The sequence below is a fragment of the Muscardinus avellanarius genome (assembly GCF_963383645.1).
Source record: "Muscardinus avellanarius genome assembly, chromosome: 15".
NCBI lineage: Eukaryota > Metazoa > Chordata > Mammalia > Rodentia > Gliridae > Muscardinus > Muscardinus avellanarius.
The window spans coordinates 65,661,226-65,732,941 of NC_137801.1; the positions used below are offsets into that span (position 1 = coordinate 65,661,226).

The window sequence follows — 71,716 nt, forward strand, 5'->3', positions numbered from 1 at the left end:
TTTTGGTGGTACTGGGGTTCCTGGAAGCCCTTCTATCTCCGGGCTACACTCCCAGACCTATTTTTACATTTTTTATTTGGAAACAGGGTCTCCTAAGCCAGCGCGCGGGGCTGGCTTCGAACCTGCGCGATCCTCCTGTTTCTGCCTCCCAAGCACGGGGATTACAAGCGTGCGCCACCACGCCCGGCGAGAATATTTAGAGCTGGATTTCTTCCCTGCCCTACCCAGTGCCTCTACTCTGACTTTCTTTTTTCCTTCCTTCTAAGTTAGTCTGCCTTGTTATTATTTTTTGAAGCCCTGTGATCTTAAAACCTCCTTGGAACACAGGAGGAGATACATATATTTTCCAAAGTCCTTTTTATGTATATTTAAAATCTCTGTCAATGTACACATTTGATCATCTGTAACCCTCATGAATGGCTCACTCCAGGACTAAACTAATATTCAAAGCAAATCCCAATCCACGCCCAGAAGCCACAGATCTTATATCACCTCAGGCACCATACGGGGGACAAGTATTTTTCTATTAGGGCTAGATAATTTGGTGGACAAGAGAGGACTTGCTACAAAACCATCATGATTTGGGATCAAAGAATGGTTTGCCTTTAGTGGGCTCTGAAAGTGCATTCATATCACACTCATAATGAAAAGTTGGCTTTTGTTTGTGCTTTATATGGGGGAAGAGAAAGAGGGAGCTGGACAAGGTCTTGGTTCATAGGTATTGGGGAAAACCTGTTCAATCTACCAAATGAAGGTAGAACATTACAAAGTTAAAATATTAAAGGTCTAATCGCGCCCCCCCCCTTTAAAATCTCTGACATATAGTATTCCTATATAGTGGGAAGTATTACTTGCACATCTGAAATTTCATAATTTCATAGTTATCTTCTCTGGTTGTAATCCTTTGAGGCACCTTTGCTTCAAATGTTGACCAGCTCTTTCTTCTTTAAGATAAAGTATAACTTTCAAATCCCATTCATGCGAACCTCTCACTGCACAAGTTAAACATCTCAGGAATCCCAACTAGAGCCACAGACTTGCTGTGCAAAGGGCTGGGCTGCACCCCGTGAGTCCCTTGCTCCCGCCAGGGTGCCCAACCAGCCCCTCTGGAGGGGTTGGTCAGGAACGTCCGCACAGGAACCTGAGATTTGACTTCTATTATTTAAAAGGCTCATTGGAATCAGTTGACTCTTCGATGACAAGCTGGCAGAGGAGGGGAGCGTGGGCGTAAAGAAACAGCCGGGTTAATAATCGTGTGTCATAGATAAATGACAATTTTTTTAAAAGAATTTGATAGGGTGTGGGCTGGGTCTTGATTTTTATTATTTATTTATTTGGGGTGGGGGCGTGAAAAGGCCGGAGGAGAAAAAGCAAAAGACAATAGGCCAGACCCAGCGCCTGACCCGCATGCCAAAGCAGCTGCCCCCCCCTCCCTTCCCCCAACACCAGGTAGGCTGCGGTCCCGATTTCAAAACAAGCAGACGCAGGCCGACGCCGCCTCCAGACTGGCGTGGTACCCTGGTCTAGGGAGCGGAGGGGAAGGAGGATGGAAGCTAAGGATGAATTGATTGGAAACACCTCCGGGGGACAGCGGCTGGTTTTGGGGGGGGGTTGTTTGTTTTGGTTTGGTTTCCCCCCCCCCTTCCAAGCAGCGGAGTCCCATAAAAATCGAAACCCGCGGGCCCGCTCACGTGCCAATTGCCCGAATCCAAATGCCGCAGCTGCGGGCCGCACCTGCTCAGCGCTCCCTGCTGCGGAGGGGGCGCCAGGCCCGGGGAAGCGCAGAGCCCGCCCTGCTCCCCAGGGCGGCGGCCGGCGAGCGGGGAGGGAGGGGCGCGGGCCAGGGGAGCAGACCTAGCCCGAGAAGAAAGCCCCACCGGCCGGGCGTTAATGCTGCACGAGGGTCCCACCGTCCGCCTGCGGAGACGGCTGCTCGCGGCCCCCATTTCCCAAGGGCTCGATATTACTCCACCACAGACCTTTAGGCATGAAATACACAGATGCGGCCAGGGCTGCATCCCGACAACAGCGCCCACAGCCGCGCGCACCCGGCTGCACCAGCCAGCTCCCGCCCCGTGGGAGGATGCTCTGGGTCTCAGGTGCCACCGAAGCCAACGCCCCCGAGGCGCGCCCCTTGCCACGCCGGCCTTACCTGCCGCGCGGCCCCGCATCCATCTCCGTCCTGCCTGCCGCTGCGGGTTGGTTTGCGTTTCTCTGTGGTTGGAGGGGGGCGGGGTGGGGATGCGCTTCCTAAATCCGCCCAGCTACTCTGCAGAACGGCGTTTTCCACCCATCCTGCAGCCCGCGTGGGAATGCCCCAGCCAAGCAACTTCAGCGCCAGGCCCGGCGCCGCTGCTCCTTGACAAAAGGCTCCGGTCCCCGCGCGTCCCTCGCCGCCCTACAGTCAGAATTAAATCTATTTCCCGCAGGAGGCTGGAAGGAAATGAGAGCTCTCGGCCGTGCGCGCTGACAAAAGGCCGCCGCGCGGTGCCCACAGCGCCCCCTCCAGCGGGCCTGGGCCGAGGCCGGGTGCTGCAGTGTCCCCGCCCGCCCGCGCCCGCAGAGCCACCGCCCGCTGCCGCAGACCGTCCACCGCACTGGCACCGCTCGCTGCCCGGGACAGCACAGCGCCAACGCCAGGCCCTTGTTACTAGGAGAAAAACAGAAGCGTGGAAGTCTCCTGCGTCTAAAAAAAAAAAAAAAAGTAACGCTGGGAGTATTTTTTTTTATCTTTCAATTCTTTTTTTTTTACCCCCACCCCTATTTTTTAGTTTTTATTTTTTTATTTATTTTTTAATTTATTTTTTTATTGGTGCATTATATTCATACAACTTATTGGGGTATTTTTTTTTTAAAGGGAAAGATGTCTTGCCTTCTTTGGGAGAGAACTCTATTAGTGATGTTACCAGCAATTATTTGACTGAATCCCAAACCAAAATTATCCCTATTGTGACTTCATTTTCAACTAGGACGCAGTATTTGCGGTGGGCCCGAGCCCTCCCTGGCTCCCAGGGCATCCTCCTCCAGCAGGTGTGTGGGGAGTGAGGAGTCCAGTCGGAGGGAGAGCACCTGACTGCAGTCTCAGACCTGCCATCCACCTCCTGTGTGACCTTGCGAAGCCACTTCACACTCTGGGCCTGTCTCCCTCTGGGGGGGCAGTGTATCCAAGATCTTACCTAGGCTGTTTCTAATACTGTCTGCCCAAGATAGTCAAGGCCTGAACCTCAGGGGGTAGGGATGTCAAGGGGTAGCGTTGAACTTTATATCTACATGAGCCCTATGTGCTCCCCAAAGCTCCCCTAAATCAACATTCACTCAGTGCTTTTAAAAAAAAAAAAAAAACTTGCTTGTAAAAATGCCCAGCTTCCAGAAAAGTCTCTGGCCACTGATCCTGAGCTGGACCTCAGCCCCCCTGCTCATTCTAGGTTCCAGGGCACCACAGCTCTCAGACACCCCACACACAAAAAAATCACTGAACCCTCCCACAGCACTGCAGTGAGGCGAATCTTTGGAGGAGGGCCTGAAATCCATAATTTTAACAAGTACCCCTAGCGAGTCCTTCACACGGTAACATTTAAGAATTGCCACTCTATGCCAGCGACTCCTGATTTAGAAAAGAGAAGATGCGCATCACAACCACCTGAGAACAGCTGGCAGGCATCCCGCTCCAAATACCAGGATACATTTTGTCTTTGTTCTAGCTTCCCTTAACTGCCACCTCCACACTCTGGTCCCTGCAGCCCCCTCCCGCTGGAGCTTCTCCGGGAGCAGAGAGTCCACAAGCCTTCCCCCATTCTCCTGTGGACACGTGCTAGATGAATTCCAAGCTCCGAGACACAAGGTGAGCCCCCTTCACTCTCCCCAGCCCCAGGACCCGAGGTCTGTGGCCGGGGAAGCCGGGAAGTGACATACGGACTGATGCCAATTGCTGATGAGATCTGAGCAGGTGGGAACCGCCTCCCCAGAGCATGGAAATAACAGGTAAGGTGGGTTCTATTCCTAAACAGAACCCCAAAAGGGAATAGGGTGTTTTTTGTTTTTGTTTTTGTTTTTGTTTTTGTTTTTTTTGCACTACTGGGGATGGAACCCAGGGGCATTCGACCTCCGAGCTATACCCCCTGTCCTATTTTTTATTCTTTATTTTGAAACAGGGTCTCACTAAGTTGCGGAGGGCCTCACTAAGCAGCTGAGGCTGTCCGTGAACCACGATCCTCCAGTCTCAGCCTCCCAAGTACTGGGATTACAAGCGTGCGCCACCACGCCCGGCTGGAATTGGGAATTTTTGAGTCCAGAAATAGCAGGTTTCATAAACCTTCCTTGCCATCTCCATCATTCAATTTCTCTTCCAAGTGTGTTATGTTTTCTCAGACTAATAACAGCAAAGCTTCCTTGGCTCCTGGCACTGTTCTGAAGGCCTCGTGTGCGCTCACTATATCCTCATAGCACCTGTGAGGGTGACAGTAGCAGTATCCTCATTTTACAGATGAAGAAACTGAGGGACAGAAAGGTTAGGTAATCTGTCTGAGAGTGCACAGTTCGTAGATGGCTGAATCAGGATTTAAACTCAAGCGTTATGGCTCCAGAGACTGGGGAGTGGGAGGGGGGCTACCCATGTGACCTCTCAGAGGGGACAAGAAAGAGACTTTTCAAAGGAGAACTGACACAAGACACTGACAAACTAGGTGCAGTCTCCCTTTCTTAAAAAAGAGATTCTACTCATCGAGCCATCACAGAATTTTAAAAACGAAAACGTGTTCTGCTGCCCTCAGACTCCATCTGAAAATGAGTGCTGAGAACAGGAACAGCGTCCTATGGCTTTAGGGATTGTTCCGCTGTCGCGCAGGAAGCAAGACTTTGTTAAGTTCCGAGTTAATAGCCTATGTGGGATTTTCATTAACGTTCCAGAAATTCTCACTTGCTCAATTCCAAATTCACTTTGAAATCCAAAAAGGAAGGATAATGGTTGTTAGCTCCCACTGTCACTAGATGACCAGGAGACTCCAGAGTCCCTACGACATCAAGCTCAACGTGCCCAGCCCTTAAATGGAGCCAGAAAAGCACAAGAGGCCCCAGGTTGGGCCTGGAGCCACACAGCTAGCTAACCCCCAGCAGCCAAATGAGTTTAAGATTAGATTTTCTGACTGGTTTGCAATAAAATTTATCATTTCTAAGTCTTTAAACAGAAACTGTTTCTAGCCAGCAACAAGTTGTAGAGAGAGCCAATGGCTGAGCAGCTTCTCCCATGACTCCAGGGACCACCACTTCCTGGGAGTCATGCCCTGCGAAGCCCCTCCCCTTGATACTGGTGGAACTGGCAATCATCCCTAACCCATAGGCTACAACCCAGGTGGCAGGGTGTTACTTCTGTGACTGCGTTACATAAGATTCTTCTGTTGCTGGCAAGACCCGTTGGCTGGCTTCATTAAGGAGCCGAGATGAGGAGACCTGCAGAACCAAGAGCTGAGGCCGATGTCTGGCAAATAGCCAGCGAGAAACAGGAGCCCTCAGTTCAAAAGCCCGACTTAGAGAAGACGAATTCTGCTAATAAGCACATGAGCTTCAAGGTAGACCTTGAGCCTTCCCCTAGATACTACCTGGAGAGACCTTGGCACAGAGCACCCAGGTTAGTCCTGCCAGGCTCAACTCCTGTCCCAAGGAACTATGCAATAAGTAAGCGTGATGTTAGTGGCTCCATTTGCAGAATTTGTTACCCAGCCATAGATGAGTGATGCAAAGCCTTGGCACCTCCAGGCCCAGGAATATTTATCAGGCTCCTCCCTGATGTATGCACCCTGGGCATGCTGGAAAGGCTGGGGAAATTAACATCCTGTGCATCAGCCTTCAACTCGGGACTGTCAGGAGTTGGTGGATACACTGCCTGCTCACTCACCCCGAGCACTGGGAAGACAGCTCTGAGACATGTTTGATGCTGTCTCCCAGAGTGCTTCAGCAGGACTCAGTCCAGCTGCCTCATGTATTTTATTTTTACTGGGGGGCATTCTACCTCCAAGCTATATCCCCAGCTCTTTTTAAATATTTTTGAGATAGCAACTCAGTGAGACCCTAAGAGTCTTACTATGTTGCATAGACTTTCTCCAAACTGGTGATTCTCCTGTCTCAGCCTCCCAAGTGCTGGTACTATAGGCATGAGCCACCGTGCCTGGCTAGTTCATCTTTTATGGGTTTAATGTTCTTTCCTATATCCCTTCCCCATTACTACTGAGTGTATATTGAGAGTCAAGTGTATATTGAGAGTGTATATTGAGAGTCAAGCACTACGGTAGTGGGTGCTTTCTGGACTTGACTCTCACTCAGATCTTAATTTTCTTTTAAGGAGAACCCAAATTAAGACAGGAGAGGGAGGAGAAAGATAAGGCCTTCAAAGCAAGACCAAGGGTGAATTTTAAGTCTAGACGTCCCAAAAACCCCAATCTCCCAACAAATGGAAGCTCAGCCAGCCTGTGGCCGAGGCCTTTTCTGGAAAGAGAATGGAATTGAGAGTCCAGATACTACACAGCTTCAGAAAAGACCCAGGGTCCTGGTTCTCACTTCCTGGATATAAAGGGAGTATAAGGCTGAAGTGTGTTCTCCCTCAATATTCGTATGTGAGGTCCTAACCCCCAGGACCTCAGAATGTAGTTAGCATCTTTAGAAGACTTTTATAAGGCTTATAGAGGTAGCTGATGTCCTTATAAAAGGAATTTTGGACACACACTGACAGAGGGGAGAGAAATGTGAACACAGCAAGGAGGTGGCCATTTGCAAACCAAGGAGAGCGACCTCAGAAGAAATGGTATCTGCCGAGACCTTGACCTCAGAAATGTCTCCAGAACTGAGACAACCCATCTCTACTGTTGATCACACCACCATCCATGGTACCTTGTTATGGCAGCCCTAGGAAATTAGTGTGTTCCCACCACTCAGAATTGTCATGCGGACAAAATGGGACCCAAGTGAAATAGAGTCTTACTATTACTGCTTAAAAGGAGAAAGCCAGCCACACTGGGACCTAACGACCCCGGCACCGAGGCCCTGACGCCACCCGCCTCCTTCACATTGGATTCAGACCTTGTGCATACACCTATGGCAAGTCCTGGTGATGTGCAAAGTCCCTCTGGGAGACCCCCATGTGGACCTACCCATTAAGGACATTAGTCTCTCCTCTGGCCCTTTGAAATAAGCAAGAATATCCCAGAATAAAGACTTTTTTTCTTTTTTCATTATCACCACTTTCCCAGCAGGATCATCCTGGAGCTGTTATTCCTAGAAGGTGTTAATGCTTTCAATATTTGGAGCAATGCCTCAAATAGACCCAGGAGTTTGAGGACACCTGCACAGTAAAGAAACACAACACTCTAGCAACTGGCCCCCTGGCTCCACAGCTGGGGGAGAGGAGTCTCCCCATTGGAGGGCTAAGGGTGAAAGAGAGAGAGTGTCCTAGGAAACCCTCTGTGTGGATGCTGGCGGTCCTACATCCAGAATGTTTCCCTGTCCTCACAAGCTGGCAGCCCACTTAGATAAGTAACCTGAACTCTGCACAGTAGCCTCACTTCAGAAAAGGACCTCACAATCATCTCCCAGTTGCCAAGGTGCTGCAGCCGGGTGCCATCTTCAGAAAAGATCTATTGTTGGATGGTTTTAGCCAGAGCAATTAGGCATGAGCCAGAGAAAGAAATAAAAAGCAAGCAGTACTTGGGAGGCTGAGACAGGAAAATTGCAGGTTCAAGAACAGCCTCAACAAATAGTGAAAAATTCATCAACTTAGCCAAACCCTGTTTCAAAATAAAGAATAAAAAAAAGGGCTGAGGGTGTAACTCCGAGGTAAAATACCCCTGGGTTCCATCCCCAGTACCACCAAAAAAAAAGGAGAAAATATTTGCCAACCATCCATCTGATAGAGCTAATTTCAGAACATACAAAGAAATAAGCCTGAACAGGAAGAAGTTTAACTTAAAAATGAGCAAATGATCTAAACAATTCTCAAAAGATGAAATACTAATGGCCAAAATATATGCAAAAAGGTCAATATCATTAGCCATCAAAGAAATGCAACTCGTGACTACAATGAGATATTACCTTACCCCGGTTAGAATGACTGTGAAGGCGTGAGAAAAAGGGATCATTATACACCACCGGTAGAAATGTAAATTAGAGCACAGCCATTATGGGAAACAGTATGAAGGTTCCTCAGAAAACTAAAAACAGAACATCCCCATGATCCAGCTTCCCTACTTCTTAGTATATATCCAAAGGAAATGAATCATCATTATCAAAGTGATTCCTGCAGGCCCCTGCTTACTGTGGCACTGTTCACAATAGCTAAGATGTGGATTCAGCCTCAGTGGCCATTAACAGATGAGTGGATAGAGAAAGCCATCAGTCCTTTTTCTTTTTTCCTATTTCTCCCTTTGGAATGAGGATGCCCATCCTGCACCTGTCCCGCCACTGTATTTTGGAAGCACACAACTTCACTGGCTTCAGAAGTTTGCAGGGGGAAGTTTTTGCCTCAAGTCTAGGAATCATACCTCAAGTATCATTCATACCTGATTTAGATATGTAGGTGAGACTCTGAATTTAAGGCTTTCAAGTTGATGCTGGAATGAGTTGAGGATCTGGGAGCTGTTGAGATGGAATCAGTATATTTTGCAAGCAACAAGGATATGAATTTGGGGTAAAGATCAGTGGCAGAATGCTCCAGACAGAATTGTGTTCCTTCAAAATTCATACATGGAGACTCCAGTCCCCAAAGTAACTGTAGTTGGAGACAAGGTCTTAATGGAGGTAATTATGGTTACATGAGGTCGTAAGGGTGTGGCCACAACCCCATAGAAGTTGTCTCCTTATAAGAGAATGAAGAAAGACCAGGGCTAGCTACTGCTCTGCCACGTAAGGATGCAATGAGAAGGCAACTGTTTTCAAGCTAGGAAGAAAGCCCTCTGCTGGACCATGGTCTTGCGATTTCCCAGCCTCTAAAACTGTGAGAAATAAATTTCTGTTAAGCCTTTTAGTCTATGGTATGTTATGGCAGCCTGAGCCAATATATTTCCTGTGCCTTGGTTTTCCCATCTGTAAGAGAGCAGTAATCATGCTTATCTCTTAGAATTGCTAAAAGTTAACATATACAAAATGTATAGAGTGGAACCCAGCAAAAGTTTGGGAGCAACTATTATAAAAATGAAGACTGTCTTTGTGACTTTCACAAAGGTGCTATTTGTCTTTAGCTGGGCATTTAAAAATCCTTGTCAATTCTCACTACCATGAGCCAACACTTACCACTTCATATTCTTCTATCTTAAGTTTGCACTCCAAATTAAAGGTTAATTTCCCCTGGGAAAGCCATGCATGGTGATGCATTGTTATAAACCCAGTATTGGGGAGGCTAAAACAGGAGGATCACAGGTTCAAGGACAGCCTTAGCAAAATAGCAAAACTCTCAGCAACCTAGCGAGATCTTGTTTCAAAACAAAACACATTTTTTAAAAAGGGCTGAGGGTATAGCTCTGAGATAGAATGTTCTTGGGTTCAAACCCCAGTACAAAAAATAAATAAAAAACAATTCCTTGGGAAAGGTAATAGTCACTTATTCCTCAAAATGATGTAAAAGCGATGGAATGAAAGACATTAGATATAGGTCTTGAGGGAATGGGGATGGAACTCTCATGAGGGGTTTGGAGCAAAGGCTGAAGGTCCTAAAATCCACACCTTCAAAGCATGAAGCAGAGAGTAGAGTTGAGCAACTTTGTGACAGGCAAGGTCATTTAAAGGTAACTATTAAACTTTAAACTATAACTTTTTTTTCACAAAAAAAAGACTCCAAAACTTTTAAGACTGAATTTATTTTTCTCTAGAAGGTAACCCTGGGTCTTTTCACTTTTCATACTGTGGGAGTCTGAAACAGAAAAAAAAAGTTCATTATAAATGGCTAATGGAAAGAATAGTTTTCAAAAGAAATACAACTTAAAAAAGAAATATGGGGGTATAGCTCAGTGGCAGAGCACACACTTAGCATAAGTGAGGCTCTAGACTTAATCCCCAGTGCCAAAAAGAGGGAATATGTAAAAATTTTTATTTTATTACTAATCAAAAAAGTTTAAGTTTAAAAATGACACTTTTAATCCATTTTAATAGGTCAATATTGGCAAGAATGTGATGAAATTGGCACTTGTATGCTGTTGGTGGTATTATAAAATGTGGGCAACTAGCATCAAGTCATAGAATGTACCTACCTGTGGCTCAGGAGTTCTACTTCTGGGAATGTAGCCTGAAAAAAAAATACAAAATACAGGAAAGCCTAAGAACATCAGGCTGTCATGCTTATAAGAACAAAAAGCTGAAGGCAACATAAGTGTCCCACAATTAAAAAATTATCCCTATTAATGGGTTATCTAAGCATGCTCCTGATAGAAAAATCAAAATAGGACACATAATGCCATGTGCCCTCTGCTAAATTTGGCTGCACGGCAGAAAATAAATAAAAGCATTTTAGGAGATTTCCAGCAGAAATCATTATATATCGTCTTGATTTTCTGAAATTTCAACCTAAAAAACCCATGACTGAAAAATAGACTCAAATCACAGTCAGGCGACTCAGATGTGAAATCCAAAAAGTATATCACCATGGGTGATAAGACACTGTCACCAAATGTGTTAATTTAGCTTTAGAATGTTATCTATTTTCTGGCTCATTCTCATTTACATTTCATTCATTTTTGTTAGAATTCAATGTTTTTAGAAAGGACTTGACATACCATTACCCCCATCCCTCAGCTCCAACACATTATTGATTTGCTAGATATTGGACAAGCTATTTCTGTTCTTTAGTTTCCTTATATGAAAAATGGATTTAAATTGTTTTAGTATCACAAGGTAGCTATGAAAATTAAATAGATTACAATATTTTTAAAAAGTGCCTGGAACAGTGTCTACCTCAAAATAAGTATGCAGAACTATTTTTCTGATCTTGGTTGAATCTTCCCACTATACATGTGATGAAAAATGTTCAGATTTATCTTTAGAACTTTACCTTTTAATAAAGGGCCATCCATCTTAGCTTTTTACATACCTAGAATATTTTAAGCCTAAGAAATTTACATATTGCTATGTTTACCTAAAAGGTTAAAGAATAATTGAATCCTATCAACCTATAGTCTAGTCTATATTGGATCGTTGTTTTAGCTTAAGAGTTAACTGGGAAACTCCAGGAACGTAATATTTCAATATCCAAATAGGAAAACTTGCTCAGACTTATCAATGTTGTCTTTTAAGGCATTGTGCATCAAAAAATGACTGTCACCTTCATCTAAGTCAAAAGGCTTAAGGTCCAAGAATGGGATGGTCTGAGGAACAGAAACCCAGCTTGCTGTTTAACGTCCTTACGATGTGAGCACAGTCCCACTGTTGTTTGTGTAGCTGGATAATCAGACACATGACCCAATATACTTTTTGTTCACTCACTGAACCACGGCTTCGTGGGGGATGGGGGGGTAGACCGACATCCTTGTTCACTCACCTTTAGAATTTAGTCCCCAGTTTCACAAAAGTCTGAAAGGCAAGACTTTCACTTGAAAGAAGGAGAATGGATGTGTAGACTCCAGTGGGTCACCGGGAAGTCATAACGCAGAGAAGAACAAGATGTGATGGGGGAAATCTTCCTACAGCCCAAAGAAGTAGCTTTTCACAGCAAATATAACTTGTGTGCTGATGCTATCTGGTCCCTGAATAGGACCCTGTACTGTGCCATCCTGGGCTGAGACCCAGGATGCGGAAGAATTAGATAAGGTAACAGAAACCAAGAAAACAGGAAAACCAAGAATCTGAGGAAGGAAGGATTTTCACTCACTTCTCAGGGGTTGTCTCTCAAAAGAGTTTAGTGACCACAGAGTGTATGGACCTAAGGGAAGCCCCATGGCCCCAACTAGGAGTAGGGAAGCCAGGGGAACCAGAAGAGATAAACTGTGAATAGAAAAGCCCCAGCAAGACTGGCTTAAAGACGACACAATGGAGCCACGGACGTCCGAGGAGGCCAGCTCAGCACCTCCCAAGGCCAAGGAGGCCAGAGGGACTCAGAACACTGAACAGATCCAGCAATTACTCAAAAAAGATGGACCTTAATGGGTCAAGATAAGGAGGAGTTTTCCCATAACCTGCATCACAAGGGTCTTACTTAGGCCTCAAGAAGAGGAGGAGTGCGGTGCAGAAAGTACTGCTTTCTCACATGGAGGTTGTGCCCATATCTTCTAGTCCTGCTTCAGCTGTGTGAAAGTCCATACAGGTCTCAGAGATCAGGACCCACATATGGTAGCCAGAGCCTCACCTTCTCATGTCCAGAAGGAGGGCTATATAGACAGTCCGCAAGTGAAGTTCTTTATAAAGAGTGGGCACTGGCCAGCAAAGCCATGACCCACCATGTGATCAGGACCAAGACCCAGCCTCTTCCCTTGGGTCTTGGTCCTGATCACATGAGGCATGGGAACTCTGTCCCTTGGTTCCACCCCTGTGAGCAGGTGCCTCAGACAAGTCTTCCACCCCAGAGTAGCTGGGGCCACATTCAAAAAGGCAGAGTGAGAGCCAGGTATGGTGGCGCACGCTTGTAATCCCAGCATTCGGGAGGCTAAGACAGGAGGATTGTGCAGGTTCGAAGCCAGCCTCAGCTACTTAGTGAGGCCCTTTGCTGCTCAGTGAGACCTTGTTTCAAAATAAAGAATAAAAAATAGGACTGGTGGTGTCACTTGAAGGTAGAATGCCCGAGTTCCATCCCCAGTACTGCAAAAAATAAAAAGAGAGAGAGAGAGAGAGAGAGAGAGAGAGGGAGAGAGAGAGAGGGAGAGAGAGAGAGGCAGAGTGATCCAAAGAGGACCAGAAGAGTCCCCTAAATAATAGTTGTGTTTATAATCCTTTTACCCTCCCCCTCACTAGGAAAACTACCACTAACAGTATACCCTTAGAATCCATTCTACACCGGGTATGGTGGCGCACGCTTGTAACCCCAGCACTTGGGAGGCTGAGACAACAGGAGGATCACACAGGTTTAAAGCCAGCCTCAGCTACTTAGTGAGGCTCTCAGCAACTTAGTGAGACCCTGTTTCCAAATAAAGTATAAAATAGGTCTGGGAGTAAATCCCGGAGGTAGAAAAGCCCCTGGGTTCTACCAACACAGTACCACCAAAAAAAAAAAAAAAAAAAAGAATCTATTCTACCCCTTCCCTGGGCTATCTGGGTAAACCAGGAATTAGAATAAGAGAAGAGTGTGGAAGGTGGTAAGACACAGCAGCCTTCTTCAGGGGCTAGGGCTACATTGTGTTTTTTCTAGAACTTAGTGGTTTCATGTAAAAGCCGCCTATCTCAAAGAAAATGAGCAGCTCATTGGAAAAGCCTGGTCTCTACCTCTAAGAGACCTTTCCATCCAAGTCTGCCTTCCTCTGCTTTACCTACCTGGGAACCGTGATAGGGGCCTTTTATAAGGCCCTTTATAAAATCTCTTCTGAATATTCCTTCTGGAGTTCCAATGAAATAGATGAAGACTTACTGTAATTAATTTCACTACCAGGCCCATTATATGTAGAAAAATAGAAAAGGATACAATTATTGGCTCTCTTAAATGACATTCTGCTTTCTGACCAGGTTAGGTCACACACCAGGAAGTTCTGGTCATAAAAAAAAACCCACCAATCTTCACACAAATGCATATGTATACTATATAATACACGAACACATAAACCCGAAGTTTTAATTCGATCTTCTACACCCACAGAAAAATTAAAATCCCAACCAAAAGGAATCTCCCTTTTTTAGTTTCACCAAGAATTAGAGATTTGTCTTCCCCCTAACATCTTCTTATCTTGATCACATTCAGCCCAGAGGGTCTTCCTTGGAAGTCTGGCTGGATTTCTTCCTCAGTAGCCACAACCTAGGGATCCTCCATTAAGCGGTATCATCATTGCAAAGACAAATTCTCTTGTCCTGTCTCCCCTAGACAGCTTCAACTTTCTGAAGTCCCCAAGAATTAAAACCAGCACTAGCTCCTTGTTCTTAAAGTTTAGAAAATGTGGTGCAACCCCAGAGCTAAGTGCACCCACTGGAGCAGCCTCCTGGGAGCCCATAGGCCCTCAGTCCAGGCTGCACCATCAGTGGTCCAAACCGCCAAGCTGCGGTAGTGCGGCTCAATGAGGAGTGCTGGGGACCCAGCAGATAGAGACACCTGCTCCATCAAAAGGGAAATTCAACGTCCCAAAGTTCTCTGCTGTCTACACTCACCAGAGCATGCCCCATCAGCCACCAGTGAGCCCTGGGTCAGACAATATGCTTCCCATGCAAACACCTATACACGTCCCACTCTGTAGCAAAACGTTTACCACCACATGCAGCCGCCCCGGGGAAATCCGAGATGCAAGACAGAAGAGGCTTCAGGCTTCACCAAGGTGCTAATATGCCAAGACATCCTGCTGCCTCGGCATCTATGTGTTAAGACCCCACTCCACATAGTTAATCGGCAAAAAAGCCCCGAGAAGGAGGTATCGTCTCTGGCCAAAGTACCCCCCACTTTTAGATACCCTTCACTATTATTCCTTTTACTTTCTACACGAATTGCTCCAGTGATGTGAAATTAGAACTAAAAAGAAACTGAGTCCGTGGAAATAAACTCTCTAATAATTTGTCTAAATGTCCTTGGCTCTGCTCAACAATAATGAAAAGACTGGCCAGAATTCAGGTACTGTGATAAGCACCCCAGCTGCAGCAATCACAAATGGCCTCCGACCTTCATCACTATCCATTAACTCTGACAAAGTAGCTCAGTTCAAAGTAACTGTTTACCCTTGAAATCCTGCCTAGAGACAGAGAAAAACCTTATGTGTGACCTTAAAGCAATTTAGTTGATACACAACTTAGCTGCCAAAATACAATAGACCCAAAGAAAAAGACTGTTGACTGACCGCATAGTTAGAAATGAATATGACAAAATAAAGGACAGACGTTCTAAATATATATGTATGAAGGAAAGGAAATACCGTAAGAGTAAGAAAAGCATTTTTGCATGAAGAAGAGCTTATCATAAGAAAGTCCCAACTGGGAAAGGAAGGAATTAGAAAGTTAGAAGCAGGCTGCAGAGAGTTTGTGACAGGGAAGTGGATTATTAAAGATGAGTAGGCTTTTAATAGGCTTGTTGTCTAAAGAAGAGTGCTCAGCAGTTAAGGAAATACATCTGACAATTAAAACTAAGAACCTTGTGGTGTTGTTTGTGGTATTTTGTCTGCCAAACTGTGTTGTGAGTATGCTTAAGCTTTCAGACTTAGAAGATAAGGTACCAACACCTGAAGAAACTCCATCACATCCACCTGAATCACCACATTTCCCCACACTTGCTATATGAACTGAGCCCAAAAAGATGGAAAAGTTCCAGGAAAAGTTGAAGATTCCCCGAGAAGCTCCCAAGCCTTGACTATTCTGGGAGGCTGCCACCTGGAACTGCTTATCTGCAAGACCTTGGAGAGGAACAGGAGTTAATTCTTCGAGGGCCAACAGCCAGCTGAAAGACACCCACCCCCCTTGTTCTCTTAACTTTACTGGTAAAGGGTACAAATTTCTTGGGGTTTTTGTAATAAAGTGTCATTGGCTCAAAAAGCCTTTGTCCACCTCAGATTCTTTCCAAAGCGTCGTCATTTAGGGACCTAAAGAAAATTCAGTCCCTAAAGGAAAAAGAATCGCTGCAGACAAGAGGCTGCAGAACTCCACCTGCCTTTTGCCCCATCTTTCTGAGGATTTGACCGGGAACGGACAATAATGACCCGACTGAGATTAGTCAGCAACACTAATTAATCCCCCCCACATAGTCAGGCCACCTCATTTCAGCTACTAGAAGAGGTGTCCTCAAGGATTAATTTCAGAGATCACCACACCCTGGAGAGGGGTAGAGAGAAACTACCACCTGCACAGGATTCATTCCCAGAAATTTCAAGGACCTTTCCCATGTCACACCAAAATTTAGAAATGAATGTTGGCAACATATCCAGGCCCCTGGGACAGGCACTCAGGTTCATCCAAATGTCCCTTTCCAAAGCCCCTGGAACCCCAGCACTCTTGTCATCCCACTCCAGAACTGAAGGTAGAGAGACACACTCAGAGTATCACAGTCGACTCAGAGCAGAGTGTGCATGATGGGAAATGCCTGAGCCATAGTCACAGGTAACAAGAGTCAAGAATAAACATGGCAGGACAGACAACACCTCCTAGCCAGCCAGCAATGCCCAACCCTGAGATGGCATAGCAAAAATCCACACCTTCAAACTCTGTTAAAAAAAAAAAAAAAACTTGCTGGGCATGGTGGCACACCCTTATAATCCAGGCATTTTGGGAGGCTGAGACAGGATGCTTGCCAACAGCCTTAGGTACTTAGTGAGACCCTTTGCAACTCGGTGAGACCCTGTTTCCAAATAAAGAATAAAAAATAGGTCTGGGGATGTAGCTCAGATGTGGAATGCCTCTGGGTTCCATCACCAATGCTGCGAAAAAAACAACAAAAAAAAAAAAAAAAAAAACAATGCCGGGCGTGGTGGCGCACACTTGTAATCCCTGTGCTTGGGAGGCAGAGACAGGAGGATCGCGCAGATTCGAAGCCAGCCACATGCGCTGGATTAAGAGACCCTGTTTCCAAATTTAAAAAGTATAAAAATAGGTCTGTGGGTGTAGCTCAGAGGTAGAATGCCCCTGGGTTCCATACCCAGTGCTGAAAAAAAAAAAAAAACCTCTTCCCGACCTTGTAATTCATCCTTATCCCCACACCAAGACCAGATGTGTGCCTTCGTGTGGCTCACAGCCCTCTCTCTGCACATACCTGTAGCTTCTATCCCCATGCAAACCTCTGGCTCCAGAAGCTAATCTCCATCCCTGCCATCAGCAGATTCTTGTGAACTTCATTCAGGATTCTGCCTCCCAGGAATGTTGTTGATCTTGCACAGCCTGTTCTGACCCCTTCTCCAATCCCCTACAGTGCCCATCCCTGCCAGCACCAAGAGTTCTGCTCCCCAGACCCTCCAAGGGCAAGAAGAAGGCTGGCCCTCCTGAACACTGGAACTGAGGAGGGCCTGCTTCCTAAGCCCGGAGCCCCTCTGCATATGAGCACTTCAGCCCAGTGAGCTTTATCAGCTTCCACGAGTCCTGCATTCAGGTGTCTGGCCAGGATCCCGTGACCCTGTGAGCACCCCTTTGGTTAAACTGGCTAAGCCCTTTATAAAAGGATCCACATAAGGGTTCAGCCCTTTGTCTTGGACTCATCCTGGCTCCTGGTTATAAAATGCAGCTTTTTATAAAGTAAGTAAATAATTGCTCAATTTGTATGCAAATAAGGATCTCAGAGTTAAATGTGTTAACAAAGAAAACCAGCCCAAAAGGTGGCTACTCAGCAGGTATTTCCAAGGGGAAAAAAAAGATTTCCCTTTCTTTCCCTTCCTAAACAGTTAGGCCCTAATGCCAGTAGCTGGTCAGGGTTAGGCGGGGGGAGCCAACAGGGACCCAGAGTGAGGTATCGGGGCCCAAGGTGGGTGTGCTGGCATTGACCCAGGGTAGGGATGACCTGGAAGAACGTGAGAATTGAGGGGAGGTTCTTGTACAGCAGGGAGGATAAAGCCCAAAGGGGGTAAGTCCAGCCACCCAGGGAGGACACGGCAACAGAGATGGGACGTGCTCACACACGGGCATGTCCTGAACTAGGTGATTTCAGAGGTGGCAAAGTCCCAGATAGGTTCAGAACACCTGCCAAAAAAGAAGTGATCCAAGAATGATCGTGGCATGTCAAACAGAAAGGGTGCCCAGCTGAGGGTGCTTTCACCAGCCACGATGAGGACAATTTGAGAAAAAAAAATGAATGTGGATTTTATACGATGATATAATATTGAGTTAAACAAAGCCATGCATTCATATTAATATTAAAAAGTAAATCAAAATAAAAACAAGGTGTTCTAAACGAGCGAACAATTAAACCGTGGTACATCCATACCAGGACTAGTACTTGGCGATAAAAAGAGAACACAGCCTATCGATACAACAACCTGGATAGTCTCAAGTGCATTGTGCTAGTAAAAACGAATTTTTGTTTGTTTGTTTGTTTTTTGTTTTTGGTGGTACTGGGGTTCCTGGAAGCCCTTCTACCTATGGGCTACACTCCCAGACCTATTTTATATTTTTTAAACAGGGTCTCTTACGCCAGCGCGGCTGGCTTCGAACCTGCACGATCCTCCTGTCTCCACCTCCCAAGCACGGGGATTACAAGCGTGCGCCACCACGCCCAGCGTAAAAACGAATTTTAAAAACAAACAAAAAGCCAGTCTCAGCCAGGCATGAGGGCGCACGCTTGTAATCCCAGTATTTGGAAGGCTGAGACCGGAGGATCGCAGGTTTGCGGCCAGCCTCAGCTACTTAGTGAGGCTCTCTGCAACTCAGTGAGACCCTGTTTCAAAATAAAGAATAAAAAATAGGGCTGGGGGTGTAGCTCCGAGGTAGAATGGTCCTGGGTTCCATCCCCAGTACTGAAAAAAAAAAAAAAGTCAGTCTCTAAAGGTTCCATATGTTAGGAGTCCATTTTTTAACATTCTTAAAATAACTTATAGAGATACAGAACAGAATGGTGGTTGCCAGGCATTAGGAAGCATGGAAGAACAGGGTCAGGCAGTGTTGGGCTATAAAAGGATAGCACAAAGAAAATCTTTGTGGTGACAAACAGTTATGCATCTTGGTTGCACTGGTGGTTCCACAAATTCACACATGATAAAGTAATACAAAACTATGCGCACTCACAGTACCAAAATAAATTCCTGGGTTTTGATATTATACTCAGTTAATAAAAGATGCAACCACTGGGGATAACTGAGTTAGCGGTGCAGGATACTTCTTTGTACCATCTTTGCAACTTCTCAGGAATCTGTAATTACTTCAAAGTAAAACGTTCAGTAAGTAAATACAGAGTATTTGGGATATTTAAGTAACCTCAAAGCACCTCCTCAGAATACATAGTAATTAAGAATGAAAAAGACTAACTTTAGAGATGCCATTACCACTTTAAGCAAATGATAAAAGCAAATACCATTAGAAATAGAACAAATAAAGATATGCCCCATCTAATAGAAGGCAATGAATAGGAAAATGGCACCACTTCTGTGATTCTTGGCATAGATGCAGTTCGAATCTCAAGAAGAAATATAATGCAGATCAAGAAGCATTCTATAACACAACTGGCCTGTAATCTTCAAAAACATCAAGGTCAGAAAGGCCACAGCAAGGCCAACACCAAAAAACAAAAGGGAAAAAGAGACAACTAAATACAATTGATGGTTCCTCATTAGGTCTTTTTGCTTAGAAAAGACATTACTGAGGCTATTAATAACAGTGGGGCGGGGCCTGGGGCTGCATGGCAAAGATGCCATGACACTGGCTGCTGACGTGGGTGATTGCATTGTAGCCATAGTAGGATAATATCTGTTTGTAGGAGACACACTGAAGTGACCAGGTGTGGTGGAACACCGGGTTGGCAACCTGTTCTCCAATGTGTCAGGGGGAAAAAGGAGTTCTTTGTATTACACTTGTAACCTTTCTATAAGTTGATTATTATTTTGGAATGTTTTAATTTTAAAAATGAATAGTTTGGCCGGGCGTGGTGGCGCACGCTTGTAATCCCCGCGCTTGGGAGGCTGAGACAGGAGGATCGCGCAGGTTCGAAGCCACCCTCAGCTACTTAGTGAGGATCTCAGCAAATTAGTGAGACCCTGTTTCCAAATGAAGTATAAAATAGGTGTGGGAGTATAGCCCGGAGGTAGAAAAGCCCCTGGGTTCCACCCCCAGAACCACCAAAAAAAAAAAAAAAAAATGAACGGTTTGAACTAGGCATAGTGATGCATTCTGTAATCCTAGTACATGGGAGGCTGAGACAGGAGGATTGCAGCTCAGCCTCAGCAATTTAGTGAGACCCTATTTCAAAATAAAAAAATAAAATAGGGCTGTTGGGGTAGCTCAGAGGTATAATGCCACTGGTTCAATTCCAAATACCCCTCAACAAACACACACACACACACACACATACACACACACACACACACACACACACACACGCTGAATAAAATGAATTGTTTGAATGAGAAATCCTTGACAAAATGGATATAATTCCAGAATGCTTCTAAGCATGCTTTACAACCAGTTACCCTTGAAAGAAATTACATATCTAATATTAAAAAACACTCAAATATGTGATTCATTCTTTCTTCAGTCTGAGAATTAGCACTCTTCTCTTCCAGTTAATAAACTTAGCTTTCTAAAACCACTAAAAATGTAGAGTTTCATTCCTTTTTTCTAAAGAAAACTTCAGAGAAAACTTTTTTATTTTTATTTTTTTAAATGTTGGTTCTCACTTTAAACTAAAGTAGTATAAGTGGCCTATCCCAGGAACTATTGTCCTTGGAAAACATAGACCTCGCCCTAGTGTGTAGTGTGGCTGAGCCGGGGCTATGGAGGCTCCCGCCCCAGGCCAGGCCCAGAAGGACCAGCAGGAAGGAGGCGAGAATAAGGTAAGGCTGCTCACCTGACAAGGAGCAAAGAGGATTCTTGACTTAATACCTATGCATATCAATACTTGCAGAGGCATCACTATTATGAACTTAGATAACCCACACCAAGGGCCAGCTCCGGTGATCCCTTCACTCTTGCTTTTTTTTTGGGGGGGGGGTACTGGGGTTCCTGGAAGCCCTACTACCTCTGGGCTACACTCCCAGACCTATTTTATTTTTGGAAACAGAGTCTCTTATGCCAGCGCGGCTGGCTTCAAACCTGCGCGATCCTCCTGTCTCCGCCTCCCAAGCGCGGGGATTACAAGCGTGCGCCACCGTGCCCGGCTTCACTCTTGCTTCTGATCCATGTCTACTTGTGAAGGAGAAACAAGAATCCTCTCCTCAGAGGTGACTGGCAAAAGAAGTTTGCTATCTCAAGTGGCCAGAATATGAGAATTAGGCAGAGCATATACTCCAGTGGGACTCTAAGACAGTAACCAAATCAGAACTGGAAGCCAACCAAGGCAGCCAGCCAGTGGGCAGGAGGACACTGGAGGCCCCAGCTCAGAGGCAGGCATTGGTGAGATCCAAGAGAAAAATACTCAAAACACTTGCTAAAGACGGAGCTGTGGTGCCTGTGGCTTAGCACTGCTCACCGATGGATACTGACCATTCACGGCGAGTCAAGCAAGTTCCGTGATGGCTGTCCAAGTGAGTGAGCACTGACGTGCCAGGAGCCGTGCTAGACTCATTGGTGACATGATGCCAGTTGATCTGAAGTAAGTACAAGCGTTATTCCCATTCTACAGATGGTAAAACTGAGGGTCATAAAAAGGTGCCGCAGCTCATGCAAGGTCATCCGGCTAGCAGAAAGTAAGATCAGGGTTTGAACCTCAACAGCCTGCGCCCAGAGCCTACGGTTCCCAACCGCTATTCAAAACTGCTTCCTACCTACTATCATGTGTGAGTCCAGAGCCCCCACTGCCCCTTACATCACAGGGAGCAACATGCTTGTGTCGTATGTTTGGTTCTGTTTCCTATGAGCCTTTCTTATTTTAAGGGCATTTGTCACAGGGTAGGCTAGAGCAAGGGGCCTCGTTTGTGTGGCGTGATCCACGGCAAGGGCAGAAAGTCCACCATGCAGACCTGGAGAAGCAGAGCTGCCTCCAGCTACCTCTTTAGTTTGACAAATTAATAAGAACTATTGCAATACATTACTTGGTTATTACTTAGAAAATGCTCCCCTACAACCCACCTCTCTCCCCCAGTACAGCAGCACCATGAATCTTTCTGCATGGCAAGCTATTAGTTTCATTTTTCTGGAGACCACAGAGCCCAAAAAGCCTCTTGAAGTGTTAAATAAGATCATTTTTCAAAATAAGCTTAGATCTGCCCTGGCTGGCTCTGGAGAATTTCTCCTCCCTTGAACTGACTGCCAATTAATTTAGGGACATAATGATCTTCCAAACCAGCAAGCCCCACCTCCGCACCCCAGTGATTTCAAAAAAATTATCTTTACTCCTGTTTTAGCATAGAAAATGGCCCGCATCTGAAGGTGTGCTTTTTGAGCTTTTTGACATCTACATAGCTATTTGAAAAGGAATACTTTACCAGACTCCTGGCCAGTGAGATACTTTCCCGTGGCAGGCATCACACTCTGGCAACAAATGTACGCTGGCTCGCCACCGCCACCATCTGTCCAGGGCCCTTCCTCTTCATTCTTTAAGCCAACGGCACAGCTGGTACCCTGGGTACTGTTTCTTGAAAGCTTTCTAGCCAAGGATATATGTGGTTCAGAAGCACTGTTGCTATAGTTCTGCTCATCTGGGCCTTGTTTCTAGAAACCATATTAATTGTCAGACAGTATAACATGACAGACATTTTGTGTCTGGGTTTGGACCCAGGGCTCTGTGAGCTAGGGAAGCAAGAGCTCTACCACCCAAGCTCCAGCTCCAGCCTGAGACTTCCAAGATTGCAGTGGGTACATTGCAAACTTCTCACTGGTGAGGTTTCATTTAAGTGATAAGGGCGATGATTATTTGGAGAAAATACCGTTCAATGGACTGTATTTTGTTTTTCCGTAACCTTAAACTGTTGTACAGTAGGCAATTGCATTTAAAATATGATGGCATGGAATAAATCCTGTATTTTCTAACAGAATGCGACAAAGAACCAAGTACTTCTGTTACACGATTAAAACACAAGTGGAAATTAAGGTAGCCACATGTCCAAACACTATGCCCAGGCCAGAACCCAGCCACACAGTCTGATCAACATGATAATCCATTCCTGCCACCGCAAAACAAATCTTACCAGCAGCCCCCTGAATAGAAAGGGTGGGCAAAAAAATTCAAAAGTTCTACTAGTAGAACGTTCTAGGATGTTTCTCTTCTCTCAAGTATCCTCTTCTGTCTTTCAACATGATCATACTATAACTTAGAATCTGTCATGACAGTTTTCTTCTTATTCATTTGATTCTCCTTTCCATTCTCAGACTTTTGTAATGAGTGGGCTCAGAGTGCTACTTCCCTCTGCTTGAATCCCAAACGCTTATCCATCATGGACCCTACCCCCCAGGAGTTGGCATCCAGCCTACTCTCCCACCTTGCCAACACTGAACCTGGTGGACACCCCATCTCTTACTTTCCATCTCTGGTTTTCCAACCTCCTCTCTTCTTCAACTTTATGATTCTCTCGTACTCTCTGCCTTCCTGCCACCGACTCCTGTCTACTGACTTCCTCCTGCTAATGGTGTACCTTAGGGCTCATGTCGAAGGCCTTCTCTCTTAATATCTAACCTCCCCTGACGATGGATCCATCTTAAGGCCTTCAATGTTTGCCACTCCAAGCGACAAGCCCATTACACCAGTCCACACCTCCTACCACCTAACGAACACTTCTGAGCTAACCCATTCTGAGAGTGGCGGAGACGCTGTGGTGCTTTGCGATCTACAAAGCAAGTTCATGTAGATTGTCACAATGAACAGCCGAGAAACCCTTTCCAGTGTCCTGTTTGATGGGTGTTCTGCTGACAAGAAGCCACCACCACATGGCGCTTTCGTGGAAGCCTCCTCTTCTCGTGCCCTAGCTGTCAAGGGCAGTAACAGAGGGGAAGTAGATAGATGGTCAGGGACTTGACTCCAAAGCTCTTCCAGATCTGGGTTCAAACCCCCATCCTGAAACTCTTAGCCAGGTGGCTGTCGCCTCCTCTGTCAAATGGGGATCACAGATACTCTGAGGAATGCTATGAAGATTACCTGGAAAGTATATTACTTGGCCCCGTGCCTGGCAGACAGAAAGGGCTTAATCAATGATAGCTACCATTGTTCTAAATTCTTAAACCTTTACCTCCAAGTCTTTGGCTCCTTCCAAAACATCACTGAGAACTTGTATGTATTCAGTTGCACATTTAAGGATATCAACTTTGCTAGGCTTCCTGCTTTGGGGAAGAAATGGCACAAGTGCCTTCAGTTTGGCAAAACCACGGTTGAGATTTTTTATCTAGAAAACAAAAAGGCACAGTGACAACAAATAAGCTGACTCCCAAGCCACAGAAGGGGGCAAGGAGGGCTCATTTCCACCACCTCTGGTCTGGGGGCTGCATCGAAGCAGGCACTCAACACAGGGTCACCTGCGTGGCCGGAGGAAAGGGCGGGCATCGACCGGGCTCTGCAGGGGACGGGCAGGAAGGTGTGCCCAGGTTCACAAGGACCTCGCTTCTCTTTGAGAACACACCCACTGCCTTGTAACAGAGAGGCGACAGAAGTAGTGGCTAAAAGCTGGGCATCAGCTACACCAGGACTTAAAACCCAGCTCCACTACTCACTCTCCACCCTTCCAAAAGGGCGAGGGATACTTCACATTGCTAAGCCTCAGTCTGTTCATCTGCAAAGCAGAACATACCTACCTTGTACCTCTGGGTCGTGACTGACAGAATGTACACCAAAAAAAAAAAAAAAAACCAAAACCTCGTGCAGATCTGACACACACAGGCAGTCCTCAGCAAGTGGTACTGCTGCTGGTGGATAAAATGCACAAATGCTTTTCTACTCAAGTACTGGAACCTCAACTTGCCAGTGAATTAATCACAGAGAGTCACGTGCGAGGGTCTGTAAGTTAGTGCCACTTCACAGACAACTCATTTTCCAAGGTCTAATGCATGGGCTCTGAGGTCTGGAATGCTAATGTTTATCCCTCTAGAGAACGCAGGCCCTGGGAGAGCTGCTTCCCACTTCACCAGGCCAATATATGCAATTACATGTAGAGTTCTCCCTCTCCGGAGCAAAGCAGATGAAAGACAAGACATGGTTGATTCACAGGAGAATTCAATGACCAAACCTATGAAAAGATTTAACTTTAATAATCAAACTACATACCAAAACGCACTAGATAGATAACATTTTTCAAGCGCCAAGCTGCTAACGTTTTTGTGTTGTTAGTTATGTGAGGCATCAGGAATATCATGGAAAAGAATACAGTCCTCCTTTTTGTCAAAAACTGTATGGTGAAAGAAAACTCTACTCTGTAACAGGGATAAAAATTAAAAATCTTGGCCGAGCATGGTGGTGCACGCTTGTAATCCCAGCATTCGGGAGGCAGAGAACGGAAGATTGCGATTTACTGGCAGCCTCAGCTAACTTAGGGAGTCCCTTCGCAACTCAGTGAGACTCTGTTTCAAAAATTAAAAAGACTTTAAAAAATAGTGCTGGGGATTTAGCTCAGAGATAGAATACTCCTGGGTTCCATTCCCAGTACCACACACAAAAATTTTTTTTCTAGAAAGCAATCGGGCAACTTTGTATCAAAAGACAGGAAACTGTATATAAACTATGTCTCTGTTAAGTCCACATCTAGCATTTTCTTCAAAGGCAATTATCAGATATGTGCACAGATTTATGCACCAGTAAAAAAAAACAAGCTGCAAGCATCATACATGCCCAGCAGTAGGAAGGGGAGTCAGTCACAATCCATTCAGTTAACAGGCTATGCAGTCGAAAACTGTTCCATGAAAGAACACTTGAGAAAACGAGGAAAGCTTTTTAGTAAGGTCAGGTGAGAAGATCTACAAAGACAGATACTGATGACCAACATCTTGTAAAGTTACATTCATGACACACAAAACTAGAAACAAAGACTGGAGCCAGGCGTGGTGGCACACACTTTGTAATCCCCACACTTGGGAGGCTGAGACAGGAGGATCGCGCAGGTTCAAAGCCCACCTCGGCCACTGAGGCTCTCGGCAACTTTGTGAGACCCTGTTTCCAAATAAAAAAAATATTAAAAATACAGGTCTGGGAATACAGCTCGGAGGTAGAAAAGTCTCTGGGTTCCAGAACCACCAAAAAAAAAAAAAAAAAATACTCCGTGGACACACACAAAGACGTTCAAGCTCGTTTATGAATGTCTCCATTCCCTCTCTGGGCATTTCTGTATTCTCCAGGTGTACTTGTTTTATAATTATAAGGAATACTAAAGGAGCCATGCATGGTGGTGCCTGGGAGGCGACTTGTAAGGCTGAGGCAGGGAGATTACAGCTTCAAAGCCAGCTGCAGCAACTTAGTGAGATTCTGTTTCAAAATAAAAAATAAAATAGGGAGAAGATATATCTCAGAGGTAGAATGGGTTCAGTCCCCAATATGGAGAAGGAAAAAGAAGAAGAGGAGGAGGAGATCATTAACTTTTTAGTGGATAAAACCAGGACGTTCTCTACAGAAGGCAATTCCTTCCTGGTGGGAAGGGCCACTTAAAATATTGGTCCTAGCCGGCCGTGGTGGCACACACTTGTAATCCCAGCACTTGGGAGGCTGAGACAGGAGGATTGCACAGGTTCAAAGCCATCCTCAGCTGCTTAGTGAGGCTCTCAGCAACTTAGTGAGACCCTGTTTCCAAATAAAATATAAAATAGGTCTGAGAATATAGCCCGGAGGTAGAAAAGCCCCTGGGTTCCACCCCCAGTACCACCAATATATAATATATGTCCTGATCTCATGTTAGGGCCATGAAATCAAATCACAGGATTATGAAGGGCCTAGTGTCTGGTAAAAGCATACTTTTCCTCTCTTGCAACTTCTCCTCCATCTTTCCTTACCTGGCCCTCCAGCCTCTCACTCTTTCCTACAGTTAGTAGATTCCCCGAGGCTGGGGCGTCGAGGAGCAGCCAGTCAGCAGAATTTCCTCTCCAAGTACTAGATCTAAATGCGCTCTCCGTGTCTGCCCTCTCCCACCCCTCATCCTTCCCTCTGCGGGATCACCTCAGAAAGAAACAGAAGCTCAGAAAGGAGACCAGCTCTGACTCAATTTGGAGCTAAGTTTTGCCAGAGATACTAAAAGCGACCAGCAGATGCCGCTCCAACCTCGCCCGACAGGACCATTCGCCTCGCTGAATGACTGCGCCCACGACTGACTGGGAAAGTCACTTTTTTGGACAGGGGTTGAGTGGGAATCTGGGCTCGCCCTGGGGCATTGCTTCGTTGCTTAAAAATAACTAACCTCTGTTAGGCCCCTTCTCCCTCACCCGGTATTCGCTTGAGGCCGAGATGCAGCCTGCAGCTTCAAGAAGGGAACCACCTTCGCGCCCAGGCACTCAACCAGAGCCTCTGGCTTGAGGTTTAAACCCAATCTGCGGGCGCTAAGATTTGTCAAAGCACTTGTCTAGGGGAGACATTTTTGAAGTTGTCAGGACGACGGTGACCACCACCACCCTCCCCTTGGGGCCTGGGCCTGCACAAGTCCGGGAGGGCACGCAGGTGACCACCGGCCACCCCTGGCTGTGGCCCCAGCACCTGGACGTGCCTGGGGGTCACCAGGCCACTGTGGCTCCCCGGGCAAGCCGGGCCTGGGCGGGTGGGCGGCCTCGGGGGGCCTCACCCGCTCGCGCTCCTTGGCGTTGGCCACGCGCCGCCGCTCCAGCACCAGCTGCAGGTCCTCGGTGGAGGAGTAGCCGCCCGAGCGCAGCCGCTTGAGCCGGCAGATGGCGGCCAGCTGGGGCAGCGGCCCGAACTGCTCCTGCAGCAGGTCTTCCAGCACCTCGGCCTGCGGGGCGCCCTGCAGGGCGGGCGACAGGGGCCCGGGCTCTGGGGACACGGGCGCGGCGTCCATGGCGCGGTGGGCCGGAGCGGCGCGGGGCGGCGGGACGGCGCGGGCGGCGCGGCTTTCACGTGCTGCACCTGGCGACGCGGGGGGGGGGGGGCACCTGCCGGCCCGCAGGTGATGGCCCCCAGGGCCCAGGCCGCCTCGCCAGGTGCACGCACTCTGCGAGCGCCCGACAGCTGGGCACGCTTGTAATCCCCGCGCTTGGGAGGCTGAGACAGAACGATTGCACAGGTTCGAAGCCAGCCTCAGCTACTTAGTGAGGCTCTCAGCAACTAGTGAGGCCCTGTTTCCAAATAAAGTATAAAATAGGTCTGGGAGTGTAGCCCAGAGGTAGAAGGCCCCTGGGTTCCACCCTCAGTGTCACACACACACACACACACACACACACACACACACAGTCGTTTTGGTTTTAAATCCACACGTTCCCAGGTATGGTGGCGCAGGCTTTTAATCCTAGTACTTGGGAGGATGAGACGGGAGGATTACAGCTTCGTGGCCAGCCTCAGCTACTTAGGCCCTCCGCAACTTAGTGAGGCCCTGTTGCAAAATAAAGAATAAAAAATAGGGCTAAGGGTGTAGGTCGAAGGTAGAATGCCCCTGGGTTCCATCCCAGTACTGCAAAAAAAAAAAAAAAAAAAAAAAATCCACATGTTGGGGTATCAATCCTCCCAAATTCTGATTTAATTAGTCTGAGTTTGGGACGTTAGCTTCTGGATTACATATGCACGTTTATATACATTTAGACCAAAATAAATTGATGAATACACGCTTCTTTTATGCGGTGTTGGGGATGAAACCCAGGGGGATCATTCTGCCTCCAAGTACACCCCCAACCCTATTTTTTTTGGGGGGGGGCAAAGTCTCACTAAGTTGCAGAGGGCCTCACTAAGTAGCTGAGGCTGTCCGCAAACCGCAATCCTCTGGTCTCAGCCTCCAGAATGCTGGAATTACAAACGTGCACCACCACACCCGGCTTACACACACATTTTTTAAAAATTCATTTTTAAATAAAAATTGCAGGAAGAGTTGGAAAAACAGTAATAAAGGGGGTTCCTGTATCTTACTAGGAATTTTGTAGGGAAATGGAAGGCCATCAGGTGCCATTTTAAAGAGAAAGGGTCCCTCATAGGGACTTCAAATGACACTTTTTTTTAGAGGACTGTTTATTTTTATTCAAGATAGTGATACATATATAAAAATGTTTCATAGCACTATTCTACGACAACTTTAGGCAGACTAGGTACGTTCCCTTTAAATGCAGTTTTGCCATTTCTGTTTACTGGGAGATCAGTGTTGTGAGTGCATGTGAAATGGGGGACCCCCAGTGCCCTCCCCCTTCTGGGACCCAGTCACACTACACCCTCTTTCCACATCCCCAACCCACCTCTCCAGAGAGAAACTGGACACAGGGATGGGGAGGAGAGCCGGCCTGAAGAGGACCCTTTTCCATGGCATTAGAAGGGGGAGGGGCAGCTGGGGTCTCCCCACCATTCTCCCTCCCTCCAAATATGTTAGCCCCCCCAATCAGTGTTTGAGCCTCCTCGTTCCCCTTTGCACCCCTTGGTGAATCCTTGATTATGATTTTGGCAACTTCAAGAATAAATGGCAATTCTCATGAAAAATAAATAAATGCAGTTTTGCTAAATGAATGTTTTTAGTATTTTGAAAAATAAACATATTTTTTAAAGACAAATTGTTTGATATACTGAAATGTACTTTCTCCCCAGTACAACTTTTGAATTTCTTGAATGGTACCTTCATAATTACATTTTCTTTTAAAAAAATTAAAATTGGAGCCAGGCATGGTGGCGCAAGCTTATAATCCCAGTGCTTGGGAGGCTGAGACAGGAGGATCGCGCAGGTTCGGAGCCAGCCTCAGCTACTTAGTGAGGCTTTCCGCAACTTAGTGAAAACTTGTTTCCAAATAAAGTATAAAATAGGTCTGGAAGTATAGCCCGGAGGTAGAAAAGCCCCTGGGTTCCACCCTCCATACCACAAAAAAATAATAATTAAAATTAGGTAACCATATTTCTTCACTTAGGGAAGACTTAGAAGGAGCGTGGTAAAAAGCCTGCACCATTTCCTTGGGGCCTCCCCTTCCTGCACCACAGCCAGCAGGAGTTGGGGTTAATGTCTTGGCCACATCACCAGCAGGGTTAACAGTGGTCAAAATAGCATCCCCACAAAGAACAAGGAAGAGGAACAGGGACAGATGCAGCGCTGCCTTGGGCTTGTCCTCAGGGACCTGCAAGAGGTCGTTCCTCCATGGAGACTCTCAGCTCAAGACTTTGTTCTTGCTGCTGGGCTTCAGGGCCCTATAGCGCAGGGATCCATGGTATCAGTGAAGACCAGGGCCTGGGGGCTGGAGCAGGGGATCATGGGCCCCGGGAAGGAGCTGCTGCAGCACAGGGCTTGGTATGGCCTTTGGGTAAGTCACTCAAACTCTCTAGACCTCCTGTCTTCCTCTTTTTTTAGGGAGGGGGCAAATAATAGAGCCCTCAGATGCGAGCAAGGATTTCTGTAGGGAACGGCAAAACAATCATGGCTAACACTTGGATGGAGCCCAAAGTCACCACTACACCAAACTCATCCTATGCTTTAATGTTTTTAGTTTTCACAGAGCCCCAAGGAGTTCTCTACCTGCTATTTCACAGAAGAGGAAACTGAGACTTAGTAGCCAAGAAACTGACTTTCCTAGCTAGAAAGGGGCAAAGGCTGGGATTAGACCCCAATGCAATAACCACATCTAATAACTGGGATTAGGACCCAGATCTGAGAAGTCTAACATCACCAATCTCTCCTGCCCCACGTGACTCCCTCCCTATGGTAAATGATGGCTACAATTCATGAGCGCAATAGATAGTTTAGAAACTGCATTGTGCAGAGCAGACCCCAGTGGCCCAGGCAGAGGCGGCCTGAGCACCAATGCGGAAGCCACAATGAGAGCTGGCTGAGGGGATTGGTTCAGTTCAGATGTGTGATGAATGGCACATAGGAGTCACTTTGAAGAGAGCCTGGGTTCCCAGGCCTGGGATCTGTATAGTTTCTCACACCTATGAAGGAAGATTGTGACAAGGACAGAGTTTTAGGGAAACTCAAAAGGCAGCAGGGGAGCCGGGCGTGGTGGCGCACACTCGTAATCCCAGCATCTGGGAGGCTGAGACAGGAGGATGGTGGCTAGAGGACAGCCTCAGCTACTTTGTGAGGCCTTTTGCAACTCAGTGAGATGCTGTTTCAAAATAAAGAATAGAAAATAGGGCTGGGGGTGTAGCTTGGAGATGGAATGCCCCTGGGTTCTGTTTCCAGTACAAAAAAAAAAAAAAAAAAAAAAGTAATAGGGTGCAGCTACATTGGAGGAGGGGCATAGGGGGAAACAAGAGACACAGCTGTGCTGTGGACTCCCTACTGCTTCGGCCTTGGCAGAAGGCAACTAAAATGGCCTCCCTCTTGAGGCCCAGCCTAAATTGCATGGAATGTCACATCTCCCAAGGGCAGCCCAGCCCTCCTCACACCTCCATGACTCTTCACTGGGGGTGGGGGACTCAGGGTCCGTTGCCACAGGAGAAATCGCTGGAGGCAGAGGTAAAGCCATTTATAACTGAGAGCAATGCAGATGGGGAGGGTCCTTCCAGTGGGCATGATGCAGGATCCAAGGACAGTTGGACCTGGGCCCAAAGTTGGGTGTAGGAACAGTAAGTGTTGTCCGTATTCAGAGCAGGGAGGGATGGATGAATCATTAGCAGAGCGCACTCAGAGTTACTGATCACACGTGTACATTTTTCTCTAAACTCGCAATTTCCCCATCCTCAAAATGCTGTGCATTTTCTTCCATAATGTGTTCACTGAAAAGCTACTCCATGTTCCTGGAAAACCAGACCCAGGAGGTCATTTCATAACAACCATGACGTCTGTGGCTTTTCTCTATACTAGAGTCAGGCTCTCCCCTGAATTCAGAGGTACGGAACCCTAGCCTCCATCAGGTCTGGGTCCTCACACACAGAAAGACAGAAAATCTCTGAAGGAGAAGGCTGGGGGCACTGCCAAGAGCATAGCCCATGTGGGCTAGGGCCACAGCCCATCAGTGCCACCAAGGCAGTCCCGGCACTGAGTGGCAGCCGTTTGGTGTTCACACAGTGGGGGCAGGGTGGGCAGGCACTCCAGGGTGACAACCCAGCCACTTCCCCCAAGTCAACCGAGGACTTCTCTCTGTCTCCCCAGATGGCTCCAGCCAGTCTGTGAAGAACCCCACTCCTCCGCCTCTCTCTTGGGGAAACTGCGGCTTTCGGAACCTCCTCTAGAGAAGCAAAGCAACCAACTCAGCCCATGAGAAATGCCCCTGGGGTGTTAGCAGGAAGGAGTCCTTCATGTTTACCTGGCCCTGTCCCACCATCTCTCCGTTCTCTTTGGACCCCAGGCCAGCCACGGTTGGCTGGATTGAGGGTGAACAGCTTCTGGCCACGGCAGAACGTTAGCACTCGCAGATTTCTAGCTCCACAGGACTCTTGCCTGGGACCGCAATGTCCTAACTACCTCTCCTCCCTTCTGATGTGCTGCCCTTGTGAGGCTGGAATTTTTATGTTTGGTTCACTGTTGCATTCCTAAAACTTAGAAGAGTGCCTGGTACATGCTAGAAACACAATAAGTATTTCTTGAATTCATGTAGATTGATATAAAGTAAAATTCTTCCAATAGATTTGATGGTTATAAATCTTCAGACATTAAACAAAGTAATTCTGAAATATATAAATAAAGAGCTATTAAAATACAAGGGATATATGATAAAATAATAAGCATAATTGGAGAGTTAAAAAGAAATCCAGAGAAATCGATAGCTTGAGTAGAGAAAACATAAATGAGGGCATAGAGCCAGTATTTGGGAGGCTGAGACAGGAGGATTGCAGGTTCTTGGCCAGTCTCAGCTAATTAGTGAGGCTCTCCACAATTTAGTTAGACTCCGTTTTAAAATAAAGAATAAAAAATAGGGCTGGGGAGGTGTAGCTCGGAGGTAGAATGCCCCTGGGTTCAATCCCTGGTTTTGAAATGAAAGAAAGAAAGAAAGAAAGAAAGAAAGAAAGAATATTTGCATAGTGAAAATGATAAACTTAGTCTAATAAATATACCTATGAACATCTATAAAAAGTGAATGTACACAAGAAAAATCTCCAATTTTGATCCAAAGAAGTAGGACACATTACTTAATACTGGCTGATGATACAATGCTAGGAAACCCCTAAAACAAAGAATATAAATGCATACAAAGAAAACATACATTCAAACCTTTGCAGGCATATTTGTATGTGTTCAAAGAAAACACACCCATCACACTTACTGCTCTGTTAAAAAAATGAATAAACTATCAGGAAATCGAATTCTGCAAAATATTAAAAGAATATCATGACTTACTATGTTTCTATCCAAAAAATGCAAAGATAATTCATTTTAGGGAATTGTTAATGTTATTATATTAACCGATAAAAGAATAAGGATTTTATTAGAATTTTTTGAGGGTCTGGGGATGGAACCCAGGGACATTCGACCTTCAAGCTATATCCCCTGCCCTGTTTTTTATTCTTTATTTTGAAACAGGGTCTCACTAAGTAGCTGAGGCTGTCAGTGAACCACGATCCTCGTGTCTCAACCTCCCAAATTCTGGGATTACAAGAGTGTACCACCACACTAGGCAGATTTTATTAGAATTTTGATAGATGCTAAAATTCATTTGGTAAAACCTAACACACATTACTAATTTTTAAAAACCTCTGGCCAGGCGTAGTGGCGCATGCTTGTAATCCCAGCATTTGGGAGGCTGAGACCGGAGGATCGCAGTTCGCAGACAGCCTCAGCTACTTAGTGAGGCCCTCCACAACTTAATGAGACCCTGTTTCAAAACAAAGAATTAAAAAAAAAAATAGAGCAGAGGATGTAGCTCAGAGGTCAAATGCCCCTGGGTTCCATCCCCAGACCATCAAAAAAAAAAAAAAAAAAAACCCTCTGGAAGCCAGGCATAGTGGAACACACTTGTAATTCCAGTACCTTGGGAGGTTTAAACAGGAGAATTATAGGTTCAAGGCCAGCCTCAGCATCTTAGTGAGATCCTATTTCAAAATAATTTAAAAATAAATCACAGCCAGATGTGGTAGCGCACGGTTCGCAGACAGCCTCAACCAACTTATTTCAAAATAAAGAATAAAAAATAGGGCTAGGGGTGTAGCATAGAAGTAGAATGTCCCTGAGTTCCATTTCCAGTACCACCAAAAAATAAATAAGCCGGGTGTGGTGCCACACTCTTGTAATCCCAGCATTCGGGAGGCTGAGACTGGAGGATCAAGGTTCGTGGACAGCCTCAGCTACTTAGTGAGAACCTCTCAACTTAGTGAGACCATGTCTCAAAATAAAGAATAAACTGGGTGTGGTGGCACACGCTTATAATCCCCACGCTTGGGAGGCAAAGACAGGAGGATCGCACAGGTTCAAAGCCAGCCGCGCTGGCTTAAGAGTCCCTGTTTCCAAAAATAAAAAAGTATAAAATAGGTCTGGGAGTGTAGCCCGGAGGTAGAAGGGCTTTCAGGAACCCCAGTACCACAAAAAAATTAAATAAAGAAAGAATTTTAAAAGGGCAGGGGGTGTAGCTCAGAGGTCGAATGCCCCTGGGTTCCATCCTCAGACCCACACAAATAAAATAAATGAATAAAATTTTATTTATTTTTATTTTTTATTTTTGGTGGTACTGGAGTTCCTGGAAGCCCTTCTATCTCTGGGCTACACTCCCAGACCTATTTTTTATATTTTTATTTGGAAACAGGGTCTCTTAAGCCAACGCGGCTGACTTTGAACCTGCTCAATCCTCCTGTCTCCGCCTCCCAAGCGGGATTACAAGCGTGCGCCACCATGCCCGGCGCAATAAATACAATTTAAAAATAAAGACTAAAAATAGGGCTGGAGGTGTAGCTCGGAGATAGAATGTCCCCATGTCCCCTGGGTTCCATCCCCAGTACTTAAAAAAAAAAAAAAAAGTAGGCCTGGGGCTGTATCTTGGAGGTAGAATGCCCCTGGGTTCAGTCCCCAGTACTATAAAGGGAACAAAAGAAGCTATAAAGGGAAAAGGCTGATAAATATGAACACAGATGTGATAAAATCCTGTTCAGCCAAAAGTACAATAAAAGATAAAATAGATGTCCACTTCTGGTCATGATAGAATAACTAGATGAGCCCTTTTGCTGGAAACAACTAGAAAGCTGGACATATACATGGAGCAGGTCTTCAGACAGTAGACAGCAGGGAGCGCAAAACTATGATCTGAGTTCCTGAGACAGGGAAGCAGACACAGGAGCCTACACACACCTGGCTTTCTTCCTAGAGGCTCTTCCCACTGTTCTAAACAGGGCATGGCATCACACTCTGCTGGCAATTTCTAGATTTGGGATTTGGCAACCACATAAACAGGAGGGAACTATGCAGAGAGTACGCTTCAGAAACCTGCATCAGAGACTGTGCCCGCACAGGGTGGGGATCCACGCGGCCCAGAAGAGAACCACTCGAGAAACTATCATCCTAAGTTGAGCTGACAAAAAGCTGAATCCCTGAACAAAAAGAAGCCACAGGAAGAAGCTGGAGCCAGCGCCATGACTCTGAAGACAGAAGATGCCAGCCTGCAGAAGAGAACGATAACTGGGTCTTTGGAGTGGCTTAAAGGGCTGGGAAAACTCAGCTCAAGTCCCAAATGCACTGAAAGGGAACCCCAGAAGCAACTGGGTGGCTGGGTTTCCTGAGACTTTACCCCTTAGGAAGCCCCTGTAGTTTGTACTAAACCTCCTCCATTTTCAACAAAGTAGCTAAAAGTTACTAGCTATAACAAGGCTTCCATAAAGGAATGCTCATTTCAGTACAGGAAGGGACAGTGAAGAAAGAAATATCAATCCAGGGAGAAGAGAGGGTGGCGGCCATCATTGCAGGGACAAGCAAACATGAAACTTTCATTCATTCGATGAGTCTTTATTGAGGATTCCTTGTCTGGCGGGACTGTGCGGGTTCCGCAGGGGGAAACAGAGGCACGCCAATGCTTTTCCCTTGAGGAGCCGCTCGTGGATCTGACTGGATCTCATGAGCTGAAGGTGTTTGAAGGGACTAAATAAGTGGAGAAGATGGGAAACACAGACCAGTGGGGAGGGCGGGCGGGGCTCCGAGGCCCTTGACGTGTCATGGAGGAAGGTCCCACGCCACACGGAGGGTGCCTCAGCCCAGGCCGCCTCAGACCACACCTGGGCTCAGGGGCTTCTTACAGACCCAGGGGTAGGGGGCAGTGCAGTCCATGTCATTCCACAGATGCTGTAAGTGGACACAGTCTTCTGTCTGCCCATTGCTGTGTTGCCAGTTGTCTGGCTGTTTCTTGTCCCAGAACCTAAAAAATAAAATAAAATAAATAAATAAATAAATAAATAAATAACACCAGGATTTTATTGTGTTGTATAAAACAAGTGTCTCTTCCTCCAAAAGTGCCATATGGAGCTGAAGTGATGTGGGTCCTTCAGCCTCTGAAGGCCCTGAGGTGGAGCCAGAATGAGGCCAGAGGTACCCCAGGGGTGACTCTGCTGAGGTTGCCCTGAGATACTGAAGGCTCAGGGTCAGGAAGGGAGGTCCTATGATGCTCCCAGACCCCACCCCCAAATTTGTGCTCAGATGCCTTCTGGTGAGAGAAAGGGTCCCTTAGGACCAGGCTCGACTAAGGTAGAAGATAAAAGACAAAATACAAAATCTGGAAGACCCACTCACAGGCTGCCTGTCAGCCCCAGGAACTATCCTTTCCTGATGCCCCTGTGACACACTGCACACTACACACACCACACTGACACGGGGGAGAGAGACACAGGACAAGGATACCCAAGGGATTCTGCCCAGGCCTGCTGAAGACGGTACCTGGGAACAGAATCACACAACAGCAGGACTCACGCTTTGCTCTGGGAAGCACTGAACGGAGTCCCATCTGTCCAGCTCCAGGAGCCTTCAGTGCCCTTGTCAGTGAGGCCAATCCAGTGGTGAACAGTACTGGTGAACTGTACCAGGAATGCCTGTGGAGGAGAAATAGGGCTGCTCTTGGTCCTGAGTGCCAGGGTTGCTTCTCCAGGCCGTCCCCTCCCTCACCTTGGAACAGGGCGCCTGTCTGCAGAAGCTGAGCCCCTCTCTGCTCCTTCCAGAGATTGTCCAGGACTTAGAGCAGAGCCAAGTCCTCAAAGGGAAGTTCAGCTTCTCCCAAGTTGACTGTCACCAAGTCCCTGCCCTTGAAAGGGGTTGTGGCTTATTAAAAAGAGGTGTCTTATGAAGCAGCATGTCCCAGAGGCACTATGATGATGTTTCAGGAGAGCCACAGGAGTGGGTGGCTCTGTAAGCCAAATTGAACCAAACCTTTTGTGGTCCTTTATCAATAACCTGGCAAGTTCTGCTAAGAGCCCTGGGTAAACGGGCGCCTGGGATCATATAACCTTTGGTGGTCCTCAGACTCTTAGGTATGAGTCTGGTCTCCTGGGGAGCTCAGGTCCCCTGCTCATGAGCCCTCCATGACCACTGGATTAGTGACATTAATATCAGGATTGATGACCAGAAAGGAGGCCTGATAGGAAATAGAGGACATGGGGAGGGAAGCATATCCCAACATCTAAGATCCGTCACCTGATGCCACCTCCCTGTCCTCCCTCCCTGCTGGCCCCTGGTGCCTCCTTCATTCAGTGAGAACATGGAGTTTTGCTGTCTGTGCTTCAACCTGTTGGTCAAGATGCTCATGGAAACTCAGCCTGACAAAGGAATCCCGGTGGTTTCTGCTGTGCTGCCAAGAGGTTGCAGGCCAGAGCTCCCAAGTCCCTTCCACATACCGACTCCATCAGCCCACCCTGCCTGCAGCTCTGACCTGCTCCTCCCGAGAGGTCACCGATGTCAGGTGAGCTCCCTGGGACACACAGTACTGCTCAGCTTCGTGCCAAGGCTTCTTCAAATGAGAAAAGTAATACAGATTTCCCTCGTAGACCTTCCAGCCTTTCAGGATCAGCTGGAGAAGCACATCTGGAACACAGGTGGGGGAGGGGAGAGAACCACACGCAGGGAGACAGCGGCTGTCCCCTAGCTGGCCTTCCTGACCTCTCCTCGGACTGACTGCCCAGGCTCACGAGTCCAGGCAATTCTTGAAGCCAAGTTCAACGCCTGGGAAGCTTCACCACCATCCCTTTTACCTGGAATCAGTCCTCCCAGAAGCAGCTCTCCAGACGCCCAGGTGCCTCACCTCTCCTAGGAGACTCAGCTCGGCTCCCAGTCAACACTATTTTTTTGTCAGCACTTTTTTCAGACGCCTGCTTTCCAGCTGCACCACCTCTCTGCCATGTCATCACTGTCACCAGACAGTCCTCTCCACCTTCATTCCGTCCGGGAGACTCTACAGCCTTCTCATAGCCTCTCGCATTTCCTGACCATCTTTGTCCGCTTCAGCTGCCCACACTCACGGCCATCCTGGACCTCATCGTCGCCTGTCTGCCTTACATCACAGTCACTGTGAGCTCAGCTCCTTCGTCCCTCCCTGCACGACACCCTCCTGTCTCACATCATCCCCACCGTATCTGCAATACAGCTGCACAGGCTCCCTGATGCATCCCCTCCGTGTGCTTAGCATTCATTAACACTTACACGCTGTTGGTGGAATTGAACATTAGTACAATCGCTGTGGAGATCAGCAGGGAAGCTCCTCAAAAGACTAGAAGTGGCCCCCACATGAGAAGGCCCTGGTGCTGCCTGCCAGGCCTCCCAGGTCAGCGTCCATCTCTTCAGCAGAGGCTGCAAGCATCCCTTCTCTGCCAACTCCTGCATCCCCCTCACGCTTAGCAAGCAGCTCTCTGCTCTACTGAGAAAGATGCACCACTGACTACCAACCCTCGGTTTCCCATCCCCACATCTGCAAACCGGGGTGCACCATCTCCTCCCAGCCAGCAGAGGGGCAGGTTCAGCCCCAAACTTCATTCACTCACCTGCTATCCACATTCATATCTCTCTATCATCATCATCCCTCTCTTTCTATTTATCTACGTTTTTCTCTCCTCACTCTTTTCTGTTTCCTTTCTCTCACCCTCAGAATTTCATATTCCTATGCCAAATCTAGAAAAAAGCCATCTCAAGGAAGTTCACCAGGGCATAAGCTGCAGGTTCACATGGAAGTAGGAGGGGTTTTCACGGAAACACAGTGGTTTCTTCATCTCTCTACTTTCCAGTATTTGCCACATTGTAGTTCAGACGTTGCTTTCTTGCAGAAACACCTCTTTCCCCTCTTGCCATCTGGAGGCTGCTTCCTGCTCCCACCCTCGGCCTACAGTATATTCTGTATATATTCTCATGCTAATTCTCTTACCCCATTGCTACAACCAGAACAAACATGCCCAGGACCCACAGAGCTTATGTCTGCAGCCCAAGCATCTCTCCTGCACTACAGACAGCCTGCAGATGACATCTCTGAGTCTCCTCCGCCGCATCCCAGACGCAGCACATCCAATCTCCCTGCTCCCCCTCCCAGTTTGTATTCCCAGTTTCTATTGGGAGACCAGCTAGTGAGCCTGCCGCTTGTAGCCTTCAGCAGTTCATTTCCTGGAGGAGGAAACCCAAGTTCAGGGGCCTCCCTGTCCAGCCTGTGTCTCCCAGGCCACCTACCTCTCCAGTGCAATTCTTTTCTTTTCTTCAATGCTTTTCTTTCCTTCAATGAACCCAGGGCCTCCTTCATGCTAGGCAAGTGCTCTACCACTGAGCTACATCCTCTGGCCTTTTATTATATTTTGAGGCAGGGTCTCTCTAAGTTGCCCAGGCTGGCCTTGAGCTTGGGATCCTCCTGCCTCAGCCTCCTGAATAGCTGAGATGACAGGACTGTGCCACCACGGCTGGCTAGTACAGTGTTTCTTAAACTGCACTCACCAGCTTATTAGTGGTTTCAATTTTTTTTAAATATAGATTATAAAATATCAGAGTAATTGATGCAGTTAAATGTCTGCTTTTTCTTTTTTTGTGGGTCTGGGGATGGAACCCAGGGGCATTTGACCTCCAAGCTACACCTCCTGCCCTATTTTTTATTCTTTATTTTGAAACAGGGTCTGACTAAGTTGCAGAGGCCCTCACTAAGTAGTAGCTGAGGCTGTCTGCGAACCGCAATCCTCCGGTCTCAGCCTCCCGAATGCTGGGATTATAAGTGTGCGCCCCCACGCCCGGCTAAATGTCCGCTTTTTGAAGCACACATGTGTAAGTGTGTGAATAGAATATTGTGTTCCTAGGTAAAATGAATTTTTACACAGGGAAAATTCCTTCTTGCCGTCCTTTCATCCTGCGCCTTATGAAGCTGCCCTTTTTCCCACAGGCCAATCAAATAGCCTGAAGTTTCCAGAACTTGAGTACCATGTCTCCAGGCCTGAGAGCTTGTTGCCCCTTACCCTGTTTACTTGGCAAACACCTATTAGTCCTGTGGGGCTCAGTTCAAAAGCCATTTTCTCAACAAAATATCTTCTGATCCTTTCCCACAAAAGACCTCTCCCCTTACATGCCCCCTTTGGAAGATTCCTTCTCTCTTCTTTTTGTTCTTCCCAGTACCTGCTTCTCACTTCACACCTCTTATACCTGCCTGCAGCATCTTTCGTGAAAGTCTGCCTTCCTAGACCAGAAGCTTGCAAGGATGCACAACATGCCTTACTCATCTTGATACCCCTGACACTTAGTAGGGCCTCAATAAAATGCCAGGTGAGCGCATGGATTCTGTGCACTTTGTTAAGATGCCTGACGTGCATCAACTCATCTGATGCTCAATGTGAAGCAAATGTTATTGTCCCCCTTAAAAGATGCAAAAAGTAAAGATCACGACAATCTGTTCAAGACACACACTTCCCCCCAAGAGACCGCCCCGCCCCGAGGGACCCTTCCCTCCACTTACTCTGGGTCCTTTGTAGCTCCTGTAGTGATGCAAAGGCTGCCTGAAGGGTCTCCAAGGACCTCTGTTTCCCCTGGATTTTTGCAGTCAGTGTCTTGGTGTTCTCCAAGTCCCCGTTCAGCCTCTGCACCTCAGCACTGGCCTTCTGCAGACTGTTCTTTAATGCCTGGATCTGGGCATTTAAGTCTGCATCTTTCTTCACTCCTCCTTTTAGGGTCTGTATCTCTCTGCTGGCATTTTTCAACTGACTGTTTAATGCCTGAATCTGGGAGTTTAAAGCATTGGCATTTCCCAGCTCTGCTTTTAGCACTTGGATCTGAGCATCTGTCTGTTCCAGTCGGCTGTTTGCTATTCGGATCTGGGCTGTGACAGCTCCCAAATCTCTTTTTAACAAGTGAGTCTCATCATTAGCCCTTTCCATATGACCTCTCAGGAGCTGCATCTCAGCAGTGGTGTTGTCTAAGCTGCCCTTCAGAAAGGTCTGGGTCTGGAAGTTTAGAGCATTTGCATTCTGCAGGCTCCTATTTAGCCTTTGGATTTCAGCCTGGGCTCCTTCCAAACCACTTCTGAAAATCTGATCCTGGTTCCTTAAGTCATCGACACTATCCAGATGGCCCCTCAAAGCATGGATCTCAGCACTTGCAGCCTTTAAACTACTACTTGCCAACTGAGCCTGAGTGTTTGCCGTTTCTAAACCTTCCTTCAACATCTGAATCTCGGTGTTGGCACTTTCCAAGCCTCTGTTTAACATGCGGAGCTCAGTGCTGGTGTTGACTGAGCTGAGCACTAAGAAATCCTGGGTCTGGGCGGTTAAAGCATTTGCCTTTTCCAGATCTCCCTTCAGCCTCTGGATCTCAGCATTGGCCCCCTCGAAGGAACTTTGTAATGTCTGGGTCTGCAAACTCAAGGTATTGGCTTCCTTCAGGGTGCCTTTTACCACCTGGAGGTCAGCACTGGCACCTCCCAGATGGTCACCAAGCACCTGGATTTGAGAACTGATATTGTCCACTCTGTACGTCAGCAACCGGATCTCCATATGCCAGGTACTGGAATTCTCCACATACCCTCTGCACATCTGGAGAGCCTCTTGCATCTCCGCCACCCTGTCAAAGGACTGGTGATCTGGATGGAGGAAACAAAGAAGGCAGCCAAAGAGGCCCATTATGTAGGGAAGGAAGATCACATGGGCCAATGAGAATGTCCTGAAGAGTTCTGAGAGAAATGTTCACTGCACAGCCCTGGGTGCTCCTCGGGCAGCCTGCTGGTCACTGCGGCCACCCAGACCCGGGGGATGGGCTACCAAAGAATTCAGGCCAAAAACTAAAGTAAGTGAAGACACTTTAATATCACACATGAAGGAAAGGGCTGGCAGGATTGAAATACTACTTGTTGCTACAGTAAACTAGCCACCCAGAGCCATGAAGTAAAGTTTGGATTATCTTGCCATGGCAATTGTTCAACTCCAAAGTCATGGCTTACATCATGTAGAGCTACTGAAGTTTAATTCTACTGAAATTTCCCCATAGATGAATCATTATGGAAAGGGAAATAGGTGTGCTAGAGTCTCTGCTTAGTTCTACGGTATATTTGTATGCTAAGCATGAAGCCTCTTGATTTGACCTTGTTGCTTCCTAGACACTGGGTGGACCACAAGCGTACATTTTCTCATCATGGACTTCATGTGGGAAAAGGGGGAGGAAAAAATAGTGGCCCAGGAGGAAGCACACTGTCCAATCCACAGGGCCGGGGTGGAATGAGCCATGCCCTTCAGGGGACACCGTACCTATACTGAAATGGCTTTCAAAGGGCTGGTGCCCCAATGTTACATAGGGTGAGGGGCCCTACAGGACAGTCTGAGGGTATGGGAGACCTGAGTGAAAGGCTTTTGTCAAGTCGGGTGTGGTGGCACACACCTGCAACCCCAGCTAACTCAGGAGGCTGAGGCAGGAGAATAGCAAGTTAGAGGCCAACCCGAGCAACTTAGCAAAATCCTGTCTCAAAATATAATAAGAATGATCAGGGATGTAACTGAGTAATAGAGCACTTGCCTAGCATATGTGTGGCGTTCAAGCCCCGGTTCCACAAAATTATTTTTCAAGAAAGGCCTTTGTCACTTGGGTCATTCGGGGAGATTCTGTGGCCCCTTTAATCTGCAGGGTCTTCCCGCCAGCCCCATCAGCCTCTGTCTCTAGGCCATGCACGACCTCGGCTCAGCTCATGAACTGGGACCTAGTCACAGACATTCCTGGCCACTGCCTGACTCTAGCCTCCCCACAGGAATAGGGAGAAGAATCTAAACAGGTGGGGACCTTTCCTGTGGGGTATCCGTGCACTACTCCTCAACCTATGCTGAGCTGGGTGCAAGGCCTCCGCCACTGTGCTGAGGCAAAGCCACGTGGCCTTAGAAGCCCAGTCAAAGATTGTGTCTTATAGACAAATGGCCAACACAATGGAGAATCAGAAGAACTCCCACACATGGACAAACAATTTTCAACAAAGATGCAAAGGTAACTCATGGGAAAAGGACAAATTTGTTCAACAAATAGTGCTGAAACAAATGGATATCCATATGCAAAAAATAGGACTTCAAAAAATTATAAATATAAAACCAAACACTATAAAATTTTCAGAAGAAAACAGAGAACATTTTTGTTCAGTTAGACAAAGGTTGCTCAGATACAAGACCAAAAGAAAAAAAGTAGAGGCTCTGAGAGTGTAGCTCAGTGGAAGAGCACCTGCTTAGCTTAGCTAGCAAAAGACCCAGAGTTCTATCCCTAGCACCAAAAACAAAAGAAGAAAGATAAGTTAGACTATATCAAAGTTAAAATCTTGTTATGATAATGAAAAGGCAAAAAAAAGATTAAAAAAGCAAGTCATAGACTGAGATAACAAAGGACCCCAGGGACAACTTGGGGAGGATGAAGGATCCTTTAGTCACCTTGACCGTGGTGGTGTTTTCACCATTGTATCCATAGGGCAAAGTTTAGACTGTATGCTTTGACTCTGAGTAGTATATTAGATGTATATTATCCTTCATTAAAACAACTTTTTGAAAAGTCTAATTTTTTCTGAAGAGGGTGGAATTCATTCAGGGATCTGGGGGTGTTGGAAAAGAAGCTGGTCCCTGGGTCTGGGCTCCCCAGCACTTCCCACCCTGGCCACTCACCGTTGGACATCACAGGTGACTGTACAGTCGTGTTGTTTTCTGGGAACCCACGTAGAGACTCTGGGAAGGAAGGATGCTCCTCCACTTTAGGGCTTCGGGACTGTAGAACTGAGACATCCCGTTTCAAGGTCCGTGCCAACCTCAGCCCTGAGCCTGGGAGAACCAGCTGTCCCCCATCAGTTAGAGCCCCAGAAAGAGGGATATGGCACCCAGGACTCTCTCGGAGTTCCCCTCATGAGCCTCAGTTAGGGAGGCTCCCCCTTGGACAGTGGCCTGTGTGCTCCCAGGAATGCTGTGGTCTGGGTCTGGGACTTTAGCGGAGAGTGCATACCTGGGTCCCTCGGTCCCTTTGCTCAGAAAGGAGGGGATCAGTGGGTTTCAGGCACCTGGAAACTTACCCACAGCAAAGAGAGCCACAACAGAGAAGACCAGGGTCACAGCCACGAAGGCCAGTGTGGCCTGAAGGAGCCTCGGCACCCTGGAGGCTTCAGGAGCCACTGCTGTGATGTCTACCCCTGCAGGAAAGAAGCCAGAGCCGGGGGTGAGAGAGAAGGTGCCATGTGGGCTGGGACAGACTTAGCTTCCCTGACCCAGGCTCCTGGTCTGCCCAGTGTTTATGAAAACACCCACCATGCTTACGAACACACAGGTGGCCGCAGAGGAGGCGTCGGAAGCGCTGAGAATCCCAGCGAGGCTGTGGTGGCGCCTGGTGCACAGAGCCTGGCACAGAGGGGAATACAGTGGAAGGCCTTCCAATAAAGAAGAGCGGGACGGAGAGGGAGAGAAGGGGGAGGAGCAGAGCAGGAGCCCGGCCTCAGAGCCCAGGGTTAGTTTTGCCTTGAGTCCTAACCAGAGCCAGAGTCGCACCCTTTGGGACCACATGCTGCTCCACACACACTGGCATGGGGCAGTCCTGGGCCTCTCTTCTAGGGTCAGAATAATGCTGTGGATGTTCTGAGAAGGCTCAAGCCTTCTAGGGACTATGGGAAGGAACAGGGTGTACTAGGAAGCCCACTAACGGCAGCAAGACACAGCCCAGAGCTCCAGAGGCCGCACAGGCCAGCCAAGTGAGCCTGGTTCCAATCCAGGGCCATCTGAATTCAAGATGCACACCCTTTTCCCTGCCAGATTGCCATCCTCGGTGAAAGATGCCTGGGGAAATCCCATGCAGAGACTACGGGGTGCCCAGGAGTCCTGCTCTCCTCCTCACTCACATTCTGCCTTTACTTGTCTATTGTGGAGGTCAAGGCAGCTACAAGCTGAGCTCTGGCTGCCAAGGAGGAGCTCAGAGGGCTGGGGACAGGCAGGTCCCTGAGTTTTCTCACCTTGGGGCTGCAGGGAGACCTGCTGGTGGCCCGTGCAGAAGTAGGCTTTATCACCATTCATCTCTGAGTCCTTCATCCTCCTGCCCTGCTCCTAGCCACCGACCCCTGGAAGGGCCGTCCTGTGAGCCAGCAGCAGTGGGAGAGAAGCTGAGACGGTCCACACTTATATGCCCTTGTGGAGGTCATGACCATCCTTCAGGCTCTGCCCCCTTCCCTACTGACTCTGCAGAAACCTGGTCCAGCACAGCCCCTCCCCGCAGGCTCTGGGGAGCCATCAGCCCCGGGCTCTGCCTTCTTCCTCTTCCAATCAGCACCTCCTCCCTCAATGCCCCAAACATTGGCTTCTGCCTCAAAGTCACAAACTCACCTGTTCTCTTCTTTGGAGGCTGAGCTGGAAGGAGGAGCTTCAGGGCAAACATCCGTGTCACCTGTGTTGACCTTAATCCTAGCCCCAGGAAAGGTTGGCAGATCAAGGCTGAGGGTAGGGAGACTCGCTGATCAATCAGAACCTCACAACTGGGTTCCAGGACAGGATCTGAGATGGTTTAGAATATATCTTTGGTCTCTAAACTGGGTCCCAGCAGAGAGCTCCTGAAACCCTCACTTTCCCAAGTGATAGGAGTGTCTTCTGTAATTCCTAATGAGCTCCTTTGACTATTGCTGGAGTTTACGTTAACAAGGTAAGAGAATTTCAGGATGGCAGCTGGTCCCAGAAAGACTAAATGCAATTAGAGTGTGGAACTTTCAGCCTCCTGCATACACTCCCCAATCTCTGAGTCTGGGGAGGGGAGGGGGCTGGACCTGGGGTTAAAAAACAAGCTGGTTTTTGTGGTGTATCAAGATGAAGCTGAAGCTGAATGTGGTGGCACACGCCTGCAATCCCAGTACTGGGGAGGCTGAGACAGGAGGATCACAAGTTCACGGCCAGCCTCAGCAATTTAGCGAGGCCCTCTGCAACCTAGTGAGACCCTGTTTTCAAACTTAAAAATAAAATAAAATAAAATAGCTGGGCATGGTGGCGCACTCTTGTAATCCCTGCACTTGGGAGGCGGAGACAGGAGGATCGCGCTGGTTCGAAGCCAGCCGTGCTGGCTTAAGAGACCCTGTTTCCAAATAAAAAAAATACAAAAATAGGTCTGGGAGTGTAACCCGGAGGTAGAAGAGTTTCCAGGAACCCCAGTACCAAACAATTAATAAATAAATAAATAAATAAATAAATAAATAAATAAATAAATAAAATAGGTGGCCGGGCATAGTGGTGCATGCTTGTAATCCCAGCATTTGGGAGGTGGAGACAGGAGGATCGCGGTTCGCAGACAGCCTCAGCTACTTAGTGAGGCCCTTTGTAACTCAGTGGGACCCTGTTTCAAAAATAAAGAATAAAATATTAGGGCTGGAAGTGTCGCTCAGAGGTAGAATGCCCCTGGGTTCCATCCCCAGTACTGCAAAAAATAAATAAATAATAAAATAAAATAAAATAGGGCTGTGAGTGTATCTCAGAGGTAGAATGCTCCTGGGTTCCATCCCCAGTAACACACACACACACACACACACACACACACACACACACACACACACAGATGAAGCTGAACATCTCCTTCCCAGACATGGGCTGCCAAAAACCCAATGACGTGGACGATAACGCACACTTCATACATTTTATAAGTCTAGGCACAGAAGCTGCTGCTGCTGCTGCTGCTGCTGCTTTGGGTGAAGAACGGAAGGGTTATGTGGTCCATATCAGTAGTGGGAACAACAAACAAGATTTCCCCTTGAAGCAGGTGTCTTGACCCATGGCTGAATTTGCCTGCTACTAAATAAGGACATTCCTGTTACAGACCATGGAAAACTGGAGAGAGAAAAAAGACAGATAGATCCATTTGGGATTGCACTGTGGATGCCAATCTAAACGTTCTCAACTTGGTTGTTGTTTTAATAAAAAAGGAAAGAAAGATATTCTGGACTGATAGATACCACGGTGCCCTGTCCCACAAGGCCCCACAAAGCTAATAGACTCTACAAATTTTCCAGTCTCTCCAAGAAGATGATGTACACCAATACATCGTCAGAAAGCCCTTTAACAAGGAAGGTAAGAACCCCAGAACCAAAGCACCCAAGATCCAGCATCTTATTATGTCAAGTGCCTGCAACACAAAGGCCAGTGTATTGCTTTGAATAAAGAGCATCCTGAAAACAGCAAGGAAGAGGCTGCAGGACATTCTAAACTTTCGGCCAAAACAATGAAGGCCAAAGAAAAATAGCTGGAACATATTGCCAAGAGGAACAGGCTGTCCTCTCTGAGAGCTCCTGCTCTGTCCAGCCAAAAACAAAAATATTGGCCGGGCATGATGGGGCACTCTTGTAATCCCAGTACTTGGGAGGCTGAGACAGGAGGATCGCGGGTTCACAGCCAGGCTCAGCTACTTAGTGAAGCACTCTGCAACTTAGTGAGATCCTGTTTCAAAATAAAGAATAAAAAATAGGGCTGGAGGTGTAGCTCAGAGTTAGAATGCTCCTGGGTTCAATTCCCAGTATTGCAATATATATATATATATATATATATATATATATATATATATATATATATGTATGCAAAAGGGAGGTCAGTATATAAGTTCAAACCTCAAAAGATTATGTTATATATATGTTATATATGTGTGTATATATGTATAAATATATATTTATATACAAATATATAAATATATTTATATATATTTTATATATGTATAAATATATATTATATATATAGTCAGTATATAAGTTCAAACCTCAAAAGATATATTTATATATATAAAAGAGAGGTCAGTATATAAGATCAAACCTCAAAAGAAAACACTCTCAGACAATGACATCCAAGGAGCTTCCAGGTGGGTGAACACATCCACCCGCTGGTCCCGCCCCGATTCCACCATGGCTCCATAGAGACAGATGCTCTTGTGCTCAGGATTCCTCTGGACCTTGCCCTGTGTCCCTCTTCATCTGTTGCTGGTCTCCTTCACAGTAAACTCTTAATGGTTAAATCTAATGCAGTCCTGAGTTCTGTGAGTTGTTCTACTGAACCATCAAAAATGAGGGTGTGTCACTGAATCCCCAAATTTGTAGTCATCCAGGCAGAAGTGTGGGTCACCTGGGGAAGCCCACTTATCACTAGCTTATGAAGTGGGGGCAGTTCTGCAGGACCGAGCCCTTAGCCTATGGCGTTTGTGGTAACTCAGGAAGTTAGCCTAAGATCAAATTGTAGCCAGGCATGCATGCCTGTAATCCCCAATTTGAGAGGCTGTTACAGATCATGGAAAACTGGAGGATCCCAAGTTCAAGGCCAGCAGCTTAAAATTTAACATTAAATAAAATAGGGCTGGAGGTGTGGTGTCCAGTTGGTATCAGAGGATTGGTTGTATCAGGAAATAAACCATGCATTTGATGTCAGAAAATATGGAGCAAGGCCCACCTTGATCCCAGACCTCCCTTTTAGATCTGCACCCCCTGAGACAACCAGGTTCTCAGGACTAACTCAAAAGAAACTGGTAGATGCGGCCAGGCCCCATATGCTGTTTTTCTGTGAGACCTGTAACTCCCAGAGGTAACGATGCTGCTTTGGGGGCTCCTGCTTTTGGAGGGCCTAGAACCAGGAGCAAAGGAAGTGGAGCAACCCAGAGGGCCACACAGGAGCCACAAGCCTCATCCCTACCAGGGGACCAGTGGAGCAGAGCCATATTCCCAGTGGCTGCTCCAGGAACCCCCCACCCACCGAGTCAGTTCTGGGGATCCTGCTGATCCTCCTTTCCCACTGCTTCAGATGGTTAAAATCTTATTGACATGGATCACATTTTCTTTAGCTAATAAAAATATAATTGCATATTAGCCCTCATCATAGCCACTGTTAAAAGCTGTCAATTACAAACTTGCAAATGGCTTGTTTTACCTATATTGTGTGTATGAGGGATTTTGTCTTTTTTTTTTCTCAGTTCCTACATCCCTTTCTTGTGTCTTTTTCACAAATTCTGGAATCACCCTCCCAGAAGCCCCTAGGCACTGACTAAAAAGACCTCAGATGCCATTTGAGCATGGTGGCTCACACCTGAAATGCCAGTACCTGGGAGGCTGAAACAGGAGGATCACAGGTTCAAGGCCAGCCTCAGCAACTTAGTAAGACTTAGCAACCTAGCAAGACCCCATTTCAAATTTAAAAATTAAAAATTAAAATTTTTAAATAGGGCTGAGGTATAGCACAGCAGTAGAATGCTTCTAGGTTCAATCCCCAGTCCCACACACACACACAAAAAAGAACTGGCACCCACATCATGGAGGCCACTGTCAACTCAGCCAGAAACTAACCCCAGCGTAGCTAATCTGCAGAAAAGAGAGGAAAGAGAGGCAGTGACTGCCTTCGCCCATCGCTGATGCCGTGTGTGTGTGTGTGTGTGTGTGTGTGTGTGTGTGTGTGTGTGTGTTTGACCTCCTATCTGTTGAAGCTGGCCTGGGGAAGCTGGCCGCTGCAGGGTGGCATGGACACCCATTTCTGGGCAGTCAGCAGCCCTCCCATGAGACGGGAGCTGCTAGAGGCACCTCCCCAGGAATAGAGGTGTAAGAAAGAGTCTATCTCGGTTTCTATTTCCCCACACATAAAGTCAGGCTGGACCCTCTCCAGAACTGTTTCCTCCAAGGGCTAGAAAGGGCCTCGAAAGCAGAACTCTGGGGATCCCTGGCTCAGCAGAGGTGTATGGGTCAGGAGAGAGGCACAGCCCTCTAGACTCCAGCAACACTCCCCGCCTTGCTCCCCTTCCTGCCATCCCTGACCCCAACCCAAGGTCCCAGCTCCTACATTAACCACAGGAACACCATCTGCCGGCAAGGCAGAAAATCCAGGAGGCTGCTATGTCTTTGCTGAGACATAGCAGCTCTGGCCAGAGAGAAACAAATGGGCATTTTACACATTAACACCAGGACCACTCCACAGCTGGAATCACTCACACACTTGTCTTTCCTGCCCCTGAAGGTCACCAGATCATGGTCTCAGAGACCATCTAGTTTAGCCACTGCAGACTTGTAGCTGCAGACATCCTGGGAAGTGTTGTCCATGTCAACCCCTAACACCACAGGGTTGGTGAGTTGTTCCAGGGAGCAGCTAGATCCAAAGTATGATGAACGGGAAAGACCTGGCAGCTGAGGGCTGAGGCCACTCCCAGCTTCAGGTACCCATAAACCACCCTTCCATCACCCTCAGTCCATCCCACAGCCAATCTGAAGCTCCAAGGATGAGCTGGTGGCTTGACCCACATAATCCACCTCCCTGACCTTCCTTTGGAGATATAACCCAATCCTGGGTTTTTGTTGGAATGGGTGGAAAAGAGCAGTTCCTTTCCCTGGGCTTCTCTTATAGAAATGTGAGTTTGTAGACTCAGAGCCACCCATGTCGCCATTCTGGGAGAGTCTGCCTGGCACTAAAGCCAAGCAGAGGCAGTCAAAGCCAGGAGGTGGAGAGAGGGAGCAGAACCTGGCTGAGCACCCGCGTCCACCCCACCCCAACCCAACAACAGTTCCATCAACAGGCCTTCAGGCCACATGTCACCTGGCTTTCATTCAGCTAGGCTCCTAACCCTCTCCCGGCCTCTCATCTCGCCTCCTCTCGAGTCCTGTCACCATATCACAGGCAAAAGGGTCTTTTCAAGAAGCCATTGGATGCGTGCACATGTGTGACTCAGCTCTCTTAGCTAAGAAGAGGAAAGTCTCTTCTTAATTTCAAAAAGAATGAAAATTAACTTTAATTAATCCAGTGGCAACAACCACAACCAGTAGCCAAGTCAAGGTCTCTAAGACCATGCTCCTCTCAAAGAAACCAGGGCTTGTTGGAGAAATGGCTGGTTTCTAAGACTGAAGCAGGAAGTGTAGGAGATGAGTGTAGAGCATCTTGTGGTGCTGGAAAGTAAGGAGATGCTTTAAAATAGCGAATGATGAGAGAATGTCAAAGGACACAGAAACTCACTGCAACGGTACCCAGAGCCAAACATGGGGAAATGTGAGCAAGGAAATAGAGTTGGATTATAGCCCCAAATATAAGACAGTACCCAGGAATTTATTTTGATATGAATTAATGCTTGAATAGATAAATAGATTAATCGCCCTTTCAGAAAAATTTCGAATAATTTTTGTACAGAGTCCACCCTTGAGAAGGCAGAATATAACTCCTCACATTTTTTATGGTTTTTATACAATATTATTTCATTTTATGTTCCTCTACCGCTGCATAGGACATAACACTTTTGTGGACTTTTGGGGGGATACAGCCAATGATTAGTAACAAACAATAGTGCTCCAACTCTCCAAACTGGACTCCCTCTCACATGTGCACAAATCTGCATAGAAAAGTACTAACTTCTGAGAATTGGATATGTGTACTTTGACTTATTTCCCCTTTCTAGTGTATCAAGAAATAACATGAGCCGGGCATGGTGGTGCACGCTTGTAATACCAGCATTCGGGAGGCGGAGACCAGAGGATTGCTGTTCACAGACAACCTCAGCGACTTAGTGAGGCCCTCTGCTACTCAGTGAGACCCAGTTTCAAAATAAAGAATAAAAAACAGGGCAGGGGGTGTAGCTCGGAGGTTGAATACCCTTGGGTTCCATCCCCAGACCCCCCCCCAAGAAAAGAGAAAAAGAAAAAGAAATAATATGAGCCGGGTGTGGTCATGCACACTTGTAATCCTAGTACTTGGGAGGATCACAGATCCCTAGACAGGTTCACAACCAGCCTCAGCAACTTGTGAGATCCTGTTTCAAAATAAAGGGAAAAAATTGGGCTGGGAGTAGACCTCAGAAGTAGAATGCCCCTGGATTCTATCCCTGATACCACACACACACACACACACACACACACACACACCAAAAAAAATGAAATGAACTTTAATTTACCCAAAGCAATGTTTGCATTCTGGAAGCAAATACTCTGTCCCCCGCATAATAAACTGAATACCAGAATTACACAGTGACCTCACCGGAGAAGCGAGCCTTACATATGGGAGGAGGCATCCAGGGTCACAAGACAAGCAGAGCAATAGCTGTCCCTGCCTCATGAGGGGAGGAAGCCAGGGCGAGGCTGGATGTGGTTGCAAGATGGGGTGCAGGCTCCAAGTAAAAGCACATCCTCCTTGACTCAGGCTCTTTCAGTTTCGAGGAAGAGCGATGGGGGAGGGCAGGAGGGCCAGCCTTGTCGTAGGAGCCACGTGCCCAGGAAGCAGGAGCATCCAGAGGAATGAAGGGCGGAAGGCAGCCCCAGGAGCTGGAGCTCAGGCTGCCCGTGGGGCTTGCACCTGGCCACCTCAGCCGCTTTCTGACCTGCGCGTGTCTTCCACCACACACCCGGGACAGACCCAATCTCTTCTCTGCACATTCCCTTCTCTGCCAGCTACAGCCTTCCTGTGCTTTCTCTCTCTCTCCTCTGTCTCATAGCTTCTGCTGACTGCTAGTTTCTGCGGGTGCCCCGTGACGGCCCCAGCCTTTCTCTAGCCCAGGCCCTTCCAGCTTGACTTTCCTCTCTTAGTCATCTTGGTATTTCCTGGTTCAAATTCTTTCCCAGAAGCCCGGCATGGTGGCGCATGCCTGTAATCCCAGTACTCGGGAGGCTGAAACAGGAGGATCGCAGGTTCACAGCCAGCCTGAACTACTTAGTGAGGTCCCCTGCACCTAGTGAGACCCTTTTTCAAAATAAAAAGTAAGGCTGAGGGTGTAGTTCAGAGGTAGAATGTCCCTGCATTCAATCCCCTGTACTATTACTACTACTACTAATAATAATAATAATAATAGTGGCTGGAGGTGTATCTCAGAGGTAGAATGTCCCTGGACTCAATCCTCAGTACCACACACCCATACCAAAAAAAGAACTAGAGACAAGTACTCAAGTACTGCTTGCACTGTGTGGCATTTCCGGGGCCAGAACATCCCTACTCCTTGTTCTTTCTGACTCTCCAACTGTGTCCTGAGAATACCCCAGATTTCACGTCCAGCAAAACAGAATGCCTTTCCCACATGCTCACAGGTACAGCCAGGAATGAAAAGGTGCATTTGGAGGGAGGCCTTGACCTAGGCCATATTTTATTCTAAAGAAGTTTTGAAGTGAACCCTTCTAGGAACCCAAAGAGTTCTTCCCCGTGCATGGGAGAAGAGGAAATGCAGAAGACAAGACGGGGGGGGGGGGTGCAGGGAGAGCAGGCTGGTGAGGGAGGAGCTGGCAAATGAAGATGGGACGGCAGGGCTGGACAGCCCAGTGATTGAGGGAGAGTGAGCAGGACGGGTGCGGCCCGCGTGTCCACATCGGCCTCAGACCTGAACCAGGGAAGCTCACCCCAGAGAAGAAGGGGTTCAGGCTCCAGAGGAGTTGGGTAGAGGGCAGTGGAACGTGGCATGGTGGGGTCTACCAGAGCAGAGCTTTCCAGCTGAGAACACGGCTGTCGGCTCGACACTCCTAAGTACGCTAGTGGGGATTCTGGGGACTCAAGGAAAAGCCCTGAGTAACAGTATCAAAGAGGAAAAAAAAAAAAGCAAAAAACTTCATATTTCATTCTTACTTTTAAATTTTAAATTAAATTTAGAGCCAGGCATGGTGGTGCACATTTGTAATCCCACCACTTGGGAGGCTGAGACAGGAGGATCCCAGATTCAAGACCAGCCTCAGCACTCGACAAGACTTATCAGCAACTTAGTAAGACTCTCAACAACCTAGTGAGACCCTGTGCCAAAATTTAAAGAGGCAGAAAGCCAAGTACCACACAAAAAATAAATTTAGATTTTAAACTCAAACATAACAGCAAAAATTGTACATGCTTACGAGAAATCATGTGATGTTTTGATACATGCGTTCATCGTATCATTTTTAAATCTAATTAAGCATATATAGCCCTTCAAACACTGATCATTTTTTGTGACTTTTACGTGATGCAAATGAAGTTTCTCTGAAGAAATGGGAAAGTCTGTGGCGAGGCTGAAGATTTCAGGGTTCTGGTCGGCCTAACCCAAGCAGCGTGAACTTCTAAATCCTCTCCACCTCTCTCCCATTTAACCCAAGTTCTTTTCATGCCAACTGTCCCTTTAGAGAATGCCCAAGGCCAACAGACTCCGGCATGTCTTTGGGACAATTCTGAAACAAGAAAACTGATGTAGAGTCATCCTGGAGGGCATCCTCCAGTCCAACAAGCATCAGCGTGCAGAGGGCGGGCTCAGGGCCAGGCCTGTCATAGTTCTGACTGGATGTAGGGACGCTTACAGATGAAAAGAAACTTGTTGTCACAGGAAGCATCATTCCAGGACTGTAGCGAGGACACTCTTATATTCACACAGTGTTCATTGTTCCCCGTATTGTTGGGCTCACCAGGAATCCAGAACCTACCAAGTAAAACAACAAAGCAAAATGGGCTTACAAAACTGGAGAACAAAGAACTCATTTCCATTACAGAGATGAGTTCCTTCAACCCCAGCCGTGGTCCCCACCTCCTCAAGAGCAGAGCAAAATTTTGGCCCCAGTATGAAGAGAACAGGCTCAGAGGTAGAGTCCAAATACCACACAAAAAATAAATTTAGTTTTTAAACTCAAACATAAAAGCAAAAATTGCACATGCTTATGAGGAATCATGTGATGTTTGATACATGCATTCATCTCTACCCCTCTACTCATACCCCAGGTTCAGAGGCATACCCCTCTATGCCTCTACTCACACCCCAGGTTCAAGCCACATCAGCCCACATGCTCTCAGCCCCTACACAAACCACTCTGCAAAGACCTGGACTTGGGACACTATCTCTCCTGGGCTACACAGAAGGCCTGGCTGCCAAATCCCACAGGCTTGGGGGGGGGGCATGGATTGTCCTGGGCCCCATACCCAAGGAGTGGCAGTGGTGAGCTAGACCTCAGTTCCAGTGTCCCTGATATGCCAACAAAGGGACAAATCCCAGCCCTGTGCTCATGGGAACTATCCCCAACCCCTCAACTCTGGCCCTGGCCTAGGAAAGCCAGGCTGGGAAGCAGGGCACAGGAGCTCACCTCTTACTCTGGTCCTTGTTGAATGGCATGTCATCCACCCAGGTCCAGCTCCCTTCGCTTCCAGTTTTGGTCAGACCGATCCAGTATATGAGTCCACCTGCTGTCTTGTACAGAAACACCTGTGGGAGGAGGAGAGAAAGAGAGAAAGAGAGGGGCCGGCACGACCTGAGGTTGGCGCACCTGTCTCAATCCTCGGCACACACACTCGCTGTGCACACTGGACACTGGAGCCTCTTCCTGCCTTTGCCCACCATCCACCTTCCAAATTCAACTAACAAACGAGGGACCCAGGCCTTCGTCCCCTCCAGAAGCAGGTGCTGGAGTGCAAGAAAGACTCAGCTAAACTTGAGAGCAGGGCCCCCCACAAGATGGCCCAGAACAGTGTCTAGATCCAGGGAACCCCTAGTGCCAGGCATGAGAAGTCCTTTATCTGCTTCTCCTCCTTTATTCTCAAAGTGGATACCATTATCATTCACGTCTCATTAACTAGTAGTCTCAGACCTAGTGAAGGTGAGCAGTCTGCCCAAGACTACAGGACTAGTTAGTTAGACAGTGGGTTAGGACTCTAGACTACACCAGAGATCATGTTCTAAATGCTCTGCTCCCACCTCCCAGGTGGGAGGGACCTGGCCAATATTCTACCTCACTGGGAAGCAGAATGGCTAAATCATGCGGTGTCATTAAAGCTGTCTGCAAATATTTCTGTTTTCTGAACACATGGAAAGAATGCCCCTCCCTGCCCTCTTTGAAGCCAGGAGTACAGGGTAGTGAATCTGAGCAAAAATGAAGTGTGTTATCTCTGGACAGAAGCTTTTAAGAGCCAGTGCACAGTTTGCCATGTCCCTTCCAGCCTCAGCAACTGTGGACATGGGTAAAGATGAAGTCTACTTCAGCCTAGGTGGTGAGCAACTCACAAGCCAGCCCCTGCTGGCTGCCCCGGTTAGACTTGTAGAAATATACAGGAGAGAAATGATCCCCCAGTATTAGGTCATGGCTACTACTTGGGGCTTTTTGTTACCACGGCGTCACGTTGTGTAGCCTCCGGAGACAGCTGTGGACACCCAGAGCCCAGGGGAAGGGCACTCACCTGCTCAGCCTCAGAGGTCACCGACGTCAGGTGGGCGTCCCTGGACACACAGAACTGCTGGGCACTGTACCAGGTCTTCGGGGTGTGAGAAAAGTAATAGAAGTTCCCCTGGAAGTACTTCCAGCCTTGAGACACCATCTGCAGAATGTCATCTGGGGAACAGGATGAGGGTGAGCATGGCCTCCTGTTTCCCAGGGGTGCTAGCTGGGGACAGGGGGTCTGAATGGCATCCTAGAGGCAGCAGTGAATGAGGCTGGGCTCTGGGGTCCTTGAGTCCTGCTGTGGGGGGCTGGAGGACACCCTCTTGGATACTGAAAGTCAGACTGATACCGACGAATCTGGCTTCTGGGATTCGAAAAGAGACAGTGAGAGGGGCTAGACCACAGATCTTTCTTTTCCCAGGACAGGAAGCAATTCTCCACTGGCCAAGTCAAGTGGCTGAGCTCCAGGGCTCAGGATAAGGGCCACAGTGGAAAGTGGTGAGGTTTAGGCCAGGATAGGAGACTCCATGCTCTGCACCTTGGTGTGGGGGTCCAAGCTGGACCCGTAGCACCCTCTAAGTGCCATTCAGCCCCCATGCTAAGCCCTGACTCCTTAGCTCTCTAGCCCATGCCTGCCCCTCCCCTGCCCATTGGTCAGCTTGCAATGTTATTTCCTGAGTCCCTTACTCTGGCGTCTGAGCGACTTGCGGATATTCTCCAAACTGCTCTGCAGTCCCTGGACCTTTGCGTTGAAGGCACTGGCTTTATCCAAATTTTCTTTTAGCTCTGGAATTTGGGCATTTAAATCACCAATTTCCACCCAACTCCTGCTTAAGCCCTGGATCTGTGCGTTGGCTAAATCCATGCTGGCTTTCAGTGTCTGGACCTGAGACCGCACGCGATTCAGGCTGGCATTCAGCACCCGGATCTGAACTCTGGCCCCTGTCATGCCGACACTGTTCCCCTTGACTTCAGAACCCAGAGTGCTGACGTTGTCCACACGATCTTGCAGCAACTGGGAGTTGGTCTTAACGTCTGAGATTGTGCCCATCAACCAGGGATCTGAATTGGAGAAAACCAAGAGGTGAGCTGAGGGATGGGAGTGGGGATATTGTTGGGGTGATAAAAGGAAGCAAGAGGAGGGGCTGGCTCAAGCTTTCTCAGAAACCACAGAGGTCCAAGGAGCTGCCACCTGCCTCCAGCCATTAATGTGCAGCAAGCATGCAAGTGGATGCCCAGCCTGTGCTAGGAACGCGGCGAATCAGATGAATAAAACATGGGCTCCTTGAGAGGCCTCGTGGGCAAGCACAAGCAGCCATCAGAACCTGGTCCTGATTTCCTGAGTGTTCAAGCAGATTTGGAAAAGGGATGCCCTCAATCAGCCCTTGTCACTGTCCCCATTTAGGCCTCTGAGCCCCCTCAGATGCTCCCCTGCCCTCTCCTTTCACAGACCCCTGCCGCATCCATCAGCTAGGAAGCCCACCCCCAGGTCTGCTCACAGGCCCCTTCATGGCTGTGGGAAGGGGCCAGCCATGCAGACTCCAAGTCTAGAAGGAGCTTGTTCTCCAGGGAGCATAAGAAGGGAAACGAGGAAGCCACTTCTCCCTCCATCCCTCACCCCACCCACTCTCACACTGCTCAGGCCGCAGGTTGGGCGCCATGGTGAGGGTCAAAGGCAAGTCCCAATGGGAAGGGCAGGGTTAGCAACCAGACCTGGGACAGCAAGTGGTGGGAGTGGAGGGACGCTGCTAAGAGAGCAGTATGACCAAGTATGTTGTGAGGCCACGCGGAGAGAAGACAGATGTCCCCTCCTTCTGCCTCCTGGTGACCTCATAGGTCATCAGCAGCAAACACCGTGGAGGTTCTAGAAGAGGAAGAGTGGATGGGAAGGAAGGCTCTGTTGCCATGACCTTCGCAGGGAGGGAGAATGAAAAGTGTGGAGGGGTCCTGGAGAGGGCCATGAGTGTGCAGATCTGAGGCTTGTTGGCCAATTTCTTCACTGGCCAGCTGGGCAGTGACATGCTGGAGCTCAGTCCCTCGAGGGGTCAGGAGACCTTGTACTCACTGTTAGGGGCTGTCCACAAAGCCCTGAATCCAAGGGACACAAGGCTCAGAGTGCTGCACAGTGGGGAGAAAATGGCACGGGATTAAAAAGCAGGTGGATGTTTTCTGAGGACAGAAGAGTGTGCCCTTGTGCACAAACACACAAGCATTAGTGCCATCACCAAAAACAAAACAAAATATTGGGGGGAAAAAACAGGGGCACAGTTGTTCCGGCATAGGGAGAGAAAAGAAAGGAAACAAGTCTGGGAAGGAGAGACCACGGAGAGCCGGCAAGAGAAGGTCTGGGTCTGCGGGAGCTGACTGGCTGTGGAGAAGGACCAAGGGGACAAGAAGGACTTACAGAGAATGGCCTGCAGCACAATGAGGGTGGCCAGGACCAGCGACAAGCAGACTAATGCCACACGAACAGTGAGAAGTTTCCTTGGGACCAGAGATGAATCTGGCTTAGGAGGCGGCTCTGGAAGAAACAAACACAGGTCGGTTAGGGAGGAGTGAACCATGGGCTGGACGCAGAGCACGAAGCGCCGGCGGGTCCTTGCCTCGGGGCCACAGGGAGATGTTCTGCTTGTCCACGGTGAAGTGCGCATCGGGCACCTCTCGCTCTGAATTCTTCATCCTGCACGCTCACCCCGGCCCTTGAGGCACTGGCACCTCTGGCTGCCTGTCTCCAAGGCCCTTTTATCTAGAGAAAGCAGGAAGTGATCCCACAGCAGGTCACTGTGTCACCCCCGAGGTTCCTCATTCCTGGCTTAGGCACCTTGCTGGACCAAGCCCGCAGCATGGTCCCCTCCTCAAAGATCTGAGATTTCAGGAAGAAGCCATTTGTCTGGATCTCTGGGAGTCTGTTACATGGACACTTCATTTTTTTTTTCTTTTTTAATTTTATTCATGCATTATCGTCTCACATCATAATGTGGATCATGTTGACAATGAAATATATTCACACAGTAGTTGGTACCCCCCACTGCTTACCCTTTTCCCTCCCTCCCAATTCTGAGTGTCCAGGTTAACAATAATTCACATTTATACACATATTTGAATGTAGCTTTTCCATTAATCAACCTCAGCCTTCTTCCTCCCCCACCCTTCCTTTCTGGCTTTGTTGAGGTTTCCCCTCATTATCTGGAGTCCCTCTGGTATCCTTAATACTCCCTAGCTTGAGCATATTAGAGAAAACATGTGTCACTTCTTTTTCTATGCTTGGAAGATCTCACTTAGCATAATGTTCTCCAGGTCTTTCCATCTTCTTGAGAATGACATGATTTTATTCTTCTTTATTGCTGAGTAGAATTCCATTGTGTGAATTTCCCATAATTTTGCAATCCATTCATCTGTTGATGGAGACCTAGGTTGGTTTCACATTTTGGCTATTGTGAATTGTGCTGCTATGAACATGGGTATGCATATATTGCCGTAGCTCTCTGATTTCAACCTCTTTGGAAAGATACCCAGGAGTGGTAGAGCTGGATCCTATAGTGGATCCATTCCCAGTTTTCTAAGGAATCTCCACAACATGAACACTTTAGCCATCTTGTCCCACAGCTATCCCTTCCCCTTGTAAGTATCCCCTCATCCATCATCCATGCACCCGGCAACATGTATGGCGTGCCTTCTAGCACTTAGGCAGACTGAACTAGGCACAGGCCACACGGATAAATAACTCACGGTCTTTTCACTCAAGCAGCTCAAAGTCTGGTAGGAAAGATAGACTTAAGCAAATAATTACTAGATGCTGAGCAAAACCATAGATGGATGTCCACAGCTCAATGGAAGTACAGAGAACAGAGTAGTGGTCCAATGTTTCAAATAGAGGAGGGAGCGTATTCAACAGCAGGGAGGCATAAGACAGCATAGAATGCCCTGGAAACTGGAAACAGTTTAGGTCCTGGGTGGGTGTAAAGTATATGGCAAGAGGGGGAGGGCATGGGACTAAAGAGGTACCAGGACAGATCATGAAGATCCTATCAGATCATGTTAAGGAGCTTAACCAGGGAGAAAAGAGGACAGAGACATTGCAGAAAGATCATTCTCGTCACAGTGAGAAGCAGAGACCGCGATGCAGGAGGCGTGGGAGCAGGGAGGCCAGTTAGAAGATGACTGCAAGAAAATATTCCGCACTATTTTGTTAAGGCATCTTTAGCTGATGCAATGTCCCTTCATTAAATACAACTTAGAGATTTCAAATGTAACTGTAAGGTTTGGGTTCTCCTGCCTGCTTCCTGTAGCTGTTAGCATCTCAAACTGGGGAGGCTGCACAACATCAGACTAAAAACTTGTTGTTTTTCTCTCTCCTCTCCCCTCTTCTCTCTCCTTACTTCCTCACTCCTTACTAAGGCCCTTAATAGAGTTTCATATGTGGGAAATGCCTAGGGCATGGAGGAGCTCACTGAAGGACCACATGTTCTCCTCGGAAACTTTTCATTCCTTGAAGAATTCTGCCAAATCTGAGAAACCTGGTACATAGCAGTCTCTAAACAAGTATTTTTCAGAAGGTTGGAAAAAGGGAGAAAGGGGCAGGGAAAAAAGGAAGAAAGTTGGTATAGATAATTAGATGGATGGATGGATGGATGGATGGATGGATGGATGGATGGATGGATGATTCCTGGATGAATAAATGGAAAGATGATGGATGAGTGAGTGAAGGGGAGGTGTCTGGGTGGATGGATGGCATATCAGTGGATGAATTAAGGAATGAATGAATGAATGAATGATGGATGGATGGATGGATGGATGATATAAAATATCATGGTTGATCATGACTCTAAATAGTATGTAGACTGGGATCTGTTTTCCAGAAGCTAATACTTCTTCCCACTTTCTCCAGCAATTTTCATTCCCATTTGAAAGGCATAAGAAGATATGATTTATACCTTATACAGAAAGAAAAAATTTCTGGTCACAGGACTATAAAACTGGCCTGTCCTCGCCAAGTTAAGCACTGATATTAGATGGCAGGTTGTGTCAGGGACCAAGGTTGTGGGTTAAATTAGCAAGGCCAATGGAAGAGCTCCCTACACTTGCAGGGGCTTCTGTCACCCTTGATATTTTGTTTGTTTTGTGGTACTGGGGAGTGAACTCAGAGGCATTCTACCTCTGGGCTATACCCCCAACCCTTTTTTATTTTGAAACAGGGAGGGAGGTCTCACTAGGTTGCTAAGAGTCTCTGTAAATTGCTGAGGCTGGTTTTCAACCTGGGATCCTCCACATCCATCTCCTTTGATGTGTGAGAACCTCCCTGCTCACACAGCCCTGCAGCCCTGTGTATTTACATTTTCTCTCTCTCTCTCTCTCTCTCTCTCTCTCTCTCTCTCTCTCTCTCTCTCTCTCTCTCTCTCTCTCCCTTCAGCTGACTGGGCTCAGGCTGCACCTGAATCACTGGATAAGGAAACCCAGCAAGCATCCTGCACTTTATGTCCCCAGACCTGTGGGAAGGAAGCCAAGTGGCAAGGATAGCACCCCATTTGTCCAGTCTCACGTCCTGCCGGCCCACTTTCTGTCCATAGCCCATGCCTGCTGTCTGCCCTTACCTTTGACATAGCTACTTCCTAAACTGAGGTCCAGACTCTAACTTACTGCCTGCCTCTGAACCTCTGTGAATGCACCCGCTCCCTTGGCCGCTAATCTGGTCACACAGCCTTGGTTCCACCAGGGCTTGGGAGGGATTAGAGTGGTCTGCTTCTGGGACTTCCTGTTTGGTACCCATTCTAAGCCCCAAGTCACTTTGGTCCTTCTGCTCCTAGCTCCTGGCCCAACATCTACAACCTGCCATAGTCCAGTGCCCTCCAAGAGGTAGAAAGAATCCAAGTGACACAGATCCCTTCAGGTATCCCAGTCTCCTCCTGGGGCATTCCAGGACAGAAGCTGCCACACAACACCTCATGGGATTGCCTGGTCCCCTCTTCCTCAGGTGACTGTTCTCAAATTGCTGCTGGTGTGTGGCACAAGTTATTGATAGAACCCACAGCTGTCTCCTCAGTGGCCCTGGAAAGGATGGGGATACCTTTCCAAGCTGGAGCCCATTGAGTAAGAAGGGCTGGTGCAGGGAGCCAATACTCCAAGTGTTGGACGCTAGGTAGGTATTCTGCTGACTCCTGGACAAAGGCCAGCCCAAGCCCGGTGTGGTGGTGCATGCTTGTAATCCCAGTAAGATACTGTTTCAAAATAAAATAGGACTGGGGGTATAGCTTGGAGGTAGAATATCCCTGAATTCAAAATGTCCCTAGTACTAAAAATAAATAAATAAAAGAAGAAAAAGAAAGCTGGCCCAGCAGGAGGAAGCTGAGCAAGAAGCCAGAAATCTTAGGCTGTGGGCCTTCTGGGGTTTCAGAGGAGGTGGGTATAAAAGTTCCAAACCAGAAGTTTCATTTCCCACTTTGTGGGGAAGGAGTGAATCACGGACCACTTTCCTAGGGCCTGTTCAGCCGCAGGTGTTTACTAAGCATCTCTCCCATGCAGACCTCTGGGTGTTCTACCTGGCCTCTGGCCTGGGAGGAGAAAAGAGTACCAGGTAGAAGTGTCAGCCACACCTTCCAGCCAGAAAGTAGACAATCCCCTGCATGCTCAGAAGATGGTCTGTTCTTCCTGACAGAAGAGGAACTTTGGACTAACCTAGAGTGACCAAAAATCACTGCTGTGATACGAGAAAGGGAAATCCGTGTTCACATTCCCACTTCCCCTACCCCCATGCTCCTAGGATTCTGAGATTTTCTCCAAATAAGCACCTCCAAGGCATTGTGACCGGAGTCCTTCCAGTCAAGGCATGGTGGACACCAGAGTGGACAGCAAGCTGAGGCGTGGAGATGGGGACTGGGGAGAAGACAGGGAGGAGGGAGAGGAGAGAGGACAGAGGAGAGAGGAGAGGGAAGAATAAATATACAAGGAGAGGAGATGACTATTACATCTAGTCAGAGCTACCCCAGAGCCTTAGAGAAGTTAGTGTACATATATCTGTTACTTAGTTCTTTGTTTGTGGTTTGCTTTTTTAATTTTTCTGGTATTAGGGAGAGAACCCAGGGGTAGTCTGCCTCTGAGCTACACCCCAGCCCTATTATTTTTCTTTTCTTTCTTTTTTTGTTTTTGTTGTTGTTATTGTTGTTATTGTTGTTGTTTTGGTACTAGGGGTGGAACCCAGGGGCTTTCTACCTCCGGGCTAAACTCCCAGACCTATTTTTTCTATTTTATTTGGAAACAGGGTCTCACTAAGTTGCTGAGAGCCTCACTAACTAAGTAGCTGAGGCTGGTTTCGAACCTGCGCAATCCTCCTGTCTCAGCCTCCGAAGCGCAGGGATTACAAGCCTGCGCCACCACGCCTTGATTCCTATTTTTTTTCTTTATTTTTACTTTGAAACAGGTTTATGAGAGTCTCACTTCTCCCTCAGACTGTCCTTGAACCTGAAATCCTCCTAATCTCAGCCTCCCAAGTCCTGAGATTACAAGCATGCACCATCATGCCCAGTTACTACGTAGGTTTTATAAGTTTGAAAGATATAATACCAATATCCAAAATCTATTGAGAAAGAGGGAGAATTACACAATATGTCCTGAAGGGAGGAACAGCTATGTGTATCATTTGAGATTCTCCTGTAGGAAGATTGGTCTTTCCTGCCCCCTATTTATTAATTAAATAATTGATTTTTACCAGTATGGATTTATGTAAAATAATATTATAGTGTAGTTTATAATCTACTTGTTACCCAAATTTCTCCATCTTTGGCCATTGGGACCTCTTTCAGGTTGGTTCCTGCTTTCTTTTGATACGTCCCTATCTAAACACTTCCACAGGTTCGCAGCCAGCCCCAGCTACCTAGTGAGGCCCTCTGGAATGTAATGAGATTGTTTCAAAACTAAAGAATAAAAAAAAAAGGGCTGGTAGTTTAAGTTAGAAGTAGAATGCCGGCAGGCGTGGTAGCACACGCTTGTAATCACAGCATTTGGGAGGCTGAGACCAGAGGATCGCAGTTCGAGGACAGCCTCAGCTACTACTTAGTGAGGCCCTTTGCAACTCAGTGAGACCTGTTTCAAAATAAAGAATATGGAGAATCTTTAGAAGAATGGGAACAAATTTACCATTTTATCCAGCAATACCACTTCTGGGTATCTACCCAAAAGAAAGGAAACCAAACTATCAAACTAATGCGTGTGTATCTATGTTCATAGCTGCACAATCCACCACAGCTAAACTATGGAACCAGCCAAGACGTCCATCAACAGATGAATGGATTACAAAACTGTGGGATATGTACACAATGAAATTTTACTCAGCCATTAAAAAAAAACTCAATTACATCATTTTCAAGGAAATGGATGGAACTGGAGGACATTATGCTAAGTGAGATTAGTCAGTCACAAAAAATAAGAAATCAGATGCTTTCCCTAATATGTCAAAGCTAAGGAGAAATGGGTCATAGGAGGAACTCTAGATGAAAAAGGAAATCCTATCGGGGAGCAAACATGACAACCTAAATGAGGAGATGGGAGGGGGGAAGAAGGGAATTCTCTAAAACACACAATGTACTTAAACATATCGAAGTCAACCACTAAGCTAAGCCAGGGGAGGAGGGACGGGGAGGGAATGGGTTGGGAATTGGATAGGGGTTAAATCAGTGATGTGTACATGTCTGTACACACAAGTTTTTTACCCCAATATGATGTATGAATATAATGCACCAATAAAAAAAAGAGAAAAAAATATAGGGCTAGGGGTGTAGCTCGGAGATAGAATGCCCCTGGGTTCCATCCCCAGTACTGCAAAAAAAAAAAAAAGTAGAAAGCCCATGGGTTCAATCCTCAGTACATAAATAAGTAAATAAATCTTACTAATTAGCCTATAATCCTAGTACTTGGGAAGCTGAGACAGGAAAATTGCAGGGCCAAGATCAGCCTCAGCAAGTAAATGAGACTCTCAGAAACCTAGTGAGACCCTGTTTCAGAACAAAAAAAATTTTTTTAAAGGGCTAGGAGTGTAGCTCAGAGATAGAATGTCTCTGGGTTCAACTCTAGTGCCACAAAAAAGGAAAACTTACTTATCAGTGCTAAGCATTTATCTGTAGATGCTTTGGGTTTCCTGAGATGAAATCCTATCATCTTTGAATCCTCTCATCTATAAATCTATGATGAAATTCTATCATCTACAAATATATGCAATTTTTATTTCTTTCTTTTCAATTCCACGTTTTCGTTTTCGTCCCTTGTGCATGGGCAAGGACAGCCAGCTGTTGATTAGAAGTGGTGATCTGGGCAGCCAAATCTTATTTCTGATCTCAGAGAGAAAGTGTTCAACGTTTTAAATAAAGACTGTTTAAAATGAAGTCATCACAAGCCGGGCACACTTGTATTCCCAGCATTTGGGAGACTGAGTCAGGAGAACCGCGGTTTGCGGACAGCCTCAGCTGCTTAGTGAGGCCTTTTGCAATTCAGTGAGACCCTGTTTCGGAATAAAGAATAAAAATAAAATAGGGCTGGAGGTGTCACTGGAGGTAGAATGCCCCTAGGTTCCATCCCCAATATTGAAAAAAAAAATGCAGTAATCACAGCTTTGTCTATTTCCTATCTGCCTCTCACCTACTTCCCCATAAAGGAGGGAAGGTTTTGCTTCCTGTATAAGTTTCCTATTTCTGCCAAAACAATTAAGCCACAAACCGCAAACGAGTGTCTTAAATGAGTGCAAATTTATCTTATATTTCTGAATGTCAAAAGTCAAAAACACTGAGCTGAAAGCAAATTGTTGGCTGGACTCTGTTCCTTTCTGGAGGCTCTAGGAGAAAATCCCCCTCCTTGCCCTCTCCAGACACCGAGTCTGCGCCTGTCATGTCTACTTTCAAGGGCTCTTATGTTGAGCCCACCCAGAAATTCAGGATAGTTTCTCTAGCATGTGTGTGTGTGTGTGTGTGTGTGTGTGTGTGTGTGTGTGTGGTGTGTGTGTGTGTGTGTGTGTGTTTAGGGGAGGGGGGGGCTGGGGGTGGAACCCAGGAGCTTTTCTACCTCCGGGCTATACTCCCAGACCTATTTTATATTTTATTTGGAAACAGGGTCTCACTAAGTTGCTTAGAGCCTCACTAAGTAGCGGAGGCTGGCTTCGAACCTGTGTGATCCTCCTGTCTCGGCCTCCCAAGCGCGGGGATTACAAGCGTGCGCCACCACGCCCGGCTACTAAAATCCAGCTGAAATAGCCATCATAGTTCCACTTTTCTACATACCTGATGTAGTTACAGTCTTCATAACTATTGAAACCTGTGATTATAGGACATGGACAACTTCAGGGTAATTATTCTGCCTATCGTACTTTTTCATTGCATTAAATGTATTAATAGAACCATTCAGAAAGTTTGCTACTTATCTCGTTTGTGAGATTCAGACATTGGTGCTTGACACATGAGTGAGATGCAGAAGACCAGAAGCTTCCACTTGCCTTCTACTTTGGAGCAGAGCAGGGAGGGAAGGCAAAATTGGGGAGAGTCTGCTCTTCCTAAGTCTGTTAAGGAAAAGGCTGCACGTCTGAAGATCAGACTTGGCCTCTCTCCAGCAGAAAGCGGTTCTCAGTCCATTGAGATGGGCTATGGCAACAGGAAGAGTGAGTGGTTGGACCATGGGAAAGTAGGGGCTGCCTAGGATAGTTCCAGATGGCCAGAAGAGGTATCCATGCCCCCCAGAAACCTGCCCATGGGCGATCTCCAGAAATATAAGTATCTGGAAAAGCCCCATAGTGTGCCTAAGGAAATGATTTAGTTATTTATTTTGTGGCCCTGGGGGTTGAACCCAGGGGCATTCTATCTCTAAGCTATACCCCCAGCTCTTTTAATTTTTTATTTTGAAACAGGATCTTGCTAGGTTGTTGGAGTTCTAAGTTGCTGAGGCTGGTCTTGATCCTGCAATCCTACTGTCTCCGCCTCACAAATACTAGGATTACAGAAATGCGCCACAACACCTGGCTGAAACGAATGCTTTAAATTGTATATTCCGCCAGGCGTGGTGGCGCACGCTTGTAATCCCGCGCTTGGGAGGAGACAGGAGGATCGCGCAGGTTCGAAGCCAGCTGAGCTGGCTTAAGAGACCCTGTTTCCAAACTAACAGGTATAAAATAGGTCTGGGAGTGTAGCCCAGAAGTAGAAGGGTTTCCAGGAACCCCAGTACCACCAAAAAAAAAAAATTGTATATATTCATGGAGTGCCACGTGGTGTTTTATACATGTATACATCTTTCAATGTTCAAATCAGGTTGAACATGTCTATCACCTCAAACATTAATTATTTCTTTATGGTGTAAATGTTCAAATATGTCCTTCTAGCTCTGTGGAATGTGCCGAACATAATTGTTATTCGCATGCAATACTATGCCGTAGCACATCAGAACTTCTTGGTCCTATCCAACTGTAACTCGGTACCCACTGATCAACCTGACCGACATTTAGAATTCGCTCCGCCGAGAGGTTGAGAATGCGGGACTTCAACTATTCCGAGCAAGGAAGCCCTCTCTGCCACCTGGATCATGGCACTGTTTGGGTGTGGTGGTGAACGTGGGTGAGGATGAGAACAGAGTGGGAACACAAGACAAAAGGTGACCTTCTCAGACTCCACCACTGAGCCTGGACTGGAGAAAGAGACAGACACTAATTTGATGAGAGGAGAGTGTTCATTTTCCTGATTCTTTGCCTGGATTTTTTGGTCTATTAATAAGACCAGAAAAGTTATAATACATGGTGGCGCACGCTTGTAATCCCAGCAATTGGGAGGCTGAGACAGGAGGATCGTGGTTGGGGACAGCCTCAGCTACTTAGTGCGGCCCTTTGCAACTCAGTGAGACCCTGTTTCAAAATAAAAGAATACGCTGGGCATGGTGGCTCACGTTTGTAATCCCAGCGTTTGGGAGGCTGAGACAGGAGGATCTGGGTTCGCAGACGGCCTCAGCTACTACTTAGTGAGGCTCTTTGCAACTCAGTGAGACCCTGTTTCAAAAGAAAGAATATAAAATAGGCTGGGGGAGTAGCTCAGATGTAGAATGCTCCTGGGTTTCACCCCTAGTACTGCAAAAAAGAAAAAAGAAAAGAATTAGAAATGGGACTGGGGTTTTAGCTCGGAGTTGGAATGCCCCTGGGTGCCATCCCCAGTACTGCAAAAGAAAAAAAAAAGTTATAACTGCCTGTTATTTCATCCAGAGATGAAGAAGAGCACAAAAAGAAAGCTTGTTTGCGGGGGAAAGTGATAGGAAGTAGTGAAGTGGCCTTCCAACCAATCCAGCTCATTCAGTCCCCTGGATGTAGGCTACCTAACTTTAGGACTCCCCAGAGCGCACAGACCCAACATAAGATGAGAACCCCAAACTCTCTCGTTACCCTATGCTTTAGCCATTCTTCTTAGGATCTCAAAATGAGCCCTCCTGGCAAACTGCCAATCGCTGGCTTTAAACAGAGACAAGGACAGGCCGTGAGGATGAGCATGGCCACAGACGTCATGGGGAAGAGATGTCATGGAACACCCGAGAGAATCCCCAAGGTTGAAACCGTCCCCTTTGCCACACTGGTCAGGAGTTAGCACTAGTTCCTTAGAGAGGAGGAACTGAAGATGACGATGGCATCCTGGTTTCAAGGATTTTACAGTTCATTCATTCACATTTCACCTGCTTTTGGCCAAGGTCCTTTCCCTAGGAGGCAATGGAACGAGGTCCCATCTTTTGTGTATGTATATAAGATACTCTCAGCCGGGCGTGGTGGCGCACGCTTGTAATCCCAGTACTTTGGAGGCTGAGACAGGAGGATCGCACAGGTTCAGAGCCAGCCTCAGCTACTTAGTGAGGCCCTCAGCAACTTAGTGAGACCCTGTTTCCAAATAAAATATAAAATAGGTCTGGGAGTATAGCCCGGAGGTAGAAAGCCTCTGGGTTCCACCCCCAGTACCACCAAAAATAAATAAATAAATAAGATATTCTCTCTTGTATAATGTATAAGTTGTACAATGATCACATGGTCCTTGACCACATGAATCCTGCTCTGTGATTAGAGTCAAGTTCCCAGCACCCGGGTAAGACCTGATAAGGGTCCAGTTCTATCTTACTGAGCTTAACTGTGCTGCATGTACTACTCACTAAACCTGAGCCAAACCAGCATGTCCAAAAATGCAAATTCCCACAGTAATATGTCCCAATAATATGTCTAATCTCATATCACAGTAAGACATTCTGTCCCATACAAGTTAAAGCATTAGGCAAATAAATTCCACAAGCTGACAAATGCCCACAGTCTAGCCAACCATACCCCTGACTGTTCACTCTGCACACCAGTGCTGTGCCTCTGTCACTCTCAATTTTCCTTTCCAACTTTAATCACAGGTTTCTGTCTCCAAACATCTCCAGTTTGCTCTTTTTCAAAAAGTCAGTAAGGTGAGTGCTCCCTCATGAAACCTACAACAGCAACAAAATGCAGTCTAAAGTGGCGTGACAAGGTCTCCCGATTTTTATTTAAAACACAAGCCAGAGACTGCATAGTTACATGTTTTTGTTTCCTCCAAATGAATCCACTTTTCATAATAGAGCTGACTTTCAAGTGGTCCACTGGGCACACACTTCCATGCTCCCGCCGCTCCTCCCCTTCCTGGAGGATGGGGAGGGGGGTGAGAACTCCGTGTCTAAGACCCACTGCCGTGGTCCTCAGGCCTGGGAGCACATATGTAAAAATGTCAGCGCCCCTCCCTCACCCCTCAGAGAGTCTGGCTTAATTGATAGCAGTTGGGGCTTAGGTGTGAGAAGTTCTAATAATTCTCCAGGTGAGTTCTACATGCAAAAAGGTCGAAAACCATTGAACCAATGGAAAACCACATGTCCTGGGGCAGAATCCTGGCGCTGCCATACACCCATTGAGTGGATGCCTTGTGGGAGCCTCTGTCACCTCAGCAGTTCAAGTGAAATGAGATGGCTCTATGCTATGTAGAAATGCCCAGCTCAGGGCCACTGAAGAGCTGCTCAGTCGAGATGAGTGCTGGCTGAACAAAAATATCTGAACACCTGGCAGCACTTGCCCAGAGTTAACAGCCTTGGATTAGAAAGAAGAAAGAGAAGTAAGCCATCTGTAGCCAAAATAAATAAATAAGTAAGTAAAGGACCTGCAAGGTCTATCATTTACTTGCTCTACGGCTGCGAGTGTGCATACCCAGCCTTGAAAAGAACAACCCAGCCAGGCACAGCCATGTCCACGTGTGACCCCAGAGACTGGGGAGGCCAAGGCAGAAGGATTGCAAGTTCAAGGTGAGCCTGGACAACTTAGTGAGACCCCGTCTCAAAATAAAATAAAAGCAGCTGAGCATGGTGGTGCACACCTGTAATCCCAGCATGTGGGAGGCTGAGACAGGAGGATCATGGTTCGTGGACATCCTCAGCCACTTAGTGAGGCCCTTTGCAACTCAGTGAGACCCTGTTTCAAAAATAAAGAATAAAAAAATAGGGCTGAGGGTGTAGCTCGGAGGTAGAATGTCCCTGGGTTCCATCCCCAGTACTGCAAAATAAAAAAATAAATAATAAAAAGGGCTGAGGATGTTACCACAGTGATAGAGCACCCAGTAACACACACACACACACACGCACGCACGCACGCACACGCAATCCACCATCCATCCTCCATCGCACACACAGAACATAAAACACATTCCCAGGGGATCATGAGCACACCCAGAACCTCTCGGCAGAGAGCCACTCACGTTCACTGGCGCCTTCTGGGAAGGGAAAACTATTTAGAGCCGCCAGAGCATGTGAAAGAGAAGCTGGCTTTGCCCAGGGGTCGAGAGGCATCTGGCGAGCTCAGTGTCTAGGGGTCGAGAAGGCTGGGGAGTGGCATCTGGCAAGACAGAGGGGAAGTGGAAGGAAACTTGTGGCGGAGGAGAAGACATTCCCGCAAGAGCAGGGCCCTGGGGGACGCGGCACACTGGGAGGAGGAGGGACGGTCAGAGGCCGGACCAAGAGATGGCACCGTGTGGTACCTGAGAGCCAGCCCACCTGGGTTCAAGTCTGGGCCGGCCACTCAAGCCAGACTCCGCCTCTTGATGTCACCTACGGCCTCTGTGACAGGCTGCCTCGTCTGTAAAATGAGTCTAACCGTATCTACTTCATGGGGGTTAGTAGGGATTCAGTGAGTTAAAATGGGCACCAGTATATAGTCAGTACTCAGTGACTAATCTATAATTACTATTAAGGGTAAGGATATCTCTACTATCAGACACCCAGGGCTAGGTGCACTTAGCTACCCAGTAATATGTTAATTACACTAGACTCTTTCATCAGGAGTAAGATTTGAATTGGCCCAGAGCAGGAGAATATTCTCAGCCCGTGTCAATAGTACCAAAGAGCCTCCCAGAACAAAACGCTCTCAACTCTCAGTGGGCTGTGTGATCTTTGTCTGGAGTCCACTTTTTGCCCGGTCTCTTCCACAGTCACTCGATGGCCCATGATCACAGGGTCACAGACAGAGGCCATGCATGGGCTTCTCCTCTCAAAGGCTGCCACTGCTGATGCCCGGCCCGCCATCAGTGTG

At 47.3% G+C, this 71,716-nt stretch overlaps 3 protein-coding genes across 3 annotated transcripts; all 3 read right to left on the reverse strand.

The window, feature by feature from the left end:
• Window positions 1-10,222: 10,222 nt before the first annotated feature.
• On the reverse strand, window positions 10,223-27,623 carry FIGLA (folliculogenesis specific bHLH transcription factor; the record flags this gene model as incomplete). The annotated part of the gene is given in 5 exon segments (XM_080711389.1): window positions 10,223-10,261; window positions 22,137-22,163; window positions 22,165-22,362; window positions 23,874-24,026; window positions 27,393-27,623. Coding segments are annotated over 5 exon segments (648 nt in total).
• An 8,936-nt stretch (window positions 27,624-36,559) lies between these two features.
• Window positions 36,560-45,118, reverse strand: CLEC4F (C-type lectin domain family 4 member F; the record flags this gene model as incomplete). Its single annotated transcript, XM_080711390.1, has 5 exons — window positions 36,560-36,682; window positions 37,516-37,667; window positions 40,555-41,673; window positions 44,116-44,232; window positions 45,043-45,118. The coding sequence occupies 5 exons, from the start codon at window positions 45,116-45,118 to the stop codon at window positions 36,560-36,562; spliced, it is 1,587 nt and encodes a 528-aa protein (XP_080567516.1).
• Window positions 45,119-54,268: 9,150 nt separating this feature from the next.
• CD207 (CD207 molecule) lies at window positions 54,269-58,821 on the reverse strand (the record flags this gene model as incomplete). The annotated part of the gene is made up of 6 exons (XM_080711391.1): window positions 54,269-54,419; window positions 55,075-55,193; window positions 56,162-56,313; window positions 56,830-57,204; window positions 58,547-58,663; window positions 58,746-58,821. 6 exons carry the CDS (start codon window positions 58,819-58,821, stop codon window positions 54,269-54,271), a joined length of 990 nt encoding a protein of 329 aa, XP_080567517.1.
• Between the last annotated feature and the right edge of the window lie 12,895 nt (window positions 58,822-71,716).